The sequence below is a fragment of the Anas platyrhynchos genome, chromosome 2 (assembly GCF_047663525.1).
Source record: "Anas platyrhynchos isolate ZD024472 breed Pekin duck chromosome 2, IASCAAS_PekinDuck_T2T, whole genome shotgun sequence".
Lineage (NCBI taxonomy): Eukaryota > Metazoa > Chordata > Aves > Anseriformes > Anatidae > Anas > Anas platyrhynchos.
Window position 1 is genome coordinate 69,503,618 of NC_092588.1, and position 67,618 is coordinate 69,571,235.

Genomic DNA, 67,618 nt, shown 5'->3' on the forward strand with positions numbered 1-67,618 from the left:
GTTGTTTAGGGTGAAATATACAAATATGTTTAGTTATGCAGCTCTCGTGGGATTAAACAGACTTCTCTGACTACATTGGCTTTATCTCTCTGAATCTGCTTTCCACCAGGCAACGATGCTTCTTTCGTATACCTGTTTATTGCAATTGCAAGCTTTCGATGAAAAGCACTTTGTCTTCATGTGTGCCACTTCATCAACTAGCAAAGTGGAGTCAGGGAGAAAATATATGGAGACCAAACACAGGTTATTCTGTACTGCATAGGTACGTGTGTGCACACATATCCTTATGCAAGTGCACACTATCTATCCAGTAACCTTTTCTGTCCCTTCTTAGCTTTGTCAATGTCAAGGTAAAAATGTGTTCTCTTTGTTTCTTGTCTTTTTAAGCAGTTTTCCTGACCCGCTGTTCTTCATTTTTCATTTGATTTGAATCTAAGCTGTGAAGAAGATGAACCTTTCACCTGCTGAAGAACATCACTCTCGTGAATGAGAATCTATATTAAAAGATGTTTAAATTCCCTGCAGAAATGAGTGTTTTAAAGGTAGTTAGATCTATTGCCTTTCAAATCTGACTTTTCATATTGCATTATATTGCTCAGTATAATGTGTGAAACCTGTAAAGGGTACATCAGAGTGCTATGGATGTGTTTCTGACTATGTGTTATCTACTATATTACACAACATGAAATTTGTTTAAAAAATTAGACAACAAATTCTTTCAAAACAGGATGACACAACAGAATGACTGAATTATCATTTGAAAATGTGGAAAAGTGTATGCCTGCATATTTTAAGCATAGCTTTTCCACATACTGCCTTTAAAAGGAAATTCTGCAAAACCCCTCGGTTTTAATATAAGCAAAAGGAACAGAATTTGGTTCCATAAAACTTTTTTTCAATGAAATCTATATAAATCCTTAATTAAAACACACTGTCTCTCCCAGTGCTACAGGAAGTCAGATAATAGAACACCGGCACCCAACATGCTGCTCTAGACAGACTAATTTCCTACTTCATTTATGGGCCTAACAAATAGTTCATTTTCTCTTCATTACATCCATATACATCTTTCTTCTTCATAAAGATAATATAACAGCAGGCATGGCAGGCTGTGCTTAAGGAATCGTCATTTGTAAGACCATAAAGTGTTTGGTGTGGGTCTATAGGACCTCACCTAATGAAGCCAATGTGAGCTGTGGTTTTGCTTGTGAGCATGTACAGCACAGGCTGATCCAACTGCTGGAACCAAATAGCATTGGTTTTGAAATTCAGAGGACAAATTCTTCCAGGATTTCACATGGTGAGAAAGGAATCCAGTAGCTTCCATTACTTTATCTCTTCTTCAAAAAAAAAAAATGATCTCAGTGTTTTGGATATACAGAGGAAAGGGAAAGAGTCTCTGACCTGCCTAAAATCTAAGTAGCCAGTGTACTGCAGGAAGACAAAAATGAGAGAAAATCCAGGCAAAGCTTATTAATCTGAAAAATAGACAGAATCATTTCTCTTTGTGTGTTGATCCTGTTTATGCTCAATGTATTCACATATGAGCGGAAAGGAGATTTCAATCAACAGTTTATGCAGCATGCCCAGTTTTCATGCATTCATGTGTGACCTTTTCTTACCCTGCAGGTACAATTGGTTTCTCAGTGACATACATTTTATTAACTTTTTCATGCTGGGACTGCATTGAAGTAATGCTGCTTTTGCCCTCCAGAGTCACATCAGGTGGCAGGCTTTCCAATCGCAATTTACAGAAATGGTCTCCTGCAGACTTCCTGGGGAGGATGGGGATCTCTTACTGGGTGGAGAAACTATCCCTGACACTTAGAGAGTTGGTCCCTCATGATTCACGAGCAATTTCGTTCTGGCGGGCCCTTTAAAGCTATTTCCATTTTTATAAATCCTTCACTGCTCTCATCTTGACTGTACATTGCAGTGGCACTGCACAGCTCTGAGATCCAGGGATTTCTTTTTCCGTCTCAGCCACTCGGCTTCATTGCTCCCCTGTAAAACATCCATCTCCCCTCCTGGGAGTCAGCGAGAACAGTGTAGGGCAACCAGGAACAGCAGCAGGGAAAATTGAGAGGGGATGTAAAAGGCAGCATGACCGGAGTAGGCGAGGAGCCAGAGTTTTTGTCCAGGCTGGTCAGCCAGCCAACTCCGGGACAAGAGAGAAACGCAGTGGTCCACCAGCCTGCAGTGCTAAGCAGCAGCAACATCACTTTCCTTAGCTGGGGATCTGATCAAAAGCCTGCTTAGGTCAGTGGAAAAAGACTTCCACTGAGATCAGAAGACTTCGGATCTGTCATCCAAATGTGCTCCACCTCTGGTAATTAAAATAACCTTTGCTGCTGCTTGTTCCTGTTAACATCAGAGATCCCCCACTTGTGTTATGGAGGAAGTGGGCTTGCATATGAGTAACAGGTGGGGTGCTTGCAAGGAAGCAGCACTCCAAAATCTGGCCTGTAAAACATTTATTACTGGTAAAGATGTGAGAGGAAGAAAAAACCCAGACTGGTTCTCAACCTCTTGGTGAGTTTCCAGAGCAGCATGAGGCAGCAAATCCCTAGTTTAGTGGCTGCGAAACAAGTGCTGTTCATTTGAAAATGCCATGAAACAGAAGCCCAGAGCTTTGTTATTGCTGTTTTGGAAGTCAAAATGATGAAACGACCTGCTTGCTTTCATCATTGCTCCACCAATGAGTTCCCGCACCAGCCTTTGTTAAGGAAATAGGAATTTAGCATCCAAGGCCTCTTCTGAGATCTTGTGAAATATTGTGGACATTAAGAAAAAGGATTGCAGAATTGTAATTATTCTCTGCTGTTTCTTTGGTCCAAACATCACCAGGAGGATAATTTTTTAAGAGGGATAGCCTGAGATATGTAGTCAATGTCTGAGCATAGGCTTCAGCTGTAGGGCCCAGAGAGGCACAAGTCGTTCATCAAAACCCACTTCTAAGCCTCTTCCCAGCTGGCTGGATGTTGCACAGTGTCTCAGACCGTGCTCACGTGGGGCTGGAGCTGTGCTTTTGTTTCTGACTGTCCAGCATCCAGCAGGTTTTGGATGCCTCTCAGCAGTAACAGTGCTTCCAATCAGTAACATCAAAATAAAGTTTCAAGAGCTCACATTTTGGTGCTTGGCCCACATCGCTTTATTAATCCAGAGGTTTTATGTAGATATTGGCAGAAAGCTGAAGAAAACTCACAGCTTTTTCTACAAAGTGAGAAATTACAGAGGACCGATCTGGGAGAATGCAGTAAAAGAACACAAAAAGAAAATAAAAATATTTTTAAAAAGAAAATTATTACCAACACAACACTGCCCAAATTTGTCCTAGCCGTAGAGAAGTCAGAAGCAGATTTGTCTTTTGCCTTCCAGTCATGCAAGTTTTGCTCACAATGCACAGCTAATTTTACAGCATGCTCGGGGGGACCTTTTGGGGAAAATCCTATGGCAATCAAACTGTGGTGGCCAAACTGGTCAGCCCGAAGGCAGAGCTCTGAAGTCAAGGGCAAGCACTGCTCCTCTGGAAGGAAAACCACTGCCTGCTTGCAGGTAAATAGCCATCACCACCTGTTGCATTACTGTGGTGGTTGTAATGCTGAAAGCAATGAGGTCACACTTCAGGTGGGTAATTTCATCCGTATTTACCATTATTTTGCATGTTTTTTTTTTTTGTTTGTTTGTTTGTTTGTTTTTTTCTCTGTTCCTCCTCCCTCGTCTAGCCCTACCTGCTGGTGAAAGCCCTGCTGCTTGGTGTTTCCTGGAGGGAGCAGTCCATTTCAATTACCGCGGCAGCAACAGCACACCATCACCGATAACAAAAAGCTGTTGTGCTCCTGGCCACAGAAAAAGGCACCACTGGGAAATGTGCCTCCAGTTCGCAGGCAGTAGTCCAACTACCTATGCTATTTGTGAAATTTAAAACATCACCCCTGCCCTCACTGCCCCTGCCATCTACAAACCCAAATGACAAGGTGGTGATCTTACCCATCCCATACTTCCAGATTTACAGGGGTAAGAAGGGGCTTCACGAATTCCCAAATGGGTAAGATCACCAAAAAATAACACACTTCCACATATCTCAAAACAGACTCCAGCAACCATTCACAGAGATGTCTTCAAGGCAAGGTCTTGGTTTCTTCACACCTGTTGATGAGCGAAGCCTCACCATGACCTGTGAAGGAGAGAGGTCCTCCAGCTCCTCTGCCTCCAGGTAGGACAAGGAGAGGCAAGGAGATCTGCCTGGAGCTGCAGGCAGCTGGTGACAGAGCCAGAAGCAGACAGCCCTGTTTCTGACCTCCAGGCCCACATCCTTCTGCTTCCAGACCGTCCTTCTGTCACTGCAGATTAGATGGCTGAGCACTACAACACAGTGAGAGCAGAGGTATAAAATAACACAAGCAAATGGCCGTGTTGGCTTTGCACTGTAGTTTCGTGGGCTTAGTAATGCATGCTCAGATTTGTATTTACCAAACATCCTGTGTTAGGATTGCCCCGGAGTCACTGGCCATATTTCTCTATGCACCAGCCTGTAATTTGTGAAAACACTACTTCTGCTTCTATTTTTTGCGACGTGTTTCCTATCATTTCCTTCATGGTTATCAGGGCTGGGTAGTTCTGCAAGAGCTCAGTCAGCGTGAGAGGAACCAGCAGTATGCAGGGAAAATGACAGTAATGGCAAACTTCAAAAGGTTCAGAGGTTCAGACAGAGGCGTAAGCTTATCTGAACCTCTTTGGTGTGGAAATTGAGACGGAGTCTCATGAAAAAACCAACTTGCTCGTAAGACATCTGGCAGATCAGAGTTTCAGCTGGGTTTGAAGTAACTTGAGAGTGACCTTTCCTACACTGCTTCCCTATTCCTCCTTCCTGTCCACTACGAATGAGAAATCACAGAAGCTCCTGATGGTTTCAGTACTTGGGGGCAGGCTGCCCACTCCCCTGTCCTTTTTCCTTTGTTGTTTTACAGACACATTAAGGGGCTGCGGCTGTAAGCAGCAAAAATCCCAGCCAGCCAGAGTGTCCTTTTCAAGCCTTGTGAGAATGTTTTGGGTGTTTTTGGAGTTTGAGAGAGGAAGCACACAGAAGGTGAGTGATTATTTTATGCGAACAGGCTTATTTGTGAAGGGGCAGCCAGACCAAGTGGCAGCCTCATAATTTGGAGGTGATGTAAGAGTAAAAGTAATATAAAACCGTGAGGGATAAATCCCACCTGACTTACACCCCATGTCACTTCAGAGAAATTGATGGCTTGCACAGACTGTAAAAAGAGTGCAGATTTTAGCCTTTTGTTTTTATGCAAGGCTACAAATTCCCAACGCTGTGATTGTTGCCCTTGATATGAAAGTCGCATGCTATGATTCAGTGGTTTTAGCTTTCCTCAAAAAGCTCAGTAATCACTGACTGTACATGTGTATAATTATTCTGCTGGAAATCTCAATCTATTTTTTTAACGTGAGAGTCAATAGTTAGAAGTCTGTCAGGTCTACTCGTTATAAAACCCTGTTGTCAAGAGTTTATATCTGGGCTGTAAACATTTGTTCTAATCTAAACAATTGCACAGAAAAGAGCCTGCTAAAGGAGGTAAATTGAAAAAGAAAAAAAAGAAAAAAAAGGAAAAAAAAAAAGAGGAAAAAATCCATACGGCTGTTTTTAGTTACATGTCCTTTCATGAGAGAAGTACGAGGCATCCAGCTCTGCAGGCTCAGGATGAGCACCAGGCTATGATATTTCTCTTCTTTCTGCCAGCAGAGGGAAAGGACAGGCTGCTATTATTCTTTCCTCCTTCTGATATTTCAAATATATAAAGATACAGCAAATGTCAGGAAAACGTGTCAGAGCCCCCCCTTGCCGTTGCAGAGGTTTTGCTGATGAGACCCATCTGTCTGCGGTGCCTGGGTCTGCCAGCCCTCACCTGGATGCCCCCTGGGTGTGTTTGGTCAGAGCCTGGCACTGCTGTCCCAGGCTGTCCGGGCACTCAGCTGGTGACTCTGCATGCAGGTAAAACAGGAGTGAAAACCTGGTTTAGTGGCCAGGGTGATAAAGCATTTGAATCCCATCTGGCAGAGGGGCATATGGAAGAGCTAAGCCTCTGAGCCCTGAGCACCGCCACCTCCACTTTCTACTATGGCAGAGTAGTCATGCTGAAAATAACTTTTCCAATTTAAGCAGAGAAGTCTCTGATGTTTCTGCTTCCTCTCTGAAAGCAGGCGTGAAAGGAATGAGTCAATCAAGAGGAAATCTCTGGCTTTTCAGTATGCCGTTTCAGGCAGGTGTGGTGCTGTGACTGCTTAGTAACCAGAGAAATTATTTGTGCGCATCATTAGACATCTCGATGTAGAATTGTTACGGCTGGAGAAACACCTTTTGCAGAACTGGATCACTGCGTAAGTGACTCCCTGTAATAACAGCGTTTTTAAATGGCCCACGGTTCCAAATAGAGCAATAAAGCATATCAACAGTACTTAGGAAAACAGTCGTATCCACAAGCCCCAGCTGCACTTCCCTATGGGACACCACGCTGTTAAGAGCGCGCAGGCTAAATAGGCTGTGTAAATGGAAAGGAGGATAAAGTGGCTTTCTGTGGCGAGGCGCTGGATAAAAAAAATCCCGGAAAGCTTTCTGCTTCTTTTTGTGGGTGTTCCTGCCTTACAAAACAGAATCTGAGGATCAGAGATTCAGACTCTCCCAGGCCATCTATAGGAGCACGAGGGCTTGAATGTGTAGTTTCTTGAAACCCTCAGAGGTGCAGCAAAGAAGGGTCTGCTTCCCCCAGTCCTCATGCTCTTTCTAGGTAGCCACTGTATATGGTTTCCACATGCAGTGGTCACAGTTTCTATCTATTTGTAGTGCACAGCACCTACAAAAAACACACTACCTCATAGGCTGGAAGGGAAGGTCTCTAGTCCAGCCTCCTGTCCAAGCAGAGTCACTTCTGAACTTCTGTCTGGGGCTTTATCCAGACAGGTCTCCAAGGACGGAGATTGTACAGCCTTTTGGGGTATCTTCTCCAAAGTCTGACTGTCTTCATGGTGGAAAGTTTTCCCTTATAATCTGTGTGAACATCCCCTGCTCCAATTCATGACCATTGTACTGTTCTGCCAGCACATATCTCAGTAAGAGCCTGGCTTCATCTTCTCAACAACCTTCTCATAGGTACTGGCAAGCTTCTGGTAGGCCCCCGACAACTTCTTTTCTCTTCCCAAGACCAAACAAACCTCGTTCCCTCAGCATTTTTTAATGTAACAAGTGCTGCTGCCCCAAATGTCTTGGTGGCCCTTTGCCCAATTCACTGTGTAGGTCAACATCCTTGCACCTCAGGGCACAAGGCCAGACACAGTATTCTCCATGCAGCCTGACAAGTGTCAAGTAAAGAGGAAGAAAATGACATTGTTATTCATCATTCTTGATTTAAAGAAACTCTGGTAGGAAATATTTTTAGTCCTTTGTGATATAACACATAGTCCAACCCTAAAATCAGAGCAAAGCCCAAAAGAAACCATGAACTACTTTTAAAATTACATTCCTTACAACAACACTAATAAAATATTGCTGCAGATGTGAAAATTATTTAAAGCTATAATAGTTCATTGAGTGCAATTAAGAATTTCTCATCCTTCATCTCAACACTGCCGGGTCACTTGTGCATCAGAGCTGGGCTGGGCAGGTGTCACCGTGTGAGGAAAGGGAGCAGCCAGTTTGGACAGGCATGATGAAGAGGGTGGCCTCGGGCTTTCCCAAGACTCTGGAGGTGCTCCTGAGTGTTATATTGCTAACAGAAGTGCATATTTCCAACAGGGCTATAAAGCCCAATGCTGTTGGGCTTCTAAATCACCTTTGGGAGTTTGAAGCTTTCCCCATATTGCTGTCATCTGAGTCTGCTTTGTCAGGAATGCCAGACTATGGCAAGATCAGTCATACCTCCCAGACCAGTAGAAATATTAAAACATTAAAATAGACGTGTATTAGAAAAATGTCACAGACAAAAAGCCGAAGCTGAAAGGCTCTGACTTTATTGCCCAGAGTTTTGGTGGGGTTGTTTTTATTTATTTATTTATTTATTTAATCCTTCAGGCAATGCTTTCCAACCTCTCGTCCCCAAATCAGATTTCATTTCTTCAGATTTTAATTTTTGGAGAATAAACTGCTGTAAATCCTTGGACAGTTCTCACAAATGTGATGGCTGCTGTGTCAGGCATTTAGGCTGAAGAAATGCTGCAGGTGAGATGATGGAAAATAACCCATTGCTTGCTTTTATTAACTAATGCTTGATTTATTTATTTATTTTCTAAAATGACAGAACTATAACTGATCACAAGCTAGCGTTTCATCTAGGCAGAGAATAAGCCAAAAAGTGTCAAATGTAAATAGCTAACCCACTGGGATAATGTTACCTTAAAAGTGTTGGGGGATTTGAATATATTCTGTGAGATGGCGTTTTTGGACTTCTTCCCATTTTCAGTCCTTTGTTTTGAATGCGGATAGGTAGTATGATCACCGCTTTTGCTCACAAAAGCCGTCTGAATTCAAAATGAAGCATTTCAGAATTAAAAAAGGCAGAGTCAGGAAGATGGAGACAGTCAGCAGCCCTCTCAGAGAGGCAGTGGCATCGCTCAAAGAGCTAACACTGAGACAGCAGTGTCTGCATGAAATGCTGTGCGTCACTAAAGACGATTTTCAAAACCTTACAATATCTGCCATACAAGCTACCATCCTGTCAAACAGTTTTGCAGTTGGTCCTTTACAGCTGAAACTATAAAGACGGCTCAAATAAAGTTGAAACTCTTTTTGCTATAAAACAAATACATCATCTTTTTCATTTCACCTCTTTGTTCTAAAAACCTGGCTGCTTGATCAAATGCTATGCTTTCACACACACACACACAAAAAAAAAAAAAAAAAAAAAAAAGTCTTCTCCCTCAGGCATAGAGCAGACTTGGGAAGTTTTGGCTCGAGATACGATATCTGTAAGAAAATGAAAACAAGCTCTTGGAAACAAAATGTTGCAGCAGCCATAACTGCACGTTGCTACCTTAATTATTACATGGGAAGAGGCAGTTAGATATTTAGGAAAGCTGAGGGGTTCGTAGTGCTGCCGAAAGAGTGAAATGGGGCTGGCAACTGAGATAAGGATGGGGGAGACTGCAGAAAGAAGCACAGCCTCCTTTCAGCTGCACATCAGGATGCGGCCCTGCAGTGATGGGCAGGAAAAAGCAGGTACTTTTGTGTCTGTTGTAGCCTCACTGGTAAATCTTCTTCCAAAGGGAAATGCCAGAGGGCAAACAGAGCCAGCCTGCTCTTTCTCCACATCATTCAGATGCAGGTCTCAGTCCCAGGCTGGGAGATGGTGTTTAGCCATCAAAAAGGTAATCTTGTATCCGGCTTGACCTGTTTAGATGCTGGTGACCAGACAGCCTGCTGCTCTGTGAATGTATGTGAGCACACATCTCTTTTGGGTGGTTACCCACTAATACTCAGAGCTGCACTTATAGCATAGAGGTTGTTAGCAGGTGTTAAGATTTCAGTCAACTCTGAACCATCTCTGATTTAAATCAGGGGTCTAGAAATGACAGCTGACCATCTCCATGACCTCTCAGCAGTTATATTAGCATTTAATATATCAGATTTTTCCAAATATATATGTGCTGTCACTTCTATGTTATTCTGTCATTATTTCCTCACCTTTATCTACCTATAATTTTCTTCAATAAACTGGCAAAATTACTTTCTCACTCATTTTCAAGGCTGGAGTAAGCATTCTTTAAACAGATGTTAAGCATTAAAAATAGCAAGGAGTAATGATGAATAATTGGGATGATCTGAGCGAGAGATGACATGAAATGAAGGAAATAATTTACAGAGAAAAAAAAATCTATTACCATCAGTAAGACAAAGTAAAGTAAGAAGATAATTGCAGAAGTTACACCAATCAAAGAGCTGTGGCAGAGCTGGGCTTTGCACACCCCAGGTCACGTTAAGATGGTGAGTGGAGGGGCAGCTTGCAGCTAGTGGTACTTCTGTCCCTTAGGCAAGCCCACCCCAAACCCCAATACTGGGGACATGTCTGAGATGTCTTGTGCGTGACTTAAATCTGCACTAATCTCCTTTTCTCTAATCTGTTACGTCTGGGTTTGCTTTTTCAAGAAGCACAGAACAGTCTCAGTCATTGCCCTATTTGTTTTTCAAAAGATGTATTCAGGCTGTGGTAAACTCATATTTTTTGTCAGAGTTGTCTCCGTGCCAGTAACGGAGCTACAGGCATCAGAAGAAGTGATTGTATTCAACCAGCCCCCAGCCTCCATTCTGCAATTTTCTCCATGTAGGACACGCGATAGATGGCAGGATTGAAGTCTTATCATAACACAGCCAAGCTGTATAATGAAACTTTAATGTCAGGCTCTCTCCTCACAGTACCTTGACACCTTAAGCGTTTTTGTCTTTTGTTCTTTAAAATCTCCAGTTTTTCTAATTAGGTTGTCTGGCATCGAATGAGGGTCTCCAGTGTGACCCCCTCAGCACTGAGCAGGCAACAAAGTCCATCACCCCTCTTAACTGTGATCTGCTGGCTTTACAGTGGATTCTCATCTCTCATTTGTAAGCAGTAAACAGTTTGCTGTCCATTTTTGTCCTTCCTAGGTGTCTGATATTGTTTATTCTGGGTTTCTCCTTCTCTTTGGATGACTCCAGTTTGGGTTATTTTCCCCGGGATGTGTTAGTAGGTTTTTTATTACAGTGAATTTCCTTTTGTTATGTTTTGCATGTAATTCTCCAGATATACCTGTATTATTGTGGTTTTGCCCTTTCTCTTCTGTGCCTCAGTGTGCACTTTGCAGCCGCTTTCACATTTCTAATGAGGGTATTAGTGTCAAAACTGAAGGGAACCTTCTGAACATTTTGGTCCTTCTTCCTCATCACTTTTTCTCCTTGTAGGTTTGCACAGGGCCCTTTATCAGTCTCTTTTCTGCTGTTGCTCTTTGTGTAGGTCCTGATTATAAAATCACTTCTGCTCGTCGCTATATTTTTAGAATGCAAACAGGTCGGTCCTTTTACCCAGTGGTTGCTCAAAACTTACTTGGAGGGATTTAAGCATGTGCTTAAGTGCTCTGCTGAAGGGAGGCTTCTGTTTCGATTTCATTACTTTTATCCCATACTTTTTGATTCTAGTCTTATATGTATAAAACATCAATAATTCCCTCTAGAATGGATTCTTTCTTTATCCCATGTCACTTGTTGCTCTTGTTTCCAATGCCCTCTTGAAGTTTTGTAATAGCTCTTTTTGTACTGCTTGGTCCATTATTTTACTGGAGATTGAAGATAAAAGTGCTGGGCAGTAATTGCCAAGATCATTCTTCCTTCGGTGTAAATCAATACTATATTTGCTTTATTCCCAGCCTCTGGGACTTCCACAGTTCTCCATGACTTTCAAAAATAATTGCCAATGGTTCAGTAAATTAACTGGCTAATTCCCTCATCACCTTAGGATGAGTGCAACCAGACCAGCTGTTTGATCTGTACAATGGATATTCAAAATTTCCAACTCTTCCTTTAACCTGCACTACATTAATAGCTATTTGTAAAGGATTTTCATTATTTCCCCATTGCCACATCCTTTTTCTTTTTTCTTTTTTCTTTTTTTTTCCATTAAAAAAAAAGTAAGGGGATAACTTAGACTTTGAAGAAATAATGGTGTGTTCATCTTCCTCTTGCTTATTAATGAAATTATTTTCTGGTCGGCTTTCCTTTCCTCTACAATATATTTGTGAAAGCCATTCCTATTTCCCAATACTGCTTGGGTTAGCATAAACTCAGCTAGGTTTCTGCCATCCTTGACATTTTTCTTTTCTCCAGTTTCTCTTCTTATTTCCTGCTGCTCATTCCTCGGTTCTCTTGCCTCTAAATGAAGCAGGTTACGCTGCTGTCCCTGACCTGTTCCTGCAAATAATTAGAAGGGTAGTTGGGTCTTAAGGATCTAGTCCATCACCAAATTCTGTCCCACATCTCACAGAATGACCTGGCGTCCTCTCATACCTTGAGTTTCTCACTTTTATTTATTTATCAGCAGTGGAAAAGGAATAGCTGTAATGTAGATATTTATGACTGACTTTTCAAGATATTTTTCTCTTTCGAAGAGAGAAATAATAGGCAGGTGCCAAGACAAAGAAAGTCCTGCGCTGCCAGTTCTTTTGAGGTCAAGGCAGAGACCCTGCCTGGAAGTGGCTGCCCATTTTCTCTGTAATTTGTAGCTGTGACCTTGACCGGTGTATGATGTTAGAGCCCAGGGCTCTTTTGTTGTTGTGTCTCTCTCTCACACTCATAAGGGCACCAACCTACATGACCTAGCAGGACCTTTCCATCTTTAGCTTCTTTGAAATGGTTTTCCTTTTACAGAAGCTCTCCTTGGCTCCTTCTTTTCTTGGTCCTTTCTTTACCCCAGAGTCTCAGTTTTATACTTCCCAGCTCGCAAATTTATCTCACTTTAATAAATCATGGCAGTTCACAAGCTACGCTTTGATTTCTCTTCTTGTTGTCCTTGAAGTGTTTGTGAATAGATAATTGTCACAAACTCCTTCAAGATTCAGCAGATGCAGGCTAGAGGGGTCTCCCAGCTTCTTTTGGTCACTCTGAGGAACTTTTTTGTGTCCCACTCTTTGTGGTACTGGCTCTTAGACCGGCCTCTGCAGCTTGTAGAGTTGGTCACCATGTTGTTCTCAGAGTAGGCCAATGAAACTTGCTAACCAGCTGGCATGACTTGTTTGGAACCACTGATATCCTAAATCCATGAGTTTAAGGAGGTGAAATTTCTTATCCTCTTTTTTGCTGTTTCATATTTGTACATGTATATTTTGCTCATTTTCCTCATGGTGGAGGTTGTTCTCTTTGCTCTTGTGATCGGATACTTGGGCATGAGTGCAAGTTGCAAGTTACTTGTCCTAGAAGGTGGGGAGTGGTAGAAAGGAGGTGGGGGAAGGACCATTATTTTCTTTCTCCTTCTTTTTTAATTTGCTTTAATTAGCTTTTATTAGCTTTTCTACCACACATTTTTATTACCACATTCCTGGCTTCCCACTGATTTTCTCTGATACAGTTTTCTGAAAACATATGGGTAAGACTTTAGAAATGCATTACAGGAAATATTAAAACTATTACCTTGTTACTAAATTCATAGCTCTTCTTCTTTTGAGAGTACCTTATAAAGACCAAACATGATACCACAGATGGTGTAGTTGGAAACAAAGTGCTAATCTTAAAAAAAAAAAAACAAAAAACTTTTTTGTGCGCTGTCTTCAGTCTTATGGGTAGCCCCTTTCACTGTAATGCTCCAGAAGCCTCATGTCCCCCTTGGTCTGTTTACACATTTTGTGCATCTTCCCCTGACAGAAATAGTCCATGTCCCTGGAGAAACCCTTCCATACTCTGAGGCGTTTCATCTCACATTTCCCAAATTCCATCATTAACCAAAATAGAAGAGTGTCAGGACCCTGATAAAGGGGTTCCTATGACCATCCTTAGTCATACTACCCAGCTTTTGCTCTATGAGCAGGACCCCATTCATATTAAGTAGACATTTGTATTGCCCTAAAATAATAATAATAATGAAATAAAAGAGAGGGAAAAAAAAAAAAAGCGGGTGAACTTGGAATCTTCTTTCTTGCAAGACTGAAAATATTTTTATATGTGGAAGAAATTCCCAACAACCCCTAAAAATTCAACAAAATAAAAGTCAAGCATGTTAACACAGTAGGTGATTTTTTGTAGTCAGTGGCAGCATCTTTTGCTTCTAGGCAATTTGCCCATTCTGACTTTGTTCTTTATTCCCTGCTGTCTCATATGCTCAAGAATAGACTCCCAATTAATATTTGCCAAGTTGTTTCATACTCAGCCATCAGCCCTTTGAAAAATTGCCTGTTTGTTAGGCACTCCCCCATGAAATAAATGAGGTGCTGTGGAGGATGACCATGGGAAGGGAAGGTCCCAAAAAGCTAATGGGGCTCAGAGAGCAAGCAAACACAGTCTTCAGGTGAATACTCAGGAGGATGCATACCAGACTGGGAAGTTGGGGTTTACCTCTGTATGTCATGCTGTTGGATACAACCCTGGCATTTGTTCCTAGTTCTTGTGTCCTTGCTGCTGAAGGGATTGTGAAAAAATGTAACACAGTTAAAAAAATTTAAAAAAAAAATATCAATGTCAAAGACATCCTCCTCCAAGAGTATAGTTATCAAAGAGAAAGTTAAGAGGTTACTTGAACACGGTCTGTTGATATCTATTTGAGGTCTATTTAAGAGCAGAAGGCTCTAAAATTCAACAGTCAGAACCACTCAATGATCCCGTCTGCTGAATCCCCAGCACTGGGACAGTGAAACCGTGTGAGATCAGATCAGAGATAAATACATTGACAGCAGTGAGGACAGTAAACCATCTGAACACCTTAGCCTATGTGGTGAGTTCCCTGTTGCTTGCACTCTTTACATCCAGATTAAAGCACTTCTAAAAATGTGTCCTCTGGCACTTCTGGGCTCACTGTAGATCTTGTAGACGTATTTCCATGCTCTGATTTAAAGAGAAGGCAAAGTGGGAACAAGATATTTCAGTGCTCCTCTCCTCCTAGTATCAACACCCAAACATTCCCTCCCCACACCTCCCTTCCAGCTCCTGCGACACCCCCTCACTCCACGGCTTGCTCCATCTGCCAGGAGCTCCCTTCGGCTCCTCTTCCAGACACCACGCTATCTTCCTACGTAGCTGCTCCACTCGGCAATACTTATGTGCATGAATGTGTAAGGCAGGAAGCTCCTGTGTCCCTGTTTTGGCTGACACAGGAGCCCACCTGTCCCCTCTGGCATGGGCAATGCCTGACTGAGGCCCATGCCCCAGCCTTAGCTAGGCCGGTTGTTTCACTGTGAGGTTGTGAAGGCCATGGGGAGAAACGCTCTGTCCCAGAGACTGTTTGTGTTTAAATTGCACCTGATGGAGAGATATACCCTTCTGTACGTCACGACAACCCGGGGGTAGCTGTATTTTGGCTGACTAATGTGCCAGTGCCAATCTGGTTATTGGCTATTTCTCCTTTAGGAGCTGCCACCTGTTTGGGAGTTCCTGCACAACCAAATCTGCAGCTGAGATGGGATGCATTCTCACAGTGTTTGCTGACTGGTGCTGGGTCCTTCTGACCTCTGTGTGTAACATCCAGCAGTGTCTCATATTTTATTTTGTCACACCTGTGCCTTCCTTCCTCATCTTCTTTGTACCAATGGTCTGCCTGAAACATAACAACTCCACACCAAACACAGATGGTAATGCTAAGACCAAGGCTCAGGCAAAGCTTATAAAGCTGAAGAAAAGCAGGCGAACTCCGACAGTGCAAACTTTTCTCTAGTCCTGTTATTTAGTGAGAAGTTTCATCGTTATCTCATTCAAAATTGTTCTCTGTTGCACCACTGTTCAGAAGATATTTTTTTATCCCTTCTGGCTCACAGCAGGTTATGCTGCCACATTTGTTTTCAGTCTTGGTCTGATTTCAAAATCTTCTAAAATTCTTTAATCTTTCTAAACAAATAAAAAAGAAATAAAAAAAGAAAAAAAAGAAAAAAGAAAAAAGAAAAGAAAAAAAAAAAAGCTGAATCCAAAGAAAAGGAACTGTCTTCTTTTAAAGATAATTCTGAAAAATTTTAAAGGGCTTGAACTGCATAACAATATAATATCTGTAAAGTTCCTTTTGTACTGACTCTATAACATTGGCAGGAGCTTGGAGCTCTTATTAGTCTAGGAAATGAGCAATAATAATAGTGATAATGACACTTTTGAATGTTGAAAATAGATTTGGTGAGAATGCGTTGGTCCAATGTGAGATAATCTTAAGTCTAATACAGTTTTGAATCTCAAGCTATACAAAAATCTGGTTTTGAGATGACATGCCATTTAGAGAAAATCTTCCCTGCATAATAAGTCAGGGTATTTAGCCCTTTCTAAATGACAGTTAATGAGTATGTAATTTTATCGCAGAATTTGGACACATCAGAATAATAACAAACAAGACTGTCAAGAGCAGAATACCTGCTGGCCTGTAATTTTAGGTGCTTGTAACACCAGCTGTTAGAGACACAGTTTCACATGCTTGAATTTTGATATTTTTTTTAATCTCCCCCAAATCACTGGCTATAGTTGGGATCATCCCTAGACAACCAAAACCTGTACAAATTGGCAGAAATCCAGTCTTGAAGGCCTAGGACAATTGGTGCATTTTTCTTTGAAAAGCACGAAGACTTCTAGCATGGGTTTGCCAGGGAACATGAGGATTGAGAAGTCCCAGTTATGTTGTTTGTAGACCTAGCAGTTTCAGATATGTCCAGCAGAGAGCTCTTTGTCTCTAAAGCTCTCTGTTTCTTAGGAATGTGCCACAGAAAACTTCAGCACAAGAAAAACTCACATCAGATACAAAAGGCAAATTCTGCTGTGGTGACATCTCAGGTCTGATTTAGTCCAGCAAAAAGAAACACTTGCTAAATTAGCATGCTATTACCTCTCTTTTAAATGCATCTATCTAATTAAGAATTTGGACAAGCAAGGGTCACTGAGAGCTGAGATTTCAGCCTCTGGGTCCAGATAATCTTTATGTGAGAAACATGATTGTTCACTTAATATCTAGTTATTTAAGGATGGATATTTCTTCAAGAAACATAGTTTGGCGAAGAACACTGCTGAGGGACTTTCTTCAATGACGTTCAATGCTTTTTCCTTCCTCCTGGCTCCAGGGTATCTGAAATCTGCAGTCTCAAAGCCAAGGTGTCCTAGAAGAAGGGGACATGCAGCTCCTACATGATGTGGCTTGTCAAGCCACCACGCCAACAGCAGACAACACTGAAGGAAACAGCTGACCAGTGACATCTTGATTTACCATTGTGTTTCTCTCTTCCTTTACTCTTCATAACATCTACAGTGCACCTCTGGAGTAGGCGTAAGCATATCTCTCTCTTCTGTCTGGTGCACATTGTCTGGAGTCCCCAAGGAGCTGCTGCTCTCTCCCCTCAGTCTTTCTTCCAGGCTAAACAGGCCCAGCTCTTTCAGCCTGTACATGTATGACAGGTGCTCTAGTCCTCTCATCATCTTAGTGGCCCTCCTCTGAACTCGCTCCAATAGCTCCATGTCCCTGTTGTGCTGGGGAGCCCAGAGCTGGACACAATTCTCCAGGTGTGGCCTCACCAGGGCTGAGTAGAGGGGCAGGATCACCTCCCTTGACCTGCTGGCAACACTTTTCCGAATGCAGTCCAGGATATTGTCGGCCTTCTTGGCCACAAGGGCACAGTGTTTACTTGTGGTCAGCCTTCTGTCCACCAGGACTCCCAGGTCCCTTCCCGCAGAGCTGCACTCCAGCAGGTCAGCCCCCAGCCTGTGGTGGTGCTTGGGGTTATTCCTCCCTAGGACTCTGAACTTGCCCTTGTTGAACTTCATGAGGTTCCTCTTGGCCCAACCCTCCATCCTGTCGAGGTCCCTCTGAATGGCAGCACAGCACTCTGGGGTATCAGCCACTCCTCCAAGCTTTGTGTCATCAGCAGACTTGCTGAGGGTGCACTCCGTTCCTTCATACAGGTTGTTGATGAGTAAGTTGAACAACGCTTGACCCAGTACTGGACCCCAGTCCCTAGGGAATACCGCTAGCTACAGGCCTCCAACTAGACTCCACACCACTAAGCACAACCCTCTGAGCTCACATTGTAGGTTAGAGGATAATGCCTACAGCCAGCCAAAACCAGTGTGTATCAAATGCTTTCCTAGTCTTAATAGCTTTTGCCGTTTTTAATTTAAAGACCCTCATAGGACTCAGGCCTTGCTAATTCACGTTTATAAGTAAACTCGTCTTTAGAGGAATAGGGTCTGAAGAAGCTCCTGGAAGCTTGCTGCAGGGGTTCTCTATGAGCTGCCAATATAAAGATGCAGGTAATGAAAAGATTTTAGCCAAGTTTTCTATAAAAATCAAAAGAAAGAAAAATATTCAAGTCACAGAATTTTACATGTAAAATAAAATGCTAATCTTAAAATAATCTCCCCTTCCCTGCCATCCTGGTTTATACATGTATTATCTTTCCATAATTCCAGGATTTAATTTGCTTAGTTTGCAAGACAAAAATAAAAGGTTTCCCTCTCCCTGCATGACTGCATCAGGTTTGTTTAAATATTGATGCAAATAATGATGAATTATTCACTTCTCTTCTTGTTCATGAGTTATGCACAGACCCATTCTTAAAATTTCATTTCTAGTCTCTCGCCATCTCTAGTCTCTCCTTTCTGGGAAGTTTGATCAAGTCTTCCCTACCAGGTTTTCTGCAGACTTCATTGATTTGCTGTTCATTTTGCCTGGGCTGTGACTGGGCTGTGACCTAAGCTTCAATGTCTAGTCTCAGACTGTTGAATGGATGATAGCTGATTTTGGTCATGAGATAAGTGATGATTCCATAACAAATGATATTTTCCATGCACAAGTATTCTGGATCCAACACAAATGCAGGCTTTGCAAAGACCAGCCCAAACCTCTCTAAATATCCTTGTGACCAATCTGCAGTTAATTTCAGGCTGTTGCAGTGAGGATGGGAATGTGCAGAAAGCTGGGGAAAGAAGATGGCTGCTCTGATACTAAATGTAGGCTCCCACATTCCTTTCTGCTCTCCCACAGCTCTCTGCTGTTCTCTACACTTAACCTAGGAAAAAGCTCTCTGTAGAGAAAACAGCCTTATCCATTATCTTGGCCCGAAGGCTGTAGTTCTCTGAAAGCTATTGGTCTGGTTCTCTGACCAAATGAGATAGTTCATAAGCTGTTTTCAGCTTTTCTGTGATTGCATCTCTCTCTTGGACAGAGGAGCATCCAGTATTCAGATGCCTGAGTGGTAACATGAGCACTACAGCACTGCCAGCTCTCCTTGCCATGATGCCTCTTCATGTATGTGAGCTGGCTGCTGAAAACATAAGCCCAAACCTTAAAAGCTCCTGGAAGCCCTGATAAATTGTTCCTTGAAGTCTAGGGGAACACGGAGCTCCCCACGCCCATCCCTAAGTATCCACAGTGCTGAGGATCTCCTGCTCCTGCCCTGGGCAGGTGTGAGGTTTACTGTACAGGCCAGAGGAGCAGCAGCAGCTAGGAGGCTCATCTCTAAGCAGGGAGAGAAGTCAGGAGGCAGGTAACTGGAGAGCAGCCAGCACTGGAAAAGCAGGGATGTTGGTCTGACATAAGGTCCCCCACCCAGCTTAAGGGGAGCACGAGGTACACACACACATTAAAGCTACAGGCTGCTGACAAGTGCCAGTGTGTTCATGGAGTTACTAAGAACAAACTGTAGTTAGCAAAGACCTGCTTGGCTTTTCAAGCCTCCAAATTTGCTCAGTAACCAAGCTTGATCCCTGCCAGTGAAGATAAAATCTACTTGGTATTAGTGTGGGATACCATTAATGCCTGTGAAGACTTTAATAATAAGAGAACATATTCATAAACTGATCCTCAGGATTTTGGTGTGTGCATCTCTGTCTATCCAACTCATCTGCCTGTATTCCCCTCTTAGACAGACTTCTCTGCAATCTGAGAACAAAACTTGCAGAGGGCCATGGCCCCACTATGCAGTGAAGCAGCTTCACTGAGCAGTGAAGGTAAACACAAGGAAAAAGAACATTTGGAAAGGTTTGTATTACAATTCTTGACTTCATGGGTTGAAGAAATTCATCTTATTTATTTGAATTGGGTTTTATTTTGCATCTTTTACAAGCCCTAAAACAGCAAACATTACTTTTGTGCTCCAAAGTGCTTTGTCCCATGTCTTTATATCAGCCCACACTGCCTAACTTGGCACGTGCATTCCGCATTTAAATAATGCTTTGTACTTACATGGTAATTTAGATTTTTGGAGTCCCTTACAGAACGTGGCCCAAATTCATCCCCTGTAAAAATGATTGTCTCAGGTTATTCCCTAGCTACACTTTATCATATTCTTGTGAGATATATGCTATTCCCATGGAGTGGTTCAGAAAATTTTGGATTTAAAGCACAACGCTTCAAAATATTTTTGATTCAAGCAGTCAAGCTTACCCCAATTTTTCATTCTTTCAAAGCTATTGAAGCTGTTCTCAATTTTTCTCAAAAACGTGACTGAGATCAGAAATAAAGCAGCATCACTACTTAACACACAGTTGTGCATTTATTTGGATAAGGCTTGCATTGAAAGCAGTCTCCCAGAGAACATCATAGTCCAGAAAGAATCTGGAAAACAAAGTTTTGGATCCGTGTTTTAAAGGTGTCCGCTTTGATGACTGTCCTTGCTGTTCAAATACATTTGGCTTGTTCCGGTTCTTGGTCCTGTCACCAGCTGAGAGAACTTGGAATAAGAGATGTCAGCAAGCCCCAGGCCACCCAGCAGATCAATACATGAGTTAAGATGAGAATATAGTTCTTTACCTCCCGGGCTGCAGTTGGACATGACTGCCTCTTCTGTGTTATCAGAAAAGCCCATTAAGAGCAACCCGTTTATCCCAAGAAAAACAGATTTAATTTATTTTTTTTAAGGTTCTAGTTCTCTGTCACCAAACGCTGATGTAAAAATAGACATTTATTTTCCTTGGACAGAACACTTTCTGATATTTTCAGTCCTTTGAACCTGTATTCTTACACTGGAAAATGATAGTGCTAGTGAATTGAAGCCTGCAATAGACTTTTTTATAGGCAAATAATACCACTAGATTTACCTGCTGAGAAAGGATTTGATGTTAATGGAAGACAGGGGATGAACTAAGGGAACTTTGGGGTCTTTTAATACTAAAAGCCTGCAGCGTGTAGATTTCTAATTTACAAGCTCCACTTACCATCTACTTGTCGTTGGGAGCCTGAGGCTTGCAAATGTGTAAAAATGGATAGAACAGTTAAAGAGATGCTGAAGTATTATTAGGTGTGGAGTGCTGAGTCCAAATACTTAGCACAATTACCACAGTAGCTGGTCGTGGAGACTCAGGCTGCAGGTTACTGCCAGCCAGTGCCAATGTGCTTCAAGGGAGTCCGACATTTATTGGGGCATATGTTTATGGGGAATATAGGACAGCAGCCTTAAGCTTAGCTGCGTAACAGGAGAAATAGGTAGCAATCAGCAAGCTATCCTCAATGAGAGAAGTGAAAGGAAAAGGGAGGAGAGATCATAGTAAGTATTTAAATTAACAAGAGCTATTCGGCTCCTAATATGAAGGACACGTCCTAAAACAGGCATGTCAGAGCAACGGGAAAGGCAATTTGATGAGAGGGAAGCACTTAAAATAATGAGATTGCTTTGTGGTGGACAGGGAGGTCAGGGTTATGTAGAAGTCTGGACCTGGTCAGAGCTCCTCATTTCAAACTAATGAACCCCTTGATGACAGGAGCTGGACTTTCTTGACAAAGGGGATGTACTGTTTGCAGCAAAGCGGTGATGTCAGTGTCAGTAGCAGCACCGAGAGGTTAAAGACGGTAATTTAATTCACTTGGGCAAGCATCTGTCACCTTTCTCGTCAGGAGGTCTGCACAAATTCCTCTTCTGGGTTCAAGTTCGCCACTTTATCTTCAAAATATCAAGGCCAAACAGAGTTCAGTTTTACATGCTCACGTAGAAGTTCACCTTTAATTCACCAGAAACATCTTGTTTCATGGCTCATAAATATTAAACTAATATAAATGTAACCTTTATGCTCTCAGGACTTATCATGATTGAGAGTATTTAGGAGCTAAAATTTCTGAGCTGCAGCCACTTGCTCTGCTGTTAACATCCTCTGCTAGAGGCTGAATGAAAGCATCAGCACCTGTGGTCAGCTCAGACTCAGAAATGTCTCCAGTATTTTCCACTTTCCCTCCTCAAACTCCCAGTTTAGACAATTAGACAACCATGAAAGTCCCAGTCTGACTTGTGAGCTTTGAAAACAAGAATAAAATCCCAGATTTCTTCAGTGCCCCATCCACAAAAGCTGTGCCCCATATAGTGCAGAGCCATCACTGGTTTCTGTGGCACTGTGGCTTCATATTGGCCACACCAGAGCTGCCTTGTCCTTCGTCAGTAATTCCTTGGTGTATTGCTGAAAAGCAGCACCGTCTAGAAGTCACTGGTAACAGAAATGCCCAAGCAATTTTTGTGCTGTAACTGCTGAGACGAAAAACTTGGCTGAGAAAAAACAGAAGTCATAAGTCTATTTGCCTCACCTACTTACTGTGCGCTTATCTGGAACAGCTTGTGAAATTCTTTGGAAACATAATGTTTTTAGCAGATATGGGCCAAGACTCTCTGTGAGCTCGCCAAAAGCAAACTTTAATTCACAGCCTTGATATTATGGGAGAGCTATACTTCAAGTGGTCTGATGTAGACTTTTCTGACATTTATATGGTGAAATACAGCTCAGTTGCAGTACTTACAGGGGAAAAAACATAAGTAGAAAAAGAATACCTTTTAGGGAAGTTTTGTTTCTGATGACCAACATTTAAAAGTCACCATCATTTCTCCTGTGGGTGTCTGAGAGAAATTCCTGTATTCCCTTTTGGTGCACAGAAAGATATACATAGTTGGCTTTGAATCTTGAAAAATAAAATTTTTCCAGACACTGGATGCCATCAGCTTCTCCAATTTCTGTTTAATTAAGAATGTTGTACCATCTGAGGAACAGTACATGGACCTGCTTGCTTCTGCCACCAAGAATGCCACTCTATTCAACCCAGAAAGCTTGTATTAGCTCTAAGTCTATTCTTACTCCTTCTTCTTTGTTCTGCTGCTTTGTCTCTTTTGGGAGCACCTTCCTCAGCCTCACCTGCTGCCTGCTGTTGACAGAAATGGGACATGGAGCCTGCTACATGTTTCAGATTTCAAAAGCGATACTGATCTCGTACACAGAGAAGTCCACATAGACAACTGAGTAGATGAGCAGTGTGATGGAAAGTGAAATTAACCAAATAAAAACAAAAGAATAAAGGGCACTCTTCAAATTGGTAGTGGCTTTAAAAAAAAAAAAAAAAAAGAAAGAAAAAAAAAAGAAAAAAGGTCTGGCAGGGGCTGATGATATCCTTCACTGCAGATGGTGCCTAGGATGCTATTAATGCTCTCATGCTGATGATGACAGGTGTACAAACCAGAAAGTGACAAGAGCATGAGGGGGCTTTTCAGAGGAGAGTTCAGTCCTTCAGCTGAGCTGCTGAATCTCGGTGTCTGGCAGAGACCTTGCATTACAGTTACGAAGTTATGACTCATATAGGATGTGTCCAGTGAAATCTCCTCTCAGAGAAGGCAAGTGGGGTTGAGTATCTCTCCTAAGCAGGTCGACCTGTTGGGGGTGGCACAGAAATAGGTTCAAAGGGAAAAGCCGGTGTCCCAGAGAACGCATAGGTGGGTATTTTGCTACATGAGTCACAAGTGATTTGATCTTCACATAGGGGGTAATCTTGAGCTTTATGCAGAGTACCTATGCTATCAAAAGCAGATTAGAGCCTCTCCCCGTGTTCTCTTGACAAGCCTTTCAGTCTGCCTGGATGAGCATGGCATTAGGAGGCCGGCGCTGCTGGAGGGTCTATTTTTCTGATGAGGCAGGAGATGAAGTCCTGACTGCCTGTTGTTATTCAAGAGCTGATAGCACTTTCTGTGCAGAGAAAGCCAATGACTCTTGCCCTGTGTGAATGTATTATGTTCCACTTCAGTTTCCATGGCATTTTGCTGTTCTTGGCCCAAATAATTGTTTAGTCCTTGCGAGTGCCACGGTACTGAATAGCAAAGCGTTTCAGCCCATACATAACATTGTGGCAGGACTGGTGATGAAACTTAACTTAGTACTGATATAACAGAGTACTTGTGTCTGTGAAAAGTCACAGTCTGTGGTTTGTATTCAAAGCTTCACTGCATGCTGAGAAAAGCTTCATCGTGCTAGACCCGAAAAGACACCTATATGTCTAAAAGTCAGAGGCTGCAACATACAGCCTTCTGATGAGCAGCACAGGGCCCAGAGGCCTGTGTTTGACACCTGTGTGCAAGAAAAGTCCTGCGCCCTTGCTGCAGCTCCCAGGCCAGCATGCTGGGCATATGGGTGGGCCTGTAGGGCAGCAGGGTGGTGCCTCCATCCCTGAGGGGTGGTGGTGTTCATTGGCCTCTGTTCACCTCATGGGAACAGAGCTCCTAGCAGCACTGGATAGAGCTGTTCTCCAAGAGGCAAGAAGGTGAGGTTTCACTCCCTCATTTCACTCCCTCATCATATATATCCACACGGGTTAGGAGGTGTATGCTGGAGGTGAGAGAGTCCATGTGGGAGATGGCACACGTGGGTCTGCCGGTCTCTCACCTCCTATAGACAGTGATGGGGAAAGGGTGATTGGGGAAGAAGGGACAAATTGCCTGGGTATTGTAAGAGAAGTCCCCATTTTCCTCTCGTTTCTGAAGAGAGGTTTGAAGATATCGTGATGTCTCGACATGTGGCATGAGTTAAGCATGTTCTGAAACCACCTCTCAAATCCACCGTGTGGGTTGTAGTGAAAGGCCTTCATAGGGATTGTATTTGGGCATAGATCAGGTATTAAGCTCAAGGAAAAAGCATTTGTGAAAAGCTTAACTCTAGGCATCTGAGGCACTTGAGCGAGGAAAGAATCAAGCCTCTGAAGTTATCCATCTGGGTGCCTGGCCAAATAAGGATTTTTCTAATGATAGTTTTAGACGCAGTGCCATACAGAAAAATGGTGCTTATCCAAGACCTACAGGATTATTTTGATATGACAGGAAATGTTCTGGTGTCTTTGGGACTGTTCAGTCTGGGGAAGAGGAGGCTCAGAGTAGGGTCTTATTGACGTCCATTAATACCTGAAGGGAGGGTGCACAGAGGGCAGAGCCAGGCTCTTTTCAGTGGTGCATGGTCCCAGGACAAGAGGCAATGGACACAAAATGGAACACAGGAGATTCTCCTTGAACATCAGGAAACATTTTTTTTTCTCTGCTAGGCACTGGCAGAGGTTGCCCAGAGGTTGTGGAGTCTCCCTCCTTAGAGATCTTCAAAAGCTGTCTAGACTTGGTCCTGGGCAACCTGCTCTGGGTGTCCCTTCAGAGAACCCTTTGAAGATGACCTCCAGAGGTCCATTTCAGCCTCAGCCATTCTGTGATTCTGATATTCTGTGATTCTGTCTTTTTAAACATTCACCTCTTCTTTGTCATAGAAAGTGCTATTCAATGGAAATGACAATCCACGTGCTCCTTTCAATCAAAGCAGCAAGCATTACTGTTCAGCGAATCTTGTGACTCAAGGTTCTGTAAGATATGCTTGGATTCTGCAATAATAGATCCATTAATAGAGGAATTAACTTACTGCGCACACAAGAGAAAAGCTTCGCTTTGGGAAAAGTGACAGAGGTTCTGGAAGAGGATTGGATAGAATTTTGCTCTGAAATGAGGCAGCCGCATGTACAGCATTTTTTAGTGTGGCAAGTCCATCCCCAAATGTGTTGTTTTATCATTATTTTCCTATTATTCACACTGAAAAATATCACCATAAAAATATTGCTTGTTCCAGTATATTACTCGGTTACTAGGGTTACTAGATGAGATCTGTTTGGAATGATTTACAGCTCCTAAATACGCTTTCCTCCCCCAACAAGCTGACTGAGAAGAAGAATCTGCCCTAATAAATTAACCATGGTAAATGTGGACTGACCTACAAATTAAGAAATGCAAGGTTAAATACAAACATCGATCAAAGGCAAGAACTATAAATAGATAATGAACTGAAGAAACAATGCCTGTAAAGCAAAAGACTCCTGGAGTTTTCATGTTTGCTGGCAAATGCTACTTAAGTACTCCGCTCACCAAAAGAGGAGGATACTGTCTACATGCGTTTGGAGGAAATGTTATTGTGCAGCAGGAAGCCTTGTCACTTTTACCTAGACTAAGTCAAGAAAAAACAACTTCCTCCATGAAACTTTGCAGGGAAGTTGGACACAGCTCCTCCAGAGCCAGCACTGTGATCTGACACGTGGTATCCCCGCCTCCCACAGATGAGAAATTGCAGCTCTGGTTGTGCGTTTTCTATTACTTATTTCCTAGGGACTGTGATTGTCCTGTGGTGTGATGGAAAGGGTGCTGTGTCCAGAAGGAATATATGATGTTTTGGGACAAACTGGCAGTCAGGTCCAGCTTCTTTCTGCTCCACTGGGAGCAGGTTCTTTTAACCAGTTATTATGTTTTGCACTGTTCTTCATTTATTTTGGCTTTCTGCTAAGTCAGAAACAGTATTGTACAAAGGGGCAACATCTTAGCCTTCAGCTTGCAGGTGGAATACGTAAAACTGGGTGCTGTCATATATACTGAAACATAAATGATATGGGCAAACTAGCAGATTCCTGTGTATCATCACAGGTCTAGTGCCTGCAGGGCAGTCACACTAGTGCATAGTGAGTGAGGACCTAGTCTCACAGGAATGGGGTCCTTCCAGCCACGTTTTGTTTTTGCAAGGTTGGCATCTCTGTTTTGAAAGGCAGGCCCTAAAGCTCTCGGGTTGCCTGAAGTGTGATCTTTTCTTGGAGCCTTGTAAACTACCATCAAAGGTTTTGGGAACACCCTGCTTCATTGGAAACATGATCCCTGCTGGAGGTCTCTGAGCCTGCATGGTTGTAAATAATGGATAGAGAGATGCCTTTAGAGATACAGGACAAACACTAGGGAAATGAGGAGCCTAGGAAACATTCTCTGTTAATTAAAATCCTGTTTTCAAGTAGATGCCTCTGGCAACAGGGAATATTGTATGTAGCGCTGGAAGGGATTTAGGAGCAGGTTTAGAAATGGAATGGTACTACGTGGATGAAAGCACTGTCTTTCATAACCACAAAGGAAGAAGATCAAGATGGAAAGGATGTGGTTTAATTAGCCCACCAGTGTAATAACTCATCTGGGAGTGCTACTTGGAAGGATGTTGTAGAAAAATATCATCTTCTTTTTCTTTTCTTAAGTGTCTCTTCTCTTTGGAGGGCTATGTCAGCTTTCCCTCTATCAAGACCCTGAGGATACAGGATCAGAGTGGTTGGTTTGTAAGGGGCCCGTGGAGATCACCTAGTCAACTCATCACCTCCCCCCACTCCAAGTAGTATCCACTAGAGCAAATTACTCAGGAACAAGGCTGTGAGCAAGCTCGTTAAGACTGTCCAATTGGGTTTTGAATATCTCCAAGGATGAAGACTCCTCAAATTCTCTTAGCAACTTGTCCCAGTGTTTGACCAGTCTCACAGTAACAATGTTATACTTTTTTCTTATACTGAAATACAATTTTCTGTATTTGATTTGTGTTTGTTTCCTCTTGTCCTGTCACCAGGCACCACTAAGAGTCTGGCTCCATCTTTACTCCTCCCATTGGGTATTTTTATACATTAATATGATTTCCATGAGCCTTATCTTCTCCAAGTTGAACAGTCACAGCTCTCCCAGTTTCCCCTTATACATCAAATATTCTGGGCCCTTTACTAGTTTTGTACCCATTAACTGAACCCACTCCAGTATGTCCTAGTCTTCCTTGTACTGATGAGCCCAGACCTGGACCTGGCACTCCACAATTGTCTCACCAGTATTGAGCAGAGGGGGAGAATCACTTCTTCTTCCCTGATGGCAGCACTCTTCCTCCTGCAGCCCAGGATGCTATTGGCCTCTGCAGTGACTTTGCATTTCCTTTTGTTGAACACTGGGATTTCCATTAGCCCACTTCTCCAGCCCATCGAGATCCTTCTGAATGACAGCACATTCATCTGATGACACTACTCCCAATTTTATCCTAGGGACTTTTGTACATTCAATTTGTTTAAATGCAAATTTGATGAGGTTATACTAAGTCTCATATCAAAGTCATTAATGTAGATACTAAATAATATTGACCCAGCTGTTGATCTCTGAGATACTCCACTAGTTACTGGTTTCCAGCTGGACATCATGCTACTGATCACAATGTGTTGAGAAAATCAGTCAGCTGTCAGACAAACTCACTATCCCCTTATCTGTGCCTCACCAATGCATCCATGAGAGTGCTATGGGAGACAATGAAAGCTTTGCTACAGACAAGATGAGCACCATCCAGTGCTCTCTCCTCAAGTCATTTAATCATAGAAGGCAATCAGGTTAGAAAAGCATGATTTCCCCCTTCATAAATCCTTGCTGACTACTTCTGATCACCTTCTTGTCATTCAATAGTCTGGATATGATTCCTAGAAAGATTTGGTCCATCAGCTTTCCAGGGATTTTAGGTGAGGATGACTAGCCTGTAGATTCCTAGATCCTTGCCCTTCTTGAAGACAGAAGTGGAATTTGCTGCCTTCCAGTCTACAGGAAGCCCTCCGGGTCACCATGAGCTTTCAAAAATAATCCAAAATGGCCTGACAATAACATCAGCAAACTCTCTGAGCACTTGTGGGTGCAACCTGTCAGGTCCAAGGGACTTATGTGTCTTCACTTTGTTTAAATAGGCACTTGCTAACCTGGTTCTGCTCCACCATCTTACCAGTAAAGACCAATGTGAAGAAGACATTGAGGATTATTTTTTTTATTTTTTTTATTTTTTGGTCATCAGGGCCCCTACGTCATTCAACAGTGGGCTGCACATTTTCCTTAGTCTTCCTCTGGGGGCTGGACAAGCCTCAGCAGTATCTTCCCAAATGTCCAAGCCCCCAGCAAGCAGCAAAACTCCCTAGACATCAGTTCTGGTTGCAGGAGGAGGGCATCTAACCCCATCAACAGGCAGTGTCCCACTGCTATCACTTAAATGGGTCTTAATGACCCCAACCAGTCTCACTAGGGACTCCCATTACACCTTCTGCCTCTGTTGTAGGTAACCTTGTCTCCAGTCCTGCCTCCGGGATGGGCCTTGGGCCTGCATTACAGGTAGGTTGTAACTATCTTAGTCCCTAGTCCTCTGTCTGGCCCTGTTTCCTGCTTCCCCAGAGTGGATTCTGTGCCATCACCTGTCTCTTGGTCACCAGATGATTGGGAAAATGTCACTGTCACCTGCTTACTCTACTAGGAGACAGGGAGTTGAGGGCACTGCCATTGCTTGGGTCACCCTTGGGTCCCAACTTGTCCCCTTTCGTGGCACAGCCCTGTTCTTGCTGCTCTCTGGCACACACTCAGGTGACCCTCTGATTCCCTCCAAACAGCTTCAGCCCCTTTCCCTTTCGTGAGGTTTCTGAAGAAGTCTCTTCCTAAAAGCGTGTATTTTGGGCGTATAATTCTACCATCCTTGTATGTACATAAAATGGTGTAACAAAATGCACACTGGTTTGTAGGAGACTTCAAGTCCCACATGGACTTCCCCCAGACTTTAATTTCAGTTCCTGACAACTGATTCTATTTCCGAAAAAAAATAGTTTTTACCCCAGAGCTTTGCCACAAGGTGTTGCTCTTAGTTAATTCTGTTGCTCCTCCACCCTCCTCCTTAGCTGAGGTCTAAGAGACTTAATTTCCTTGCTGTTATCAACTAAATACACATCTGCTTTCTGATTCACTTAAGATGATTTCTAAATCAAGCTGGTGCTGCACATGACTTTTTTTAATTGGTACACCCTGACTTATCACCTTTGAGACATCCTAGCCATGCCCTAAATCCTGGTGATTAAGTCAGTCTCTTAATAATGTTCCAAATCACTTCTATGCAGGTGTGCAATAATAATTTTATGAGGCAGCTTCTTGGCTGCAGAAAGGTGTAGGAGAGGTGTTCAGAGCATATTGGTCTTCTAACAACAACCAAGAATCATCTTGTCACTGAGGCATTGCTGCATGGCCCTGAGTGGTCCGTCTGCCCATCTGCCTCTTGCTAGTTCCTAAAATATCTTCTTTCTTATCACTCCATCCTGGCCACTTTATCAGCCTTCCTCAGGAAGCCAGCTGCCTGGCTGTGTGCTGAGTGCACCATGTTGCTTTTGCATATCCAGGCACGGCTCCCTTGGCTCATTCACGTCATCTTGAGAGGGATTTGGAAAATCACTGAACCGTATCACCTCTGAGTACAAGGAGATGGTGGCACCTCCAGGAGGCTTTGTCTCTCATTGATAGATGTTGTTCTGGGTGACATTTCTTAAAAGAAAGGGTTTCCTTTTTTTTTTTAGGGGAATGCAGTGAGCTCTCCTCCTTGCAGGTTGCCGTAGCTGAGTTCACCTTTGAGATCATGATTTGTGCTGTGAAGAGAGGCTGGTGCCCAGGCCAGGCACATGAAACATCATCTCAGCATGGCTCTGTCTGTCTGACACTTGTGCTTTCTGTGACTCACCATCTCCATGTGGAGATTTTTATTAGTTTTGGGCAGAGTGGGGGAGGAGAGGAAGGAGGTCAAAGGATCAGTGAAGATTTTCTGACTCCCCTTTTCTGTTCCCTATTGCAAATCCTATGACCCAAAGCTCCATTTAAATGCTCTCTTGCTGAATCCCACACAGAAATTGGGGCAATGCATGCCACAGCCTTCAGGTCAAGCTGTCCTCTGTATGGGAAAACTATTCTGGAGATGCAGCTGGAAGAAACATAAAGAAACGATGACATGCTCCGAGGCAGCAGAACTGGGGGGAATAGGGGACAGCTAAGGGGAAGCAGCACTTTCAGGTCAGGCTGTTTAGGTTCTACCATGGTGCCCTCTCACAGAGGCTTTACTTTCTGCTAATGGGAGGTGTTTTGAAGGGTCTAAATCCCTGCCTTTACCCACTCCCACAGCCTTGTAAACTCCTGGCAGACATCTTTTGTTCTAGTGACTTTTGTCCTCAGATGACTTCTTCAGATGACTGTCCTCAGGTGTCTTCACCCACATGCCCTTTGGTTTTAAGCTACATTAGCCAGCAGTGTTACTTGCCTGTATATTAGTCAGCTGTTACATGTTTTAACTAAGGAACGGCACAGTTGAGTTCTCACACATTTGTTAAGTGATTTATGAAATTACAGAAAGATTTGTTCAGATAAGCTTAATGGATTTTATTAGCACAGCACTTATAATTTAGCGCTTTGACAGAAGGAAAAGAGCCAGCTCCTTCAGGCATCCTCAGCCTAATTTCTCCTGGGTCATAGGACAGAGTTCAGCAACCCATACACCCTGATCAAGCCTCACCTTGAAGAGAAGAATGAGAGCACGGCTGAGCAGGTATGTAACTCTAGGAAACCCACGTCATGTCCATCTGACATTGCTGTCTTGCATCACAACAGCAGTGCCCAGCCTAGTTTCTTACTAAGGGCAAGGTCAGCATGGTAAATGTGCATACACTGCTGTCAGGAGTTGTCAGGCTGTGTTCCCTCCCCTATCTGGTTCCTTTCTCTTGGTTCATTGCGACACAAGCATGGTTATAACATCTAGATCTCCTATAAAATATTTCAGAAAGAGAAGATGTGAAGATATCCCCCACTGCTCTCAGGGTGAGCCTCAGGTTTTCCACTATTATAACTGGGATTGCAAACAAAAGCTCTGGGATGCTTTATGTTTAAGAAACACAAATGCGTGTTGATGCTTAAAGCACAAATGTTCTGGGGCTAGTAGATTTAGGTCCTGACCAGACGTGATGTGAGCACCACGAGAAGACTCTGTATTAAAGGAAAACCTCTTAGCTGTATGATCAGACTGTAACTCACTTGTTGTAGTCTGTAAAGGTAGGTTTATGTACGGTGAAAAACTCTATGAAGTATAAACAAGATCAAAATTCAACCTCATTACTAGGTACTCTTGGCAAGAGCTTGTAGAGCATTTTGGGAGAGTTTCTGGGGAAGAGAAATGATGCAGCCAAAATGCCATCTTCTAGGCTTATAGCAAGCTGCTGCCTGTCAGTGAGGAGATAAATTCTTCCTGAGGACGGCTGCCTTTGCCAAAGGGAGCACTGTGCTGCTGTTTGAGATATGCAGTTGCAGAAATGCAGGTTCCTGCTTGTGGGCTCAAGCTGAAGTTGGGCTTTTAGCCCTTCATGTGTGTTCTTGTGTCTAGCTGCTGGGTTATGGGGGCGAATCATGTGCCAGAGGAGAGTTTGATTTGATGCTATAATTAATTCTGTGGGAATGACATCTTCTGTCTGCGAGCAGCAATGTTGGGTTGCAGAAAAGCTAAAAATACACCATATTTACTGAAATAAAAAGCTACAGATTAATTTTCAAGCATATTTTGAACAGTTGGAAGCCTTTTTCACAGAGAAAAGATACAGCCTGTATCTGAATGTGTATGTCCTGCTGAATTCCCTCAAGCCCTATGAAGTAGAGACAGACGGGCAAATTGGCACCAATCATTTATATGTTATTTGGTGTCCTGCCTCAAAGCAATGCAGTGACTTTTGCCAGTGAGCCCACAGGAACCCAGCAGGATCTGTGTTCTCATAATGTGGTGAAGTGCCAGGGTCAGGATGGAGCAGTCATAAGAAATGGAAAGTGTTGGATGTGCATATCTGCTGAAGAGTTGTGTTTTCACACGACAGTGGCAAGATGATGGGAAAAGGCAAAAAAGAGTACTATAGACACTAGAGTACTATAGAGTACGTATAGAGTACACTAGAGTACTATAGTACACTAGAAGTGGCATATGTGCATATTCTAGCTTTTTTATTCTCAAACTGATCTACCATGGACAACACGCAAAAAAAAAAAAAAAAAAAAAAAAAGTTGCTTTGTCAAATTTATGCAAGTTTTAGGCAAGCAGTCTTTGTAAGAAGAATAATGTACAGATGAGAAGGGACAATTTACACTGTTTGTGCCCACAGGAACAGTGCAGGTTGCTGTTTCTTCAACTGGTCTTCCAGTCGTGAGCCAAGAACTGAGGACTGCATGTCCTTTACATGTATATTGTCACTGTTGGATCTGCTCTGCTGATGGCTTGGCTTCACTGCCTGTTCGACTTAATACAAGCGTTTATGGAGGTAGTCTCAAAGAGTTTCCCTGCAGACCTGCTCTGAGCCCTGTTTCCTTCCTCATAGAAATGAGGCTCATTCACAGGATAGAGGTGGGATTGACACCAAGGAGAGTCCTTTTTCTGCCTCAGCCATCAGCTCCCCAAGCTCTGTGGATCACCCTGCTGGGTCTGGAAGAAGAGGAGAGCCTATTGAAGAATGAGCAGACTGATTTGGCTGTGATATGTACTGTCCACTGAGCAGTAAGATCACTGTACTCCTCATGAAGTTCTATAAAGGTGAAATGTTCAGCGTAAATAAACAAAATAAATAGCAACAGCGGTTGTTGCAGTCACCCACAGGGCGGAGAATTGCTTGTGATGGCCTTCCTTCACTGCTTCCCTCAGCCTCACCATGCTTTTGAAGGCAACTTTGTTTTTTTTTTTGTTTTTGTTTTTGTTTTTGTTTTTGTTTTTTTAAAAAAAAAAAATAAAAATAGTTTTCCTTTAATTTTTTTTTTTCTTTTTTTTTTTTTTCCCAACAGTATAATGTAATCCATGGGTTGCTACACTAGTTCTGACATGAAAAATTCATGGCTGCAGTGCCTTCCTCAAGAGAGATGATACTGTAGACATTTATCACTATAAAGGTACTAATATACAAATGGTTTTGATTTAAATCTGTGATAACGTGAAAACAGAAGAGAACCAGTGTAGGAAGGAAGCTGCTCAGGATGAAGAGCTGGATGCTTTGCTGGAGTAACTCCTTTGACTTCAGCTGTGTCAGTGCTAACAACATCTAAAATTTAGGCATGTGTTGCTTAATAATTTTTCCTGGGGGTTAGGACTTACATGCATTTTTATGACTTCGTGAAGGATGGTAGAGGGGGAAAAGAGCTTTGTTGAGCCATCCTGTGCAAAAGATGTGCTAACAATTCAAGTTTATTTACACATTTATATCTTAGCAGCTGTGTATGGGCTTTCTTTCCTGTTCAACTTGAAAGGTGGAGTCATTAAACATCACTTTGTAACACTTCATTTCCACTTCATTGTTTTAAATTTTCTCTTGTTTGTAACTACTATGTGCCATTTTCACTGCTTTCCACTCGTCTGTATCCCTTCTCCTCTGTGTTTTTTTTTTTTCTTTTCTCTACTTCTGAAGTAAAGAACTGGAAAATCCCCATAAAACTGCAAGTTAGCACTGACAGACATAGATCTTCCACTTACCTTGAATTCTTCTGTAACTTATTGGCTATTTTCACTCAGTATCTCAGGGCGAAGATGACAGCTGTGCAATCACACACACAGAATCTCTAGGTTGGAAGAGACCTCAAGATCATCGAATCCAACCTCTAACCTAACACTAACAGTACCCACTAAACCATATCCCTAAGTTCTACATCTAAACGTCTTTTGAAGACTTCCAGGGATGGTGACTCCACCACCTCCCTGGGCAGCCCGTTCCAGTGCCTAACAACCCTTTCAGTAAAGAAATTCTTCCTAACATCTAACCTAAAACTCCCCTGGCGTAACTTTAGCCCATTCCCCCTCGTCCTGTCACCAGGCACATGGGAGAACAGGCCAACCCCCACCTCGCTACAGCCTCCTTTAATGTACTTATACAGAGCAATAAGGTCACCCCTGAGCCTCCTCTTCTCTAGGCTGAACAAGCCCAGCTCCCTCAGCCGCTCCTCGTAGGACTTGCGCTCCAGGCCCCTCACCAGCTTCGTCGCCCTTCTTTGGACCCGCTCAAGCACCTCGATGTCCTTCTTGTAGCGAGGGGCCCAAAACTGAGCACAGTACTCGAGGTGCGGCCTCACCAGAGCCGAGTACAGGGGGACGATCACCTCCCTAGCCCTGCTGGTCACAGTGTTTCTGATACAAGCCAGGATGCTGTTGGCCTTCTTGGCCACCTGAGCACACAGCTGGCTCATATTCAGCTGACTGTCCACCATCACTCCCAGGTCCTTCTCTGCCTGGCAGCTCTCCAACCACTCATCTCCCAGCCTGTAGCTCTGCTTGGGGTTATTGCGCCCCAGGTGCAGGACCCGGCACTTGGCCTTGTTGAACTTCATGCAGTTGACCTCAGCCCATCGGTGCAGCCTATCCAGATCCTCCTGCAGAGCCTTCCTACCCTCGAGCAGATCGACACACGCACCTACCTTGGTGTCATCTGCAAACTTACTAAGGGTGCACTCAATGCTGTCATCCAGATCATTGATGAAGATGTTGAAGAGGACCGGCCCCAGCACCGAGCCCTGGGGGACGCCACTAGTGACTGGCCTCCAACTGGACTTGGCTCCATTTACCACAACTCTTTGGGCCCGGCTATCCAGCCAGTTTCTAACCCAACGAAGCGTGCGCCAGTCCAAGCCAAGAGCAGCCAGTTTCTTCAGGAGAATGCTGTGGGAGACGGTGTCAAAAGCCTTGCTGAAGTCAAGGTAGACCACATCCACAGCCTTTCCCTCGTCCACCCAGCGCGTCACTTTGTCGTAGAAGGAGATCAGGTTCGTCAAGCAGGACCTGCCTTCCATAAACCCATGCTGACTGGGCCTGATCGCCTGCTTGCCCTTCAAGTGCCACATGATGACTCCCAAGAGGATCTGCTCCATGAGCTTCCCTGGTACTGAGGTCAAACTGACCGGCCTGTAGTTCCCCGGGTCTGCCCTCCGGCCCTTCTTGTAGATGGGTGTCACGTTTGCTAGCTACCAGTCAGCTGGGACCTCCCCCGATAGCCAGGACTGCTGATAAATGATGGATAGGGGCTTGGCCAGCTCCTCTGCCAGTTCTCTCTGTAAAAGAAATGCATGGCAGCCTGTTTCCTCCTACTCCAACTCTGTCCCAACACTCCTGACCTTGCTTGTGAACCAGTCCAGCTGGCCTCAACACTACTTCATCTACTCCTTTTCACTGCTCTCTAGCTCCTGTTCAGCTCAGACATAGAGAATATGGACTAATATAGATGGATGGTGGCTGGGAATAGTGCCATAAAGGGAGGCTCAGGCTCTTCTTGAAATGCATGTTCTTGATACATGCTAGAAGAGTTGCATTTAGCTCTGGAACAATGGTTCTTCAAGAAATGTATAAAAACATGCACTAGTATTTTTTCCTGTGGAGTCCTTCTTCCCAGTACAGAGTTGAATTTCTTCCTGTCACTAGGATGATTCTTGTAAACCCTCCTAGTCAGCAGGTTGCAAAGTTAGGGTGGAGTGGGAGCAAAATAAAGGTGGTGCTTTACTTTACTCAGAGGACTTTGCAGGCTGCTGGTGGTGCTGGACCTACCTCCAATCCTCTTCATTCTGACTGGAAAGATGCCACCTACCCCTTTGCTCCTGGGGCCATGCCCCCAGAGCTTGTGTCCTGCCCCATGTCTTTCCATCCTCTGCATCCTTGTTCTTGTTGAACAGGAGAATCACATCCTGTCCAGTCACCTTCTCTTTGCATTGTGTCTTATCTCTCTTTTCCTAGCATAACTTCAGATCTTCCCACGCTCTCCTCCTCCTCCACGCTATTTATCCACATCTGTTGATACTCATGCATCCCCTGCTGCATCATTCCTCCATACGTTTTAATTAGGATGTCCAGCACATCCTTAGTTCCTTTAATTTAATCATCTTTTTTTTCTTGCTCTTCATTTCTCTTTCTCAGAACCTCATTTCTTGCTGTATTAAGTTCATTTCTCTTGTTGGTTCTTCAGCCGTTAAGAAAATGAGGTATAATGAGCATCTATCAAGATCCATTTTCCATTTACCCATGAAACCATTATGATCATTTTTGATTAAAATACAGATGGGCCTGAATGGAGTCAAGGAGTAATTAAAATGAAAGAAAACTCACCTCAAGTCTTGTTTCAAATTTCGTATGAATCCAGATTTGTATTTCCATAACTTTACCCCGTGTCTGCATTCTGTGCTCTTTTATAATCCACAAACCTCTTTGGTATTAGGAACTCACAGACCATTTGTCTTACATTACCTGTAGAGCTAGGATAAAGCCAAAATATATAAGTCTTAATTTACTTCCCTTGAACCGAAAGATTAGTCATCTGCAAGCAGTCAATTGTGCTAATTACGGTGATCACTAAACCAGCCGCATCCTGATCTTACTCGATCAGTTTCAGAACGGGAAATGATTGCATCAGCCTCATTTCTGCTGCACATTCTCACTCTGTCTCTCTCTCTTTTCCTTCTAATTTACGTTTATTTTGAACTGAAAATGAAGCATCATAGATTATCTATAAAACACAGCTACTAAACATGAGGAACAACCCTTATGGAAACTGCAGCATGGCTGAAAGCAGAATGTTTCTCCTCTACATTAATGTAACCAGACCAGAAAGATTCATTATAACTCCAGGACTAGTAGGTTTGCATCATCCTCCCTTTGCCCATTTTTCTTCTGATTATTTTCCCCACCCCAGAAACAGCACAATACATCCAGTGCATCCCAGGCAGACATCAGACATCATCTTCCTTATCACACGTAGTGACTGTTGAGATAGTTTCCTCTCAGCTTCGTATCTGGGAGGATATGAATATATCTAAGAGGATATGAACATATCCTCTGGGATATGAACATATCCTATGGGAGGATATGAACATATCTAAGAAGTAATTGGGCCAAGCACTTCAAACCATAAAGATTTCTCTTTATGTCAGATGAGGAGCTGGACACTGGTTCTGGAAAAGGGCAAAGTTTCTTTTTCTGTATGGTCTGCCTCATAGCATCCATATGACACCGCTGCAAATTACTCTAAACAAAATTGAGCTAGGCATGTGCTGAACTCCTCCTTTTGCTCTCAATTTTCACACACAAAACTGTATCTTTTCCCCGATTTAAACCACAGCTGCAAATACATATCAAATCACTGGAACCAAGAAATCCATGACTCTAGCATTTCCCTTTCCTGGTGCACCTCTGGCTGTCAAAGCTGCTGAGTAGTTCCTAGGGCTGAGCCTTCCAGACTTTGCCCCTGGCTTTCCTCACTGAGACTCTGCAAACTCTCTCTGCTTGAAGGCCTGTGCTGTAAGGAGTTTGATCCATTACCTGTGCATTCCTAAGTATTTTTCCCTGCATTATACTTAGCTATTGATTGTTCCCTAAAAAGTCACTGTGCTGACAAGAACATTGGATAACAAGGACTGTGTCCTCATACTGCTTAGTACTGGTGATGTGTCACTTTGTCTGTGTCTGTAGAGTCATGTTATGTTATCTCTGTCTTCCCAGTGGAGGGAGGTTCATCTGGCTGATGATATCTGTGAGATGCTTGTGGATGTGCTGACAGATTATCCCTCAGCTGGTATGTTTGGATGCTGATACATGTTCCCAAATATTGTATGCTATGGAGAAATGTTCATCAGGGATGTTGCAGCCCTGGGGAAGGGAGGAAGACTTAGGATCTGTTAAAGCCAAAGGAATGGAGACCCAAGCACTGGTCCAATGCCAGTGGCACAGACCTGTCCAGTCCTGGCATGAAGTGTGAACATTTCCCTCTCCACCCCTGCAGTACATGAAGCATGAGAAAGGTTGTCTGCATGGACGGAGAGCAGCGGGTTGCTCAAAAGGTTGCCACAGGAGTCATGCTGCTGTTCATCTGCTCTGGCACACATCCTGTAGGCATCCTGGGTTTGCCTGTGGCAAATGTTACTGCATGCCATGAGCAGTGTGTTCACCTCCTCGGGCAGCTGGGGAGCAGGCAGGCAGCCCCGTCCCCTGCCCTTCAGGAGGAGGAAGTTTCCAACAGCTGGCTGATGGTGAACAGAGGCCTCAGCATCCTTCTGTACCTGTCCTCTTCTGGCAGCGTGGGGCAAGACAGAGAAGAGTGAAGGGAAGGTAGTGGTGCTGCTAGCAGGAAATATTGGCAGGGATGTGATTTTTCTGCACTCATCAGGCACAGATTATTTCTGCCATAAGGAAGAAAGGAGGGCAAAAGAAAAAAATAAAAAATAAAAAAAATAAAGGTCAGTGGCAAACCCAAACTATCATCCTCACCTTGCAGGTATAGGCAGAGCCATCTATAACACCATGCCAGCATTTAACTAAGCAGGGTCCTTTCAGAATGATTGCGGTGTGACTGAGCAGCAAGTTCAGCATTTAAAATGAAAATCAACACTTCCCAGCAGTGAGGTAGATCATTAAACATTTTGTTGCATGAGCCAGCATCACTTTTCTGAAAAAAGGTGTCAGGATGTTCAGCCAAATGTGCAATTCAGTTGGCTTAACTTTCCTGACCGCTTTCTAATTTGGTTTTAATGAAGATATAATTAAGAGGTAATGTCAGTAGAGCAGAACATTGTCACAGGATAATGGTCTCCTGCTGCTGCATAAATGGTAAATGCAGTAAATACAGAAGGAAAGCGGGAATGTTTATTTTCAAAGCAGGAGGCATTGATCCTGGGACACTCTTCTGTGTTGATACCTTTATTTCCATTTTGTCTGGAGAAAGAGAGACAGCAGACTCGATTGGTTTTGGCCCACTCCTGCTTCGCAGGAGGAGGAGGAAAACTCTCAAGGTGGTGGTGCTACAGTGGGAATGCAGGGCTGCTAACAACAGCTCATGGGTTAGACTCGCAATTGCTCACTTTAACCTACGGCATTCGTGCTGCCGTAGGGAAGGCAGCAATTGAGTGCCTCCGTGGATCAGTGCTACAGAATAACTTAGCCATGATAGTAGTGTTTATAAAAGCAAATCTCCCCTCGGAAACCTGCCTTTTTTACTTTACGACTAGCTGGAGCTCGTGTGGTTCATCGTTTCTGGTGAGCAATGTCTGTCTTGCAGCATTGCAATAGCAGAGATAAAGATTTTATGTTCCAGCAAATACTGTGCACCTCCACTGCAATTCCGGCTGCAAAATATTCCCATTCTAAACGTCACTCTCCATTTTTCTTCAAAGTTTTGCAAAAGTTCTTTGCAGAGAAGTGCTCTTCCCAGGCATTTAGGCCAAGTAATAGCTTTAACTGTTTTTTGCATTATGGGGGATGACAAGATATACTATCTCCTAAAGCTAAGACTGTTTTTTCAAGCAGAAAACTGCATAAAATAACTGCAAATGAGACTTTTGCTGAAATATGGATAAATCTGCGAAGTTAAAACTTCCTGTGAAATTAGTACTCGCTGAAGAGAGCTGTCTTTGTTCTGTCTGAAATATTTTGGGTTTTGAATTTGCAAACTAATGACAATTTAGAGCACACAGTGTAAGTCAAATCTTCGAGGATGCCCAAGGAATAATAGTACCTACCTCTTATGTAGTGCTCTTCATCAATAACTCACAAAGCATTTTATGCTAATGAGAGTGAAGGCTAGCCAGATATGGCTACATCAAAAAAAAAAAAAAAAAAAAAAAAAAAATCCAGCACTTTTACGTTTCTGCTCTGAAGTGGAAGCAAATCCAGCCTTTCAAAAACGCTAATAAAAGCTCAGAGACAGTTAGCATGCCATATGTTAAACTCATCCAAACTAAAGGGGATTTGCCTTCAAGGCCAGAGCAGGTCTTGTATTTAAACGTTCCCTAACTACTGCATTGCTTGCAGTCATTTTGTTCTTGCCTGGAGAGATGTGCACGCTGAGGTGGGCTTCCTGGGTCTGCGGCCAAGGGGTTGGCAGGAACATGGAAACTGTAATTCTGAATGCCCCATTTGGCTCTTGCAGGCTTGATCTGGGCCTGTCATCTTCTGCAAGAGGATGTGCCATCATTCTGTCCATCTCATTGATGAGGGTAGATGCTCTTCACCTACTTGTCCTTTGTGTAGTACTTTTGCCAACAACCTCTTGCTTTGCACGGAGCTCCAAGCAGTTGTTCTCCGTTTAAGCCACCACAGCTCAGGTGGAGCACTTTCTGGTGAAATGAGGCATCTCCTTCTGGACCAGAGAATCTCACCTGTCACACAACAGGCTCTATGACAGCTGCATGCCTGGTAAAACCTTGTTTTGTCCAATCACCATTTTACAGACAGAGGAAATTCTTTTACCAGCTGGCCAAACCCCAAGTCATCATCACAGCAGCATTTTCTCAGACATGAAAGTCAAGATGCTGTAAGCTAAAGACATGTGCCTGATGTTAGGAACTGGTAGGAGAGCTGGGCATAGGACACAAATGCTCTGCCTCTCAGCACATTGACTGTGAAATGGCAGAATTAAAAGCAGGGGGTATTTTCAGAGATAATACTGTGAATCTGGAAGACTTTGTGAACACTAGAGTCACAGGGCTGTATTTACATCAGGGGCACCTGGTCAGAAGTCCCTGTCAATTAGCTCTTGATATTGTCAAAGGAAGCTGGAAAATCACATGGAGGAGCTGCGTTTGCTCAGAGGGGCTGATATGGCCAATGCTCTGTGTCAGCCCCTTTGAAGGGGGCATGTGCATCCTTGCCCGATTTGTTGCTCCTTGCCCAGCAGGAGGAGGTTGGTGGATCCAGAGGTCCAGCATCTCCAAGAGGCGAGGAAATATCTGGAGAGTCTGTGTGGGCCATCCTCAGCCACTTGGGCAAACCTTGAAACTCTGTCAGGGACAGGAGCAGCCCTGCAGCCCCGGCCATAGCCTGAGCAGCAGCAGGCATGCTGCCCTGCCTGGTCCCTGGACCAGGATGTGCTGTGGGATACAGTGCCTCACTAAAGTGCTGTCAGCCAGGCAGATTTATGGAGGCTGCCTGTTGCAAAGTAAAGCTGGAGAGGGAAGAGGAGCAAGGAGCAACACATTTCCCTTTAAGTGAGTAGGAAACTCTCCAGAATTTCCTTCACCCTGTGGGAGCATTTCACTTTCCACTGAACAGCACCATAAATTTCACCTATCGGTAGAAGTAAAGATGTTTTATGGCTGTCCGGGCTGAGCTATGATTGACTTACAGTCCTACAAATCATTCCTCTGCTCTCCTCCCTCTTGCCTCCTAACCGGGAGACAAGCAGGGTGGGAGGGAACAGCCGTCACAAGCCCCTAATGAATGAGGGGAGAGACATCCCACAGCTTTCCTCTGCTTGGCTGCGAGCAGGCAAGGGGAGCAGGCAGAGCTGAAACCCTGGGGTGAGCAGCAGGCTAAGCAGTGCTGCTCCCGCTCAATGGGATGCTGAATCCCCCCGGGTAAGGTGCAGGGTGCTGGGCTGAAGAACAAGGAGCCAAGAAGAGCCATGCCGTGAAGGATTTGCTCATGCCAAGGTGCCACGCAGCGCTGCGTGCCGTGCTGGAGCGTTTCCAGATCCGGAGATGTTGCATTTGTAACAAATCAGTATGCGTGCTGCTTGCTCTGTTGGAATATCATCATTGTCCTTTATTACATTAAAGGGGAACATCTTTATCTCATGGTGATTTGGGTGGGACGTGACATTGCCTGATGTAAGAGGGGCCTGTAATATCAAGGAGACAGCCATGAAATAATGCGTTACACACTGAATTGAACAGCAGGCTCATTTACATTTCTTTAATTTGGAAATATGAACATTCGGAAATTCTCTTCTCCACTTGCATTCCCTTATTTGGGGAACATGTAAATTACATTTATGATAATCTAGTATTTAACTGGTACAAGCATTGCAAATTCCAGAAGCAAATGTTTCAAAATAAGCAGGAGCTGTGCCAACTACCTTTGAAAATGCATGTGGCAAAAACCACCTCTGCAGATGACTCAGGGTGCATTATCTTCGGCTTCTGGACCTGCTCCTGCAAAGCTTGTAGAGCAGATGGGATGGCCAGGGTGAGGCTTGTAGGGCTGGACCTTTTCTCCCAGTCACAGTCGAGCATGGCAGATGGATTTAATTAATAAACTGGTTGTATCGCCTCTTCTGTTGTGCGCAGGGTCATTTTTCGCAGCCTGTGAGACCCCGGAATTGCAGATGAAAATGACGGCAAAGGACCTTTTGGATCAGCCATGCTCAAAGAATGCTGAAAAGCCTCTTCTACGGTAATCCCACCCGTACTTTTTCCAGTCTCACGCTGGAAACCTTCTATTAACATTGCCTCATGTTCAGCTGCTCACCAGACAGTTTACTCTATTGCCTCTGTAGCAGCTCTTAGTATTAAGTCCTTTCTCTTGTACCTAAATGGAGTTGTTCCACTTTTAATTTGAGACCCTTTTACCAGTTCTGCTGCAGGGAAAGTTCATTCTCACAGCACACAGACATGAGTGCTGGCTGCTGCTCCCTCCTGCCGAATGAATTGCTTTCCACTGTGCCCTTCCCTTGCAGCATCCACAGCTCTTTTTGCCATTCCCTCTGCCCGTCTTTAAGTTCACTGCCACTTTTCAGTGCCTTTTTTAGGACGCAAGGCTTAAAAGTTCATACCGTACTCCAGCTCCAGTCTTGCCCGGGCTGCATGATGCTGCACGTATCCCTCCCTTTGTCATACATACAGCAGATCCCTTTTTACACCGCCCTCCCCGGAACACCAATTGGTTGTTTTGCAATGTGAGCTCTTATGCACTTCATTATCCACTGCAACCCCAAGGTCTTTCTCTATATTAATGTTTCCTAAATATCTGTGTTGATTGCTGTTATTTCTCCCTAGGTGCATTACTGTCCCATTCATCAATATTAAATAAATTTCATTTTGTTGATGTCTTCCCATGACTCAGAAACTGCCAGATAATTCTGCAAGAGGGATTTACTATCCCTTTCCACCTATTCATTTTATATTTTATTGCTTTCAGAACAAGCAAGGTTAAACAGAGCATTGCTTCATATAGATCACATGTTCAGAATACAGTAGGGAATAAAAGTATTTGGATAAATAATTGAAAGCTGAAAGTATGATCTTTTTAGAAAAGCAAGAAAAATATAATCTTTTCCCATAAAATATAAACTTAAAAATATAAATATAACTTGCATTTATTTTTTTCCCCTTACCCAAACTCGAATGATCAGAGGAAGGTAAAGAAACAAAATCTACTACCTCCTTAAAAAAAGTCAGAAATCTTTAACAAGCCTGAACTTTCCATGTAAGCATTTACATTTGAAGCATATGACTTTGGGGAGTAAAAGTATGCTGAGAAATCCTGACAAAGGTGGCATTAAGGCAGTACCTGCCTGTTTCACAGAAGGAACAGCACAGAAATTGTTGCTTTGATTAACAGCTCATCACTTTTCAGGAAAACTCTGAAACATTTGCCTGAAGTGAATCATGTGCCATGGTTCAATGGGCTTCCATGTGTTTTTGCTGTGCAGAACGGGGACTGAACTAAGCATATGCTGCAGAGTCTTGGTGAACAGCAGTCCCTTGAGCAAAATTTTCAGGCTATTGAATTTAGGCACCTGGGTACCTGGCTATATGTGCCTTGCTCAAAGCACAGTAAAGGTATGCTGAAGAGGTGGGAACTGAATCCAGAATTACAGCTGTAACTCTAGTCTCAGAGAAATCAGAGGGAAATTTGCAGCTGACTTCACTTGTCCTCAGGTTTCAGTGCCTGGCTTCTAACTGCAAGATCCTCCTGGATATGTTACTTTTAAAAAAGTAATAAATCACACACATACACAAAATAACAAAAACAAAACAGCAACCAAACCCATGTATGATTAAGCAGAAACATTAGCGTACCCATACACCCATTTCTTGACATTGTCAATAGCCTTTGATATATTAATGCGTAATTGCTTACAGAAACCTGCACAGATCAAAGAGAAAGGACAAGTTGAGGGGGAACAAGTTCTCTATTATGAGAAGAAAGGCGCAATTACACAGAGGTCTGGTTAAAGGAAGAAAGATCTTGCTCTGCAACCCAAGGCAGCGGGCTGAGCTCAGAGCAAATGAGGATCTCGTGCCCAATGTTTGGCCATGCTCACCTTACAAATCACCTGTGAGGTACTGAGCACTGAAACCTGCCAAAACCCTGTCAGAACAAGTACCCATGAGTGCATGAAGGTGCAAGAAGCTCTGGGCATAAGCTGTCCATCAGGGGCTGCTGGTGCTTCTGAAACAGCACCCAGATTCCATTTGGCATTAAAATAACCCTGACTTTTTTTTTTTTTTTTGTGGAGAGCCAAAAATAACACCGTTTGATGTTCCCCATGGCTGGCTGGCTCCCAGGTGCCAATTACCAGCTCATGGCTAATACTTTGAAGTTTTGCTAACCTTAGTAAGTCTGCCTTGTGCCTGTGCTGCTTGTTCTCACTGGATTTGCGGAGCATCGGTTTAGGTTATCCCCGAGGCAAAGATAGCTTCAGGAGGAGAACCCAAACAGGACTCCTTGATTATGTGACATTTCTCTGACAGATTCGTTTTCAGTAATTACATCTGCACAGTGGAGTTAGGGCTCTTCAGCAGGCAGTAGTGGAAGCTGACTTCTCAGAAAGTAAATACCCAGCAGCCAGGACTGTAACAGATTTTACGGAAGGGACTAGTAATTCACTTAACTGTGTCTCAAAAAAAGTCCTTTCTCTACATTTCTCCTCAGTATTCTCTTGGGCAGTCTCTAGACCTGCTAAATTTGTAGTTCTCATTTAATTCCCTGACATGTTCTTATTTTTTAAAGCTTTATTTTCAGCTATTGAAGTACAAGAGATTGCTTTTGGCCTCAAGCCTTGCTTTCCAGACAGGCAGCATGAGCCTCCAGTTCTGGTGTAACTTAAAGAGAATACTTTCTGCTTTGGCATGAACAGCTCAGAGTTTGTTTCTGAGCCCACCTGCACTTTCCCACACTGTTCCATGTTGCCTGTGGTTGCAAATCTTTTCCTGGCTCTGCCAGAGGAGGACACAGCCCTCACACCAAGCCTGTGCCACGAAGAGGCAGCTTCTTCTGAGATTAAAGGCTTGGGTTTTTTTTGGAGGGCACAGTCCATCCGTCTCAGAGCTTATTAATTTCTTTCTCTCAGCAAAAACACTGTCCAGCAACCAGATCATTACTCTGTGAGTATACACCCTGCTAGAAAGGAGGGGAGCCCACCTGTCCTTTTTCAAAACTTCTCAGTTTGTCTTACGGTCTCATATTTCTGCAGGGGGGGTGGATCAGGCTGCAGGGGTCAGGGTGAGGGACAGCTCTGGCACAGGTCACCCAGGCAAGTGCTGGTGCATCCCTTCAGGAAAGAGGCCAGTGGTTGTACAGACCGCAGCATCACTCTGGTTGGGAGGTAAGTGCTGCTGGTGGCACCTCTTGGCAGGGGATGGAGATGTAAATGCATGCACAGGTAGTCATTGCTTCTCACAGCACTACATCAGAAATGTGACTGAAATCATTACAAATTATGCCTGCTGTATAATCTTTTTTTTGCTTTACCTAGTCTATAATTGCAACACCACCAAAAAAAAAAAAAAAAGTGTATTGGATTTGTCTGTCATGATCTATGTTTAGGGCTTGGCAGGATTCAATTTTAATTTCAACTTCAGTGATAACATTTTATTACCTGTGTTCTTTATTTATAGTTACACACTGCTTATTTATATTGATGTAAATATTTTTCGACCTGCTTCCAGGAAAGTGCTATCATCATTGGCTGAAAGAAAAGCAGCCTTCTTCTTTTTAGCAGCTGGTGTGATTTCAGAGAGACAGGGTCTACAAATTCATCTACCATCACAGGATTTAGTCCTTAATCGAGATAGAACAGAAATGACAAATCCATTACAAAACCTTTCCTGAAAGAGCCTGTCCATGGCCTGTTTTCCTGGAATATTGCATGAGGCAACAACATGAATCATGAGTAATGTTCAACACTGTGAAGTTTGGACAAGCTAGAAAATATTTTATTTTTTTTTTGAAAAACAAGAGAGGGCGGGAATAAGGTATTGTGCTATATATATATATATAAAAAAAAAAAAAAAAAAAAAAAAAAAAAAAAAACAGATTTCAGCTGAGAAAAAAAATTGTTTTAAGTATTTTGTGCATTTAGATAACCCAAGAAGATCCCATATGGCATATGAGCAAGTGTTAACAGAAAGATCATTAATCAAGTAATACGCCTACTGGAAACAAAACCTACAGCAGCTTAGAGAAAACAGACAAAAAGTTAGCCCATGGTTAAATAAATAAGTGAATGTCAGTGCTGGAGCATTGTTTCAGAGAGGAAGCAGCATGAGACTGTGGACAGCCAAGGTCTGGGCATTTCATCAACTCAACACCCAACTCAAAGAACCCCAGTACCAATGGGCTGATACCTGACCAGTGGAAAAAGTTTCCTGAATCAAGGTTGCTGGAGAAAGAGGGTGTGGGAATGTCTAACAGGAGCAAAACTTTGCTTTCTGCAGGAGAATTAAACCACAAGACCACATTGTGATCTGTGTGGACAGAGTCCATTGACTCATGTCAAACCAAAGGATTTACCTGCACAGGAAAGCAGTGGGATACTGGGAAGGTCTTCCCCAATCCTTCTCCCTCTCAAGGTGCCAAGTACAGAGCTCCATCACAACAGTCTGCCCATGTGCATGGATGTCCACAACGGTGCTGCTGACACCTCTGGTTCTTGCTCAGTAATGCTAAAAAAAAAAAAAAGAAATATTGCACTGAAACTGTCACACACAACAAGTCTAGATGTGTTTCAGAGGGTGTTTTTTTGTTTATTTCCTGGTGCTTGCTTGTTGATTTATGTTTGCTTGTTTACTTTAGGAAAAGGCTTAATTTTAAAAGAATATATAATAACACAAAATAATCGGCCCCAACATGCAGGCACCGCAGGTGTTATTGGTTCAGAGATGCAAAGCAGTGAGATGCTTCCATGTCAATGCAGCTAATTTTGCTAAATCACTTTACAGAACAAATCAGAAAAGCCAAGGCTATAACTATTTTCTGTTGCAACCCTAATGATCCTAAGTGCTCTGAGGAAATTGCCACTGAGCATTTTACCCTAAGTATTTGTAGAGCAGGCCTTAAGAATTATTGATAGTAAGAAAATAACAGATATTAATGAACATTTTCCGCAAGCCAGTGTATCACCAGAGAATTTACAAGTACTAATGTGCACTAAATTTGAAAAGCACAATTTTAATTCCATCCTGGAGAGTACTTAAATCTAAAAGAAAATTACTGACTTACTAAGTAGGGAATCTAACGTACAGTTGTCAGCACTGAATCGTCCTTTACCTCCCCACACAAAACCAAGCCCGTCCATCAATCTCAAAGTTTTTGTTCAATACTCCATTGCCAGGAACTGTTTTCACATTCAGGCGAGGGAAATAAAACCAGCAATAATACTAAATAAATGATTAAATACTGTATTTCATAAATAAGAATGAGTGGATAAGATAGAAAAAATAAGATAGGCTTAATATATATGATAATTAAAATATATTTTTAATATAAATATATATAAAATATATAAATACTAAAGAATAGGCTTAGGGTCCTTGATTTATGACAGAGATGCAGCCATGCAGCAGTACAAGAGGGCAGAGTGCCCCAGGACTTGTCTAGCAGGTGGTTGTGTTTTTCATTAAACAGTCCAATATCAGGTTGGAGAATAAAACAATCCTCTAGACCCTACTGGCCTTATAGACTTGGCTGGGGTGCATTTTTGATAGAATAGGTGCAAATGAGGAGGTTTATTTGATCTGCCCAGAAACATGGTGTATCTTACAGAGGGAGGGAGACAGGAGGTGTGGGCTGGGGGAAGCAAACAGGATGCATCAGCTGGAAGACCTGGTCCTCCAGATATAATTGTGGTTCTTCTGGCTTTACGTGTGTGGGTGACGAGGTACAGATGTGGGTGAAATTCCAAGGGAACAAACCATGGTTCCCATAGTAGTTCAGCCTCTCAGCGCTTACTCTGTAGTGTTTTGACATCAGCTCACCTTCAATGATGCGGTATTGGCAGCGATCCTCAGGGGAGCATCTGGTTGCCTTGGTAGGTAAATGAGTAGCAGCTGGGAAAAAATGGAGTTCACATGGGGACAGCAACACTGAAGGGCTTTCTGAGCTATTGATTTTCACATGTGCTCGAGGGAGCACAATAGGGAAGAAATTTGGGGTCAGCTCAGGTTACCCAGAATTTTCAGTAATTTGCCATCCAGTCCAATTGCTAGATTGATTGAACCTGGTTAACACTGCTTAATAACCTGAGCAAACAATCTTTGAAGTCAATTATTACGTCTTTGAAGAAAACAGCTCCAAAGCCTTGGAAAAGGGATTTGTGTTTAATATGGCTACAAAAAGGATTTTGCATGAATTGGACAGCAATTGCCAGTGCGGTGCTGGGATGCTCTCAGGTGTTTTTCCACCTTGATGCCTATGGGTCAAAGGTCCTCTCAAAACACTCAACATGGAGGCGAGGGGGGGACGAGTTGGTCCTTTATGCACCAGCCTCCAAGAAACATCTGCACCCAAGGCCATTTCAAAACCTGTCTCTTCCTCTCTTTGCATAACTCTCCCTGCTGCTCGCTCAGCTCTGATCATTAGGATTTGATCGCTTCAGGAAAGATGAATGCATTGACGTGCTTGCTTTTTTTTTTCTTTTTTCTTTTGGCATCCTGTTGTTCATGAATCATTGTTCTGTCACACAATAACTATAATTATTAATTTTCTGGACCTTCAGCTGATTGTCTTGGTAGAAGAGAAAAAAAAAAAAAAAAAAAAAAAAAAAACAGCAGAAAAAGGATGGTAGTGGGGTGTCAAAATCAGACTTATCTAGGAAATAGAACTAACCTCATGCTATCAGAATTGGTTCCTTTGGGTCAGAGCCCATATGCAAACTCACAAGCACACTTTGCTTCTTCTATTCTGTGGTGCCCAGGGTAGTGTGTCTGGTTTTCAATTGGCCAAAGTAGATGAAGGACGGCAGGAGGTTATTTTTAATCTGCTAATGTGTTATGGGAGACTGTTGCTGCAATGGAGCATAGAAGGTGCGGGAAGGCAGAGGAAAAATGTAAAATAAGTTTGTTTGAACTAAAAGAACGCATTGTGACAATTTCAAAACTCTTGGTACCAGACCGTTGCCACAGTGAAAAAGAATCATGTAAAATTTTTTTCCCCTTTATTTAATTCCCTAAGAAGTCATGTTCCTACATAGATCACTGGAGTCTGGGCTTGACTGAGCCTGTGGTAAGGGGATAAGGAGATCCTCATTACTGGGCCTTTCCAGAGAGCTCTTGGCTAGTTACATAGCCCAGCACAACAAGGAGTGTTACCAGGAGCTCTGAATTTTGCACCATTCCTCAGGTTGGCTGGCCCTGGGAGATGGTGTGACCTGACCAGAGGGGCAATCAGAGGACATCCCCTTTCCTGGACAGCGGTCAGGTCCCTGCTATTTCACTCCTTCCCCTTCAAAGTATCAGTTTCTTCCTGCTTCTCATGCCTACTATGTCTTTTTCTCCTTTTTTTTTGTAACTTTACATAAGAGCATCCTTAGCAATTCCAGACAGGTCCAGCTGTGGTTAATTTGTCATGGAGAAAATAATATCAAACAGCGCAGAGCTGGGGAAACAAACAACCCAGTGCAAAGCCTGCCCCTAATTGATTGATGAAAGGAAAATTAGGGCTGCCTCGAGAAACAATTTCCATAGCAATGGGAATTGGAGGAAGCTGCGCCGCAAAGCATACATGACCCACCACATCTGTTTGGCCTCTGAATTGTGGGGCACACCAGTGTGGGACACTGTGTGGGCTGGGGCTGGGGCTGGGGTTGAGCCCAGTGCTGCATTGTGGGATGGAGGTAAGCTTCCTGCCCACCCCCAAAAAGCAGGAGGTGATGCTGTGTTTTGTGGTCTTTTCTCTTCCCTTTGCATGGCTTTTCTTTTAGGTACGAAACAAGATCACGCGTCAGCCTAAGCAATGATCACTATCACTTCAAACAAGTTGAGCTTCTTTTATTTTTTCCAGAACAAAATCATCCAGGAGACTTCCAAGGAAGAGTTCCTCCCCTTCAGAAAAACCTCTGCAGGTACTGTGGGTAATAGGGGCATGCTGGCAATTATTAAGACCACGTTCTCCCTTTTTGATGTATAAGGCTCTTAGTTTCAAAAGTGACTAATGATACAGGGCGCATTTAAAATTTTATTTGCTTGATTGGAGATGCCTTAAGGAAGACTTGCTTCTGGCAAAGGAAGCTCACTGCAGCAGTCTCAGGGTGGGAGACCACAGTCTCCCAAGTTGCTAGCTGCTTTTGACAGCTTCATGCATGCATGTGAGTGTATGGCAGATTTGTGTGTGCCTTTCGTTTGCTTCTTAGGCAGGCCATAGAAAAAAAAAAAAAAACAAAAAAAAAACAAAATCAAGTTTCTGGCAGATAAATCATGAACAAATGTTACTCTTAATTTGGTGCAGTGCAAAATTAGCAGTTTACAGATTTTAATAACCCTTAGAGAAAAAAAAAAAAAAAAAGCTCAATGAGAAAAAAAAAACAACAACACATGACCATCAACATCAACAACAAAAAAAAAGCTCATTCTGGACTTGAAGCTTGAAAAGGCAGAAAGGCATCCATTTTCATAGCTATCAGTTGGGTGCACCTTCCCCATGCTGCACAGTCACCATGACTTAATTATCTCTCTGTGATGGCTCAGTGCTGACGGGGAATTCGGCACCCAGACAGGAGGCCCTTCTCTCGTAGCACATGGCTCTGTGGCTGCCTTCATTTCTGTGTTTTAAGCTGATAGCCCTTTTCAAAGCTAGAACATGCATTACGGCTTTTGGCGGTGTTTTGATCACCAGCAATGAACAAGACTGCCTCAGAAGAAAGGCAAGGCAAGACTGACGTGATTTTCTCCACGCCACTTTTTTTTCTGACTTACTTTTTTTAACAGCCATTCCTGAAATAAGTGGAAAGAGCGGTCCCTAAGCAGCCTGTCTCATAACTAGTGGCCTCTTCATTATTTTCACTGGTTTATTTTACCAGCGGCCTGGAGAACATATAGAAGTTGCCTTAAGGGTAACAGAAATACAGTCATGCTGTGTAAAACACCGTTTGACCTGGAGATGAATTTGTCTCAAAGCAGCATGACATATTTTTATTTACCTGAACTTTTGGAAATAAATTTTACAGCGCCACTTTTTGGGGAAGGCAAAAGTTGGGAGGCCCCAAGGAGCATACATATTTCAGGAATTTGGAAAAAGTTAAAGAGTTAACGTATTAGAGATATCGTAAGGGATAAAAATAACCTGGAGGGAAAAGCAAGGTATGGAGAATGGTGCTGAGCATGAAGCTGGACATTCCACTGCTTTGCCAAGCAGTGGGATTTATTTATTTTTTTTCTGTTTTCTTTCCTTTTCTTCTCTCTCTCTCTCTCTCTCTCTCTTTTTCTTTTTTTTCTTTTTTTTTTTTTTTATTTTTTCTAAATAGGCTTTCAGGGGGAGTTGGGCGCTTTCTATTGAAAAGCTATTGAAGTGTTGCTATGTTTGGAGCATTTTCTGATATTCAGCTTTCTACCATAGAAATTAGAATTTGCCAGGGAGGGAAAACATCCTCTGTTGTTCTTGCTGCTGTTGACAGGTTTTAGTTGGAAATCTTTCCTTCCCTACCTTCACTGGGGAATGAAAAGCTTGCACTTGACACAGAACTAGAGCAAAAGACAAACAAGGAGAATGACAAAATTAGACAAGTCAAAGTATCCTGATTTGTTTATTATCTTCTTGTTGGTGCTTCCTCTTCTTAGCTTCCTGTCACTCTCTCTTTTTTTTTTTTTTTTTTCTGTTTGTCAGGGCTCTTCTTTCAGACTATCAGCTTTTTGTCCGGGGATTGCTATTGAGTTTTCACACAGGTTAGCATGTTGTGGGCTTGACTGGCAGAGGGTTAAGGGTTACAGCACGTGCCAGTCACTGCAGCCAGCCAGCCAGGAGGCAAGGTCATCCTGGTAACCCCTGTGGTAGGCAGCAGGGGAGCACAAGCAAGAAGGATGAAGTATTTGATGGAAAAGACTGAGTGAAGCCCTTGACGGGAATGTCTGGAATACAAAGAGCTTCACACTCAGTGCTCCTACTGCTTCAGTGCTGTCAGGACATTCATGTAGGCCCTGGCAAGCCTTGTTGCCAAAGGCTGGTAGTTTTGCCGTGTGCCAGCTTACACTTTTATGTGCCACCAACCCCAAGGCAAGACTGTATCTGTGAGATAAACTTGTGCTGTCCTCCTCAGATTAACCTGAGGACATGCTTTAAGGCCTTGCTCGGTCAGGATCGGCAAGGCCCCGGTGCCCGTGCACATGTGCATACTGTGAAGGCAGCGTGCTCGGATGGATGGGGCGTTGTTTCTGGGGAAAAGTCAGGACAGATCTGGTAATGGTAAAGGTAAGGGCAGATCTGACATGACAGTGTCAGAGAGACAGGGACTGATGCCACCAGGGTGACATTTTAAATATACTCTTAGATGGTTTATTTGCAAAGAATGAGCATAATGGTGCTCCCAGAGATGAAGAACTCCACCTGCTCTAGAGATGTAGCTATAGCAACCTCCACAAGATTACATTGCTAATCCGCAGGTGTTGAAGAGGCATAGATAGATGCTGTTGAGTAATTTGGCTCCAAATAGATACTTTGATCTGCATAACAGCTTGCATTCATGTCCCAAATATGGATCATTTCCAATTCTACAGTTCTTCCTTATAAAAGCAACGCTCCCGATCTTTATGTTTTAAAACTTGCCTATGCTATCTAATAAGCCAGACAGCTCCATTACTTTTGGGTGGCGAAGGAGTGAGGGGGAGAAGGAAACCATTTCATTGCCCAAAATCCCCCAAATATTTCTTGCTTGTTTTATCTGAGTGAATTCCCGATCGGAACAAAACCAAACAAAAGAAAATAGGTGTTCTAATTTCCTGTACACATGGTGTACTGATGAATCACTTGCATATTCACAGTAAAGATGGTCTATTCCACTGCAGACTCTGCTGACAGTCTCTGAACATATACCAAACCAGATCGTGCTTCATTAGCAGCCACAACACTGTTAAAGGCATCAAGCTAACGTCTGTCCCGCTTTACTCTCCACGAGAAGTCATTGAACTTGGTGGGGATGCCTGGGATGGAAGACAAGGCAGAATATGGCTCATCATCAAACAGCTCCAAAGGAACCCAGACCTTTGATAAGCAAAATCTGCGGAGCACTGATTCAATGAAAGGAAGGAATTCAATAGCTCCAAGAGAAAAATGACCCTTCATTGTGTTCCTGCTAATCTGCTGGAGCACTCCTTTAGGAGGGGAGTTTAGTCACGCACTCATCGTTTCATAAAAGCTGGTTAAGGACATTTGATGAAGCCTCTAAAGTCTGTATTGCTTGCCCCTTTCCTTCTCTCTTCTTTATCCTTTATTTCTTTGCCAACTGAACATCCCACAGCCTCGTTGTTTCCCTCACTTCTTGAAGCATCCTATCCTGCTTTTTTTTTCCTGATCCTGCTTCATTTATTTCTTTGCAGGCTGCTTCATTATCACTTTATTTATTTACCTGAATTATTCTGCTGTATTAAAGACCAACATGTCAAAAATCAGAAGCTTGCCTTTCACATGAACAGCATGCAAGTGACAGTGCAGTTGTACACAGCACGATCACCTGCTGCTTTTCCCATGGGACCCTGCCTTGCCCCTTTGCTCAGGATGCAGCCTTTCCAGCAGCTTTACCTTACTGCCAAAATCAGAAGTTCCTCCTCCTGCCCCTCAGCTTTGAACATATTGCTCCTGGTTGCTCCCTATTGATGATACTCCCCATCTTAGTGACCAGTCTGAAAGAAAAAGTCCCTTATCAATAAGGTAGCATTAATTATACCCTTAACTTTTAGTTCTTTATTACTTAGATCTTCTCTCAATTTATCCATTACTTTTCCTAAGTTTGGTATCAAGTAAACTGGACTCTATTTGCTTGCATGGTGTCATTTGCCTTGGAATTTTTACACAATGTTGACATTGACCTTTGAGGATTTCCCCACTATTTTATGATTTATTAAAAATTTACATATACAGCCTAAAAGTATGCCACACTAACTCTTCCATAGCTCTTGGGGGACGCATCTGTGGACCTTATGATTTCAAAAATGCTTAAACCTGGTACAAGTTGTTCAATATCTTCCTTAATTTTTAATATGTCCAAAAATATATTATTCCAAACAGAGAACAGAAATAATTGTTGAACCATTTTGCCTCTTTCTTCATTGTTATTAATGACTTGGCTATCTCCAGATAGTAATGAGAGTGTGACACTGATGTTTTTTCTGCTATTACTAATAAGTTTTCAAGAAACCCTTCTAAAACATAGCCTGACCAGCCATGGATTTTCTTTTGATGTCTTTAGTATCTTTTTATCAATTTTCTACACCTCATAAGCTCTTATTTATATGGATTTTTATTACCTCCTTCTTTTTCCCCATATGTTGCATATTGCTTTTTAATTTGTTATTCCTGCCTTCATTCTTCCACTGAAAAAGAATGTGCTTTTCACCAATATAACTCAGCTACTTCACTGTGAAGTAACGGCTTTTTGGCCATTTTATATGTGCTTCTTCCTCATATATTTTCCCTCATTTACATTTCTCTGTTTGCTTCTGCCATTACATTCCTTTCCACTTTGTAACTTTTCTCAGTTTGGGAGACCACTGTTTTTAAGTACCAAGTGTGTGTGGTACTTTGCAATGGCAAGCATCCCCAGGCAGCCTGTGCTTTCTGTATCAGCAGTTTTCCTTGCCAAACAGCCTATGGAGGACACCAGTCTGCACCTGGATGGGGGCAGCAAAGTATCTGAAGGACACCAGTTTGGCTTCCATAGGACAATTACATCAGATTTCTCCCCATCAGTGGTTATTTTCAGGTCCTCCTGCTTGCTACCCAATCTCCTCATATTGGTCTATTTGTCATACTGGTCACACTGGTTCTTTGTTCTGGTGCTCCACGAGGTGGGAGAGGGTCTCTGGCTGAGCGAGTCCCCAGACCACCTACCCTGTAGGACCTGAGGCCTCACAGAGGGGAAGAAGCTGGCTCAGAGGGCAGGACAGGCAGAGCCAAAATAAACAATCATTCTTCATCTTTTGCCTCAACTGCAAACCCTACCCTTCCTCCCAAATTGCTTTTGAGCTGTATTGTTCCCTGACGTGCAAGAGTGTTGTTAGTGAGCCCAAATAGCCTCTCAGTTATCTAGTTGAGTGGGAAATATCACGTATTGCTGAAGGGAAATCTTAACTCTCTCTCTGTATGTGAACGCTAGCCCATAGCAGAAATAGCTCCAGATAGAAAAAAATACTATTTTGGGAATCAAAATCAGCACTTTTTCATGTTTAGGTACGTTGTTTTTCACCTTGCTTAGCACTTCAAGTGCAAGGTCATGTGGCAAATCATTACACCAGCAATGTGCATCCCTGTTTGAAGAACTCCATCACGAATTGATTTGAAAAAGATCTGGGTAGCGCCTATTTCTTTTTCTTGACAACAGCTCCATTATTCACAATCTATTTATGCAAAATCTTTTGCTGAGAGATATTTTCATTTTAATTGCAGGCAGCAGCCATTTTGAGGAAAAAGTCGATATTCTTAAAGTGGGAATAATCTTTTAAAATGATAATGCAAAACTGTAGCACCCCCACACCCATGGATTTGTATCAGGGAAATATTATATAGAAGAGACCACCTGAGACCACCTAGGCAAAGCTTCCTTGAAGCTGGATCAGCATCAATACTAGGTCAGGCCAGCCTGTATGCTCACACACACAAACCCCTCATACAAAAATTTCTGTCTATCTTTCCCTGTGTGTACGCACATCCACCAAATTACAACTTTTATTAGCCTTCACTATTTTTAGTAGATTTTAAAACCTTACGCAGGTGCTGTATCTTAGAAATACAGCTTTTAACACCAGCTGGTTTCACTCTCCTAAGTGTTTTATCTGGAAGATTAGATTACACACCCTGGGGAAGAAAGCGACTTAAATACATTGTACAGCAGGTAAAGTGCTTTGGGCTCTGCATTGTGTCATTAAGACCCATACGAGAAAGCAGCAAGACTTATCTTAATCTTGCTGATCGCCTCAATTAACACGGTCCCCACAGTGTCCTCTTTGATATCTAATCCCCATGGTTTCTTGTTCTATGTATTCTGCGTTTATAATATTCTTTATCAGATCATTGCTAGGGGTACGAAAATACGTATTAAGTAAGTGAGGATGTGGCAGTTATTGAGAAGAGTCACGTGCCTAATTAACATGGAAATTAGGCAATGGACTATTAAGTCTTTCATGCAAGGGAAAGAAATGTACTAGATACGGGTGCTAAAAATAAAAAAAAAAAAAAAAGAAATGGAAAGGAAAAAGTGCCCAGGAAAGGAGTCTAATTATAAGCAGAATTCAAAAGCAATGCCATTCAAAACAACCTGTCTACTCCTGGCAAACACTTTCATCATTCGGAAATAACTTTCCGTACACAGCGACATAAGCAAGCAGTGAAAAAGAGGGGGGACGTCCTCCCACAGCTCACGCATGCAAGAAGTAGTGACATTATCTCTGTACTCATAGGACTTTTCCTTATTCATGAGGGTAGCCTCAACTCCCAGAGCAGCCCAAGTGTACTCCTCAGTTGCACGAGGACAAATAAGAACGAAGATTGAAATCCAGGGATCCTGATGAAATGATGATCTTTATCTTTCCAGCCAATTCCACAAATACTGCCTAGCATAAAGACTGATGTGGTTAAAAAATAGAATATAATTCCCAGGGAGAGAATATCAGAGAGTTTGGGAGGCTGACAGCCTTCAGCTGGCTATGAGCAGTACCAGCAGAAGCAATCCCCCATCCAAAATTGCTTTTTGCTCTCTGATATGCCATCTGATGCTCCGGATGGCCTTTGACAAGTGTCCCAGAGCCAGGCTGCTGCGGCAAGGAAGAGCAAGCATCACAGACGAGAGCAGCAGCCAGCAGCACTCTTACTCCCCAGCACACACCCTGCCACGAAACGTCATCTTGGGGATCGCATCCCTGCCAGTACAGATTTTCTCTTCTCTTAAGGCTCATGATGAGAGCTGACAACTTGGTGACTGCTTCATTTTAGGGTTTTCCTCCTTCCTTTCCTTACTGTTTCCACCACCCCAACCCACCTCCAACACGCAAGGTATGGGGGCTCATTTTGGAGAAGAACGGCGGAGGGTGAAATGCTCTTTTCAAATGCTGCATGGTTTATCATATGAGTCCTTAAATGTTTTGTCTGGATCAGTTTTTTAACTCAGTTGAGTGCTTGCAACTTACTGGGTAACTGCCATGAAGCAGAGCAGCAGAGGCTGTGATAGTGAATGACTGCTGCAAAGAGTTTTTCCTCTCCTCTATCCTCTGCCAAAATCCTAAGTGACGTACACCTGTTTCTGAGCAGGGAAACCCACTCTGTCTTTTATATTGCCTTTCCTGACTGACTCCCTGACTATATATTACAGTAACATGCCAGAACAACACAAATATATATGTATATATATATATTCCTGGAAGAAGAGCATCCTTTATTAGTGAAGATGCAAACGTATATATGAATATCCCATCCTTACTACTCACGATGCAAACAGCTCCTCATTTGCATTGCTGTGGTTTAAATGTAGATGGTCTAAGATAAGTCATTGTCAGATGTCCGTAAATATTGATGAGCACTCTGGGACCCTGTGTGTAACCATCTGTTTCCTCGCTGTCACCACCTGAGAGCTATGTATTAGCAGAGATGTCGATCGAGTTTCTAGGAGGTAAACACATGCCTTTGCTTAGCAAATGACAGCAAAAGAAAAGAAAGTTAGGGAGGAAAATTTCCAGCTGAATAATGAATCAAGCTAGGCTGGAGGCTGGTGAGCCTTCGTTAGGAGTCTGACACATCGGCAGCTTTCCACCCTCACATTCCCTGTGCCCTGTATCAGCCCCATCTCTGCACAGTGCCTGCCTGTTGGTGCCCAAAACACCACCCATGGAGTCTCTTCTTGGACTGGGGTCAGCAGCAGCCCCCTGGCTTGGGGACAGTGCTGCTGCTCCTCTCCCGCAGACCAAGGGGGAGAAAGTGCCAGCAAACAGGATGAGGGAAGGTGAATCTGGGCCACCCCACTACCTCCAGAGGCCATCAGCAGGTCTAGCGAACTATATTCATCTTGTCAGGACCTTGTCACTTCTTTTTTTCCTTATTTTTTCCCCCCTAATGGGCGTTTCAACACTCCTATTTTAGATGCCTCAGTGAAGTGCCTCAAGTCATAAGGAAGGGAGCTAGAACATCAATCTGCATCTGTTGTCTCCTGCAGAGTTGTCATCAGTCATCTTGTCTGAACCAACAGGTAAGGGACAGCATGATCCAAAGGGCAGCCCCAGAACTAGGGGTCAGGTGAGGTTGTCCCAGACAAGGTCACCTCCCTGAGCCTCAGTTCTAACTCTAAAATGAGAAAAACACTTATTGCTCCAATTTATTTTCTGTTTTAGAGGAAAAATACTCTGTAAGTGCTATGGTTTATTATTCTAATGTGACTGTAAAATCATGATGTCTTTATTGCAAAATGATCTTTAAAACATGAAGCATTAGGATGGTGACTGAAATCATTAGTATCAAATTGTTCTGCTTTTGCCCTGTCACATTGATACTTCAAAGCAAAATTGTCTCGTGGGCGTTTATAAGATTTCGTAAGGATAGCTTGTCTTTTCAAACCTTCTTCAGGGGAGGAGGGAAGAAGCCCCCAGACGTTTTCTTAATGAATGAGGACCAGGGGGCTCTGCCTGTTTAATTCTTCTGATTTCTTTTAATATTTAAATTCCAAACCTGCTAACAATCAACGTGATGAAAATGAGCCTCTGCTTGTTTTGGAAATGGTGCGGGCAGACATCCCTGCTCCCCAGCCCCACCTGAGCTGTGAGCTGTGAGCACTGTTGTGCTCACTGAGATGCTGTCTGGTGGAGACCACAGTGCCCCATCCCTCCCTCTGCCCACAGAAGGTAAGTGGAGGTCTCCCTGTAGTCCCAAAGCTCCCTGGGACCACTGAGAAGAAATGCAGGTAAATTTAATGAAGAGGAACATTCAGGTAGAAGACAGACAGGAACCTATACCAAGCCTTCTTCTGGTGCTGGAGAACCCAGCCAGAAGGCACAGCCCCATAACAAACCTCATTCCATCACCTCACGAAGGAGTTGGTAGTGACTGGACTGGGGAAGATGCTCCAGGTTTGTGCAGATGGCCTGCCACAGGGTCATGAGCTTGTACAACTCTGCTCACAGCTGCTTCAGGTAGTTCTTGGGAAAATGCTACACCCAGGCCCTTACATCAAATTTATAACAAAACCCAGGTGTAGGAGAGCAGAGACAAACATCCCCACCTTTACCTGTCCCTCAGGTTTCCATGAGTTCATTGCTGGCCCTGCAATCAGATCTCAGAAGTCTGCACTGATGATATCAGGTTTTTGAGAACTTTCTGTGTGGTTTGGGGAAAGTTTCTTTTTATTATACTGTGTTACATGGGTCTGAGAGACACAGAAACAATTGTGTGTTTACGTATACAACGTCACAAGTAAAGGCCAACAAAGGAAAAACCAATAGCGTGGCTCTGATGCTACTATTGAGTATGACTACTATCTAGTTTTATGGCAAACCAGTTCATTAGCATTTAAATCGATTCTTAAATATTTTCTCTGAAATTCAGAGCAATATAAGCCTTAAATCCAGGACTGGTAATGTTGTGATTTTTATGTCTAATTTTAGATTTAATTTTTGCTCTAATAGATTGAGATTATATGGCCACACAATTTCCGAGAGCTGCTTTAAAATGCACAGATTTGTGTTTTGCCTATAATGAGTAAAGAAAAAAAATAAAAAGGAAGTAGGCATTATCACATACCCATATGCAAAATTGACAGAAAATCTTCAAATTCCTGAACATAAACTCCTCACACATTCCAGCTTACAAATTAAAAGCCTAGAGAGAAGATGTATCTTTTAAGCTGTGTACAGGACTTAAAATATCAATCAAAAGGACCTTGACAATCCTGTAAATTGAACGCCATAGACTTCAGTCTGTGCATACCTATATTGTTCCAAACTTGGCATAAAATACAAGCAAAATGAGTCAAGTGGCCTCCATCCAGCCTCTGTCCGCATATGATGGGGTTCAGTGGTCACCATGATCTCTTTCTGACAGCACCTGCTCCACCAGTGCCTGTGGGTGGAGGGCAGCAGTGGTGGGGGCTTGCAGGGAACAAATCACACTCTCAGTATGTTGACATTTATAGACTGTAGACATAAAAAATGCCCCTTGCCTATCTCTGCCGTATACTTCAGACCATTATTTTCTCTGCTAAATTTGACCAGCTACCCCTTAAAGCATTAAAAAAAAAAAAAAAAAAATGTTCATACTGCTTTCACACTGCTACAAAAAGGCAAAACTCACCACAAGCCAAATTTCTTTGGCTTTTCTGTCTTTTCAGTGACCTTTGTGAGTGGGAGCATATTTTCACTCCGTTTATTTGATTCTGTTAGTTAATCTCACCCCATGGATTGTAAAATCCTTGTGAGTTTTGTGGTTTCAAGAGGTGTTTTTTTGTTGTTGTTGTTGTTGTTTTGTTTGTTTGTTTGTTTGTTTGTTTCAGCTGTGGTTTCTATAGCTGAGTAATCTGGTGCTGCTTACTTCAGTCACAACTAGAACTGGAAATCCTTCAGAGACTGACAAGTTAACAAATGGACACTAGCAATATTCTGTTGCTCATCTGCCTGATGTTGTATTTTAATTAGATTGAGGAAGATAAAAAGGCTGCTTCTTCAGGTATAAGCTACTACAAGACCCTAGGGAAAAAAAAAAAAAAAAAAAGAGAGAGAGAGAAAAAAAAAAAAAAGAAAAAAAAAAGAAACTGTTTAAGGGACGGGAGTGTTTATGCTATTAGTCACAGAAGGCTGACTTCTCTCCGTCCTGCCCTGTTGACAAATCTTGCTAACATTGTAAAAGAATCACCCCTTCGCTCTGATGTGGGAACTGTTTTAGATGATGAATTACCACAACGCTGACAATTGCACATCTTCTGCATTGCATTACAAATGAAAAAAAGTTGTTTGAGAACATCCTTGTTGAGTATCAGCCCATGAAGACATTGAACTTTGGTGTGGGAAAGGCTTGTTCAAGGTCTGTGCATTTCTTATCCATTTAACAAGCAGTGCCATAGGGAATCTAGAGGTAGAGAGAAATTACTGTCACTGGATTTTATTTTATTAAACTAAATTTTCGATATGAAGAGTGTGACCGCAATTTCTCTTTAGCAATAAAAGCTTGATTATGAACTGAATGTCACCAGTTCAGCGAAGTGCGTTCAACTAAGTGCTAAATTCACTTCTTTGCAGGAATATATTTCTGCTCATTAAAACATTAGGCCACTTACACGGGGTTTTGTACTGTATCAAAGGGAACAGCGAGTAACCTAGGGATTCACATTTCCTCTTCCACACTTCTTTTACAAGACTCACTGTACTTTTAAAAATCACAGTTCAAAAACTCAGAAAGTTGTCTGAAGAGACAAGGTTAAATCAAAAGCTTACAAGTAAATCCTCTTGATGCAATTTGATTTCAAGGTTACATCCAGATGTCCCAGATCATTCCAATCAATCCATGAGTCTGAACCTTTGAAAAAGAGCTGATCCCAATTGCACCATGAACTCTGCATCTTTGACCTTCCTATACTGTTTGTTATTAAATGTCTTCATGACCCTAGCCCAAACCTCAGTACAGCCAACACAGGATCCTCACCATCAACTTCAGAGGACTTTGGACTGAATCCTGTCACGTTGCAACAACAATCCCCTCTCCCTTCAGCCCTCTCCTTCCTCACAAGCTATCAAATGAGTGATGGGTTGTTCTGGCTCCGGAGAGCACAAATTGACTTCTATTTCGTGCTCACAATTCTACCTTTCCTCCCAAAATGTCTTCCCATAATACCATCCTTATTCTCACTATCTGTCCTCTCGGTGACTACAAGACTGGTGAAACTTGCTTGTGCTTTGTGTTTTGCGAATCTATTTATCTATTTATTTATTTATTTATTTATTTAATATGGGCGCCATATGAATAATGTAAAAACAAAACTTGCAAATGCAGAACTGTGCATAACTAACACCACACTTCTAGGTGATGCTGACTGGTGCATGGGCCAAGAGGGTTGCTCCTTCCTTGGTTTTAACCAGGTTGGATTGGGCCCTTTGCTTTAAATGTCTTTGGCACATAGTTCTCAAATATGAGCAACTGAATTCTTTCTGTGTTAATGTTTCCCTCATCCAGAAATGTCGGACACTACCTGAAAGATGCTTCCTTTGCTCACAGCCCTAGGTAGAGGGCTGGGAAACAACTATATATGTGGAAGGAAAACTTGCCAAAGTTCCTTGTACATCCCAAACTAAGACAAAGCAGATCCCTTGTTGAATGTTGCGAGAGGATTAGGCCATAAAAGGACTGTGACTATCTACTTAAATGATCTGGATAATATCTCTTTATCTTAGCGACTACTTCCTTTTATATCTTACACAGATGGTGTCCCAAATGCATAAACCTTTTCTCCTGATAGCACATTAGGTATGCTCTTGAGGTACAACATCAGTAATGACTTTCTTTCAATGTAATTATATTTTAATTACACATTTAAGGCCAAATTCTTTTCTGGTCTACCCCAACTTACACTCTTTGAAACCTTATTAATTTTAATTAAGCAGTAGTTGGTGCAAAATTTCTAGCTGTTGAATTTTGCATTAAAATTTTTAAATCCATTTAAACATGGATTTAATTTCCACAAGCACTTCAATTAGCAATGTGCTCTTTCATTTAGTCTTTCAGGGCAATAACATGAAATTTCTGGAACATAAAGTCCTTTCCAACAGATGGTACTAGTTCAGAACCCACCTCTAAATGCTTCCCAGTTTCCATTGGTAAAGGAGAGTTGTTTGCTGCAGACCCTGACAGAACTTCCCTCTTGTTAACATCAGTAGCAGTAGCACTCCATCAAGGATGGCCAAATTTGCTTGTAAGCATTTTTACCTAACTATTTCTCTATGCTCCGTTCCTGAGACAGGATGGCCAAGAGCATGGTCTGCATGGGAAGCCTTCGGAGGTGGCATCAGGAAGCACTTGTTCTGAAGTCTCCACGTGAGCACAGATTTGGCGTAAGGAAGAAGTGTGGTAATGGGTATAAAAGACAGCAAGAAAAAATGGAGGTAAAAGTTTTTTAGACAGTTTCTGTCTAAACATTGAACTGGCTGAACACGAAGGACAAGAAGTGACCTGATTATTTTCACAATAATACTTGGAACAACTGAACTGTTGAGAAAGTTATTTGAAGACTTGACCTGGACAGAATAAGACTGTAAAGGGACACCGTAATTGTGCTCAAAACATAAAGAAAAGTAAGGGGTAATAGAGCCTTATGCTTCAGATGTAAGATCTCTGACATGATGCGTATCTTAGGAGACATTACAGAGCCCCTAATTGCAAACAGTGCTGCTTGTGGGTCTCGAGATACAAATCCATTCCTGGATAAATTAGCCAGTGCCATGAAAAAGTTGCTGTCCAGCTCTCACAGGCAGCATCAACATGTGGGGCCCAGCAGCTCCCCAGCATCTGCCTGCAGGGCATTTGCAACCCAGGAGGGAGGGAGGCTGCTGTAAGCTACTGCAGGCAAAATGCACTTCAGGAGGTGCCAGTCCTGCCTCCCAGAGTTTCTCTTAAATAGCCAACCAGCAGTTGCAGCAAAGACCTGCCAACACTTATCCAACACACGCTGAACACGCAAAAGACAGTCTTGCCAGAGCAGAGCCACGGAGCATATCCTTAGGCCAAGCTTGAGTGCCCGTAGTGAACGCTGTCAGACCAGGAAAGCGGCAAGCTGTTTTCAAAAAAAAAAGCCTGGGCAGGTCTGTTTGTTTGCTTTTAACAACAAGATGGTGCACAGGCACAGCATCTCACTACCCCAGCTCGGCAGAGACAGCTTTCTAGCTTCACAGAGCCACGGGTGCAAAAGGAGCAAAGATGCAGTTTCGGTCTGGGGCAGACCAGTGAGGATGACTGGAGGCTGAATAATGGAATGAAAAGTCTGTCTGACAGACACCCCTGGGAGAGGAGTTAAAGGGAGCTGGGTCTGAGTAAGACAGAAGACAGATTACAGCTGTGTTAGACCCGATGTATTGTGTGAAACACTATGCACAAATGCTTAGCAGACAATAGCTTTAGCAGCTTGACGGCAAGTTTAGGGCTACATTTGTGAGTGCTAGTTGTGCACAAAGTCTCTTGACTCAAAGGTGAAAAACAGATTATGTGCATGTCTGTCTGATCCTTCTAAAACCTCTCCCATTTCAATCCAAATGCAAAGAGGACACGATGCTCCTGGGCCCTGCAGGGGCAGGGTGGCCTCTCACCAGAACCTGCACCAGCCTCACAGGAATCCTCAGTACCAAAATCGCTGGGATGGTCATTTATTGGGATGCCACCCCCAAGCCCCAGAGGAGAAGGCCACAAAGAGATTCATCTGGGAAGGGCTTGAACAGATGGGAGCCACTTCTCTGTGAAACCTCACAACTGAGATTATATAGCACTTACTTATAACACTGGGTCACCACAGCCTTGAAAAATCTCTGCTCTTCCTCAGGAGGAGGTAGTCAGCTGCAGCCCAACTAGGAAAGAACGGCATTTATGCTATGGATGCTGCTAGCACACCAGAAATAAAACTGAAAGATTTACCGGCATGAAACAACTGAGTTGCTGGTGACTCAGGGGAGAACGGGAGGTCAAAACAGCAAAGTAAGTCCCAGAGGCTGTATTTTGTTAACGCTTGTTTCATGTCAGTGCTTGCTGTTTGGGTATTGGAGATGCAAGGCCAGGTAGCCCCAGGATGCTGCGGTATGAAGTGTCTGGAGCTGCCCCTTTGGGACTGCAGAGGACCATATTATGCGTGTATCGACCAACAATGCTTAAAGCCAGCCTCTGTGGGCTCTGCGTGGCAGCTGGACAGTGCGGCTACAGGCGCCTGCAGTGACTCTGAAAACAGCTTTTCTAGATATGGAGCTTTTTCTAGATACAGAGCATTTTTTTTACAAGCAGCTGAGTGCCTTTTGGTTATTGCTCAGCAGCTGGTACATGACATAGCTGGTGCTACCAACAGTCTGGAGGAGAAAGAGGCGGTAAGGAGCTGTGCTGTGCGCGGAGCTGAGCTCACCTTCTTCTTCTGCCAAGTTTTGGCAGACAGACAAATTTTTAAAGGTGATGCTTGCCTCTAAGTGCAACATGTAACTCATATTGCTGCAGTCTATCCATCTTGTGTGCTAGGCCTACAGGGACAAGGGATCACCATTTCATGTGTGTGGTGGTTTTACATTGCTGGGCAGCTGAACTCAGCCACAAGTGTTCTCTCACTCCTCCTCCTTAGAAAACGAGGGGAGAAGAAAGTATGCTGGAAAGAAATAAAAAAAAAATAACTCACAGGTTGAGATAAGGATAATTTAATTAAAGGGAAAAGGAAGAGAAAAAAAAAAAAAAAAAAAAAAAGGAGAAAAGAAAAGGCTGCTTGGAAGCACACATAGAGAGAGAAAAGAAATTACTCTCTACTTCCCATCAACGAGAGATGTTCATCCACGTCCTGGGAAGCAGGGCCTCAATGTGCATAGAAGATGTTTGGGAGGACAGACGTCTTCATAATGAAAGCCCCCTCTCTCCTTCCTCTTTCCCACTTTTACTGATAAGTGTGACATCACATGGTATGGGATATCCCTTAGGTTTGTTTAGGTCAGATGCCCTGTTGATGTCCCGTTCCCATCACTTGCCCACCCCCAGCCTGCTGGCTCTTGGGCGGTTGGAGGGAGTCCTGGTGCGGTGACAGTATTGTGCAGCAAGAGACACAGCTCTGGTGTGATACCAGTGCTGCTCTAGCTACAAGTGCAGAGCACAGCACTGTGCGGGCTGCTGCAGGGAAAGGTAACGCCATCCCATCCAGACCCAGTATAATGTGACTGAGAATTAGTGAGGAAATTTGTTTTTATATTAAGGAAAGTGTGGCTTGAGTTAAAATATTCCAAGCTATTATACAGTTTTGTAGAAGCTTGAAGCTATCTATTCCTCACCTGCTTAAATGATACTTAATGATATATTCCTGCATAATTGAAAATGCACAAACAGAGAGAGAGACAGAGAGAGAGAGTTAATTGGAAGCAGTTTTCCAATATGTGCAAGTCACTTGAGCTTGGCCCCGTTTCGAGCCATTTAGGCACTTCGGAAAATTTGTTCTGGTTATTAAGCATGGGCAGCTGCAAGGCTGGTCAATACGCCGTGCTGCAGCCGGCTTCCCAGGTGGCCTCCAGCCCCCACCTCCTTCCACCACACATACAAGCATGATGAGCTACAAAGGCCTGATGCCATCCCCCAAAAGCTGATGTTGTAAGAAACAGCACGAGACCAGAGGAGCACGATCAGCAGCTCCCTCCTCCTCCTCTGTGCAGCCGTCCGAGGCCTAGACACCCTGTGCCAGGCTCGCCTGCCAACTCTCAGTGGGTTTTCTCTCCCCCTGGCCTCCCCCAGTTTTCCCTGAGAGTGGCACAGGTGATCAATGCTCTCTGACGGTCACATCACAATGAGGAGGGAGGGAATCGATACAAATTTTGGTTCTGGCTGCTCCAGTCCCTGGCTGCTTCCCGCAGGCCCTGCCGCTAATGACCGCAAATGAGGGATGGGGCAGTGATTTGCTGAGCTCAGTACCTGTCAGAAAGGCCCTGTACCACAGAAATTTCTAAATAATGTTTGTTCTTCACCTCTTAAAGACACAGAGTGCAGCTGAGGCTCCTGTCCTGTTATCATGACTTTTTCTGGGCATCCAGTGAATGCAGCAGACACTAAAGTAAATGTTAAGAGAAAAACTCAAAATCAAAGCCCACAAAAGAAACCAGAAGGACAAATGAACATGAAAAGTACATTTCAGATTTTTTTATTATTATTAACATTGTACATGCATACATTAGTTCAGGGATATACAGAAATTGCAAT

General features: G+C 43.1%; 1 long non-coding RNA gene across 1 annotated transcript; it reads left to right on the forward strand.

Moving 5' to 3' along the window:
- Positions 1 to 3,785: 3,785 nt before the first annotated feature.
- Positions 3,786 to 60,454, forward strand: LOC119716003 (uncharacterized). The gene is made up of 4 exons (XR_011807220.1): positions 3,786 to 5,089; positions 42,604 to 42,709; positions 50,540 to 50,600; positions 58,811 to 60,454. It is a non-coding gene; the product is annotated as an uncharacterized lncRNA (long non-coding RNA).
- The last annotated feature ends 7,164 nt before the right edge of the window (positions 60,455 to 67,618 follow it).